Below are 70,907 nucleotides of genomic sequence, written 5' to 3'. Positions count from 1 at the left end.
TTAAACTAACTTGTTCGAAAAAATAAATGTCTAAACTATCCATAACCCTCTAACCTCTAAAGTGGAAAGAAAGTGCGTACAAACTCACATTTGCAACCAAGGGGGAAGCCAAGAATTTGATCTTTAAGGGTCCAGTTAAAATTTTGTGTCAAAATGGTTTAAAATGAATTATTATTTCTTAAGAGAAGCCAAAAATGCAAATATTCCATTTTAGTAATAGGGCTAAAATGAATTACTAAAGGTCCTACACCTTTGGCTTCATCTTAGGCTAAAACAACAAAAGATAAGTGTACATATACCAAACTTGAAGTCTTTGCAGTAGACAGTATTTGACCAGGACAAGGTCGGATGATCAGTGTTTGACAATTTCACACAACATGTCTGATTTCCAATATTTGGGAAAAAGAAATCCTTCAATTTTTCCTATAAATTGGGTTGTAATGACCTTTGATTTTTTATATCGATAATTGAGGTTTAACAATGGCTACTGCAATTATCACGACTACTTCTCTTCTTCTTACTTGTTCAGCGCTTCTTCTGGGTTTTCTTCCAACAACTGCTCATGCTAGACCCTTTCCAACAGGTAATAATAATTTAGAAACTACGGTAACATTGCGAATCAATACTGCTAATCTGATAAATATTCCTTTTTTGTTTTTCAGAACATTCAGTTGACAAGTTCATGGAGATGATAATACGGAAGAATATTTGGATAAGTACTTCAACTGAAACCGCCATGGAAATAACCGGGAATGATGACCGTGATGACAAAGGAAAGGTGGTTCCATCGCCACCAGTGACAGCCTATTCTCTTCCATCTCAAAAGCTAGAAACACCATGTGGTGTGGGAAGTACATGCAATGGTTTAATTTCCATGGTTACTAACTTCGGAAAGACCGCAAAATCACCGCCATCTCCAAATCCAGCACCATCAAAACATCAAGGAACGATTGAGCAGCCGATACAACAAAGTCCGTTGGCTCCAGATTTTGAGTTTAAATCCGTGGCTGCTGCACAATCACCACCTCATCCAGCACCCTCCAAAGGTCAAGGAATAATCGAGCAACCAATACAACAAAGATCATCTCATGATTTTCAAGTACTGGCTTCATTTTGAGTTTGATTTCTGTAAATTAACATGTCTGTCACACTAGCTCTAGTCTGTGCCCACGCAAGTGAGGTTCACCATTCACTTTATGTATCAAAACCTAGAAATTATATATTGAGGGTCCAATAAGACGATAAGTTTGCACCCATAGTTTGGATCATAGACATGGTACCAAGAGAATTGAAACCCACACACGTCAATACCACTAATTTGGCATTACAAAAACCCTAATTTAGTCTATGTACAATAGGAAAGATTTTGAGAAATCTTTTTAGTCGGTTTGATACAACTTTCAATTTATCTACTATATTAACTCAATCTAGTTTTATTTAAAAAGATTTACATTACAATTGTAATATCTCTAAAACTCCCCGAGTCGTGAACAATACTAAATTGAGAAATAAAATTTAGAATTTTCGAAGCAAATAAAATAGGAATTATTAGTGTTAGTAGAGAAGATAGTTGGATGCCGGAGTGAGTTGAAAAATCTCGTGTGTTGGGATAAATAAATTTGGGGCATAGATTAAATTGTAAGAGTGTGAAAAGTGTTGGGGCAAAAATGTGAAAATTGATGTCCACGGAATTAACTAAAAATTTGACTAAATTAAGTGCACGTATCAGTTAATAGTATAGCTATGGTGAACAAAGATATCGCTTCCACGAATACTAAAAATACTAGTAATTATCGCCATTCTATTATTTAACCGAATAATTTGAGTGATTAAAAACTAAACTTAACTAACGAACACGACAAATAACAAATCAGGAAAATAATTGATTAACAATAAAAAAGCGAAACAATACCCAAGAAAGGATTCATATAGATTTCATCTGTTACTATTAATCTAAATTACGCAATTTCTTTACTTAATATCTTGATCCGTAGAAATTCGTAAATTATGTTAATATCTCTTTCGAGTGTAAGAGAAATTGACTCTAACTCGTGTTATGGATTCTTCTATTAGATTTAACTCTAATTCAGTAGATTTATGTTGTAAGACCCAAATTTTACCTGGGGCCCAATAAAATCACAGCCCAAATACCAAAACTCAACTAAAACCCAAAATACCCCAAGCCCAAATACAACCCAAAATAAAAAATAAAAAAAATAAAAAAAATGAAGAAAAAGAAAAAAACCTAACCTCTTCAACTTATGTGCCGCCCTAAGCGCCGCCCTAGTCCTCTTTTGTCTACCACTTGTAAAAAGAAAAGATAGTAAATAATAAAAAAAATGTTGTAACAAGGCTATAAAAGCCATCATAAAACCAAATGTAAAGAGGGGAGGAGGAAAAGAAAAAAAAACATTGTATTTTCACATAGAGATAAAAAATTCAAAGCAAAAAAAAAGGTTGATTTTAATTTCTTGTATTCCCTTTGTTCATTTTTCATTTTTGTTATTTTATTTTATTTTCTTTATTTTATATACATATATATATATATACATAATTTAATTGAATTACTTATTTGAATTCCCTTGCAAACATGTTTATATTTTTCCCTTTAAATCTATTTATGTATACCATTTGTTCCCCAATTTTAAATTATACTTTGTTTATTTCAAACACTTGCCTATATTACTATTTTTTTATATACAATGTTTATATTAAGTTTTATGCTTTATGTATCTTGTTAATTGTTGGTAAGTAAATCTTGTTTCAAAATATTTTGTATAATTATTGATTTATATTATATAGTATGTCATTCGTATATTCTTTTATATATTCTTACATAGTTGCATTTATATAATTTATTTATGTTACAACTTGCTAATATGTACATTATTCGTTTTAAAATTTTATATAGGTACACATTACTATTGTTATGCACATAATATATTATATATATATATATATATACATTTTTGAATCTTGGTTTTAAATTATTTTGCATAACACTAACTTTAAATTTCCTCTTATAATACTTATTTTGAAGCTCATTTATATGTTAAACTTTATATGCTTTATGTATTATTTATTTTTATTTTTATTTATTTTACAATCTATTGTAAATTTTTTGCATGTATTATCTGTTTATGTATATATATATATATATATATATTTATATATAATTTACCTATTTTTAAATTGTTCATTTCAAGTTTATTTGTTTTAACATTTTTTATTACCTTTTAAAATATTTTTCTTAAAATAGATTTTTATTTAACCATTAGTTAGAAACGTTAAATAGTGTATGTGGTAAGATTATTATCATTGGGCATGTTTCGATTTTCATGTTTGCACTTTTCAAAAATTTGTATAATATATTATTGATATATGTTTTCCATATTTGTTACTTTGTTTTGCATCCCCATGTATTATATTATGATTGAGATTGCCAACTTATTTGCCTGAAATCAACCTATTTGCCTGAAATTATTCATTTCATTTTCTTTGCTTCAAATGAATCGAATAAATACGTTGCAAGTTTGTTTCCATAATCTCTCCCTTTTAAAAAAAAAATAAAAAATAAAAAATAAAATTTCAAAGCGAGGTAATATTTCGTGTTTGGTAATTCGAGAAATTGTGCTCTAACATGTTGGGTTTCGATTTTCTGTTTGACCAAATAAATATTCTCTCGAGATTTCGTCCATGTTTTTTTAAATTAAAAATAAGGCAATATTTCGAATTTAGGAAATTCAAGAAAATAGTACCCTAACTTACTAGGTTTCAATTTTTCTTGTTTAACCTAAATAACTAAATATCCTTTTGAAATTTCAAATGCATGAGTTTTGGAAATTATAAAATGACCTTGTATCGAGGATTTGAAATGTTGTGTCCTATCGTGCCGGGTTGCGCTTTTTCATTTGTTCAAAACGATCGAAGATCCCTTTGGAATTTCACTCACGTTTTCTAAAAACACTTTAAAATGAAAGAAATGTTCGATGTTTGGCAATTCGGGGAATAGTGCCCTATCGTGTTGGGTTGCAATCTCCCGTTTGCTCAAAATAATCGAATGTCTCTTCGGAATTTCACTCGTATCTTCTAAGATGAGGCAATGGTCAATGTTTGGAAATTCGAGGAATCATGCCCTACTGTGCTGGGTATCGATTTTTCGTTGGACCAAATAGTTGGGCATCCTTTTGTTATTTTCGAATTATAAATTTTTGAACATCGAAACAAGAAGATTTTTGGCAAAGGATTCGGGTTATTCAAATGTTATTAAAAAGAACCACATTTCAAAAACATTTTTAATTTTAGACAAAAGGACATTATTTAATCGATTTGGTACCAATTTTGGGTGTAACGAGGGTGCTAATCCTTCCTCATACGTAACCGACTCCCGAGCCTATTTTCTCATATTTTCGTAGACCAAAATCATTGTTTTAGTAAACTAAAATGTTTTATTAAAACAACCCAAATTTCTAGGTTATACGATCACACCTAAACAAGAAAAGATTGGTGGCGACTCCATTTTCGCTTTCCAAAAAGTCAATCAATCATTTTTACTTCGAAATATAAAAAAAATGGTTTCGACATATGTCATCCTATTTGTAGGATGGCATGCAACTCCACTCAATTACGCAAGATTTACTCTTAAACAGGGTCTATTCAGCATTCGATTTAAGCACATCAAACATGGATCAATAATCTAGAAATACTAAACCAAAAATTAAACGCACATAATTGAGAAAAAGAAACTAAGTATTTATTGCGTAAAAATATAAATCAAACGACATAATTCATCATAGGGTTCATCTCTCTATGTATTTAGAAAATTAGTTCATGCTTGAAAATAAAAACATCCGATATACAGTATAACCGAAAGAAATAAAGAAACTCATGATAATCTCCTAAGAAATCAACTGGGAATCTTCAATCTTGACGGAAATCTACTTCATAATCGGCTTCAATGGTGTTTCTTGAGTTGTTTTCTTGAATATTCTATGACGACTCACTCTTGTATTCTTATTTTTGTCATATATACGTCTTAGAATGCTTGAAAAACCTAAAAATCATGATTTTTCGAAGTTCGGTGTGAAATCCCATGAAATTGACATGGCCTACCAAATTCTCGTGTGGTTCACACGGTCGTGTGGAGTGGTCTAGCCCGTGCGATTCCTGCAGCTTACTCTAACGCTCTGGTTTTCATTCGTTTTTCTCTCCTTTTGCTCCCAAGTGCTCTATTAAGCATTAAATTAAACATGAATTTAAAGGATTAAGTGTATAATATTCATAATTGAAATCGGATAATCACCAAAAAATGCATTAAGAATGAGGTTAAAACGTGTTACTTTTAGCACTTATAAAAAATTAAAAGTAAAAATGATTAAATTGAATTGAAGGGACAAAGATGAAAGATTAGAAGTGTAATAATACCAAGAGAGTGTCATGAATCATAGATGGAATTGTAGAGAAAATTTAAGAGCTATATGGTCTTTCCATAAATACATAATTATAATAAAAAATCTTAAATTGTTGGTGAAATATGAGCCATTAGATAGTGTTGGAAATTGAAAAGGAATTAGGACCATTAGATTGAAATGATGATGGCTAAATTTTTATATTATATTTTAATATTTCAATAATTTAATTAAATATATTTTTTATGGAAACTTGTAGAACTATCATCATCATTCTTAGACCACTCACCATATGTATGAAGGTTACTTTCATTTCCTTTCATTTTAGTCCTTTTCCCATCATTTTCGACCATCTCAAGCTTGAGTTCTTCAATTTCTTTCATATATTTTTAGTACAATCAATAGAAAAATCCCATAGCAAGCTTAGTTTCATGTAAGACAACTAGTGTTCATGTAGGAGGAGAGAGAAATTAAAGTTTAAGTGAAACCCTAAGTGTTTAGGAAAAAGAGAAAAAGGGTGAATCTCAAGTTGGCGACAAAGGAAAGAAGATAGCAAAGGAAAGAGAGAAACAAGAATGAAGTTATCCAAGCCTTTGGTAGTAAGTACGCCAAGAATTTTATTTTATTTAACCTAAGTGTAAGTTATATGATTAATCTATATGTGAATATGCCAATGTTTAATATGAAATTGATTAGTGAGTAGTCAAGATATGTATTGAATTCTAATTACAAAATGAATAGATTAAGTGTATTGAAATAATAGTAAGAAGGGACTAAACTGTAAAGTGTACAAAAGTAGACATGTGAACTAAAATTTTGAGAAATAATGCTTAAATGAAGTGTGATGTAATAGTGAATAAATGTTAAGTGATACTATTGTGAAGCTATAGAGAATAGAGAATTTCATGTTAATAATGACTAAATTGATAAAAATGTAGATTTTATATGATACAATTGATAAATGATTTTAGTGTTAATAACGTAGTAAATGCCTATGTAGATAATATGTGAACTAGTTATATATAAATGACACGCCATTAGGAAATCTTGAGTGTGCTAGTGTAGTGACACTTCAGTGCAAATCAATGATAATGCACTTCGATGCATAGTGTTAGTGGCACTTCGGTGCATTTCAGTGACTTTGCACTTCTTGAATGATAGTATAAGAACATTCATACTAGTGATTTCAGTGTTATTTGCGCATATTCCACTTGTTTAGTTGAGTCTACTATGGGCTAATAAAAAAAGGTGATATAAGAAAATGATAGTATATTGGTAAGTGAATTATGAATAGATTGTATATGAATTTATATATTTAATGTTCTCTTATTTTAATTCATTACATTATATATATATATTAAATTCTATTTAAGTAATGGTATGGTTAATTCTTGATGTACGTATTAAGCTTTCACAAGCTTAACGCATTATTTTCCAACAAGTAGGTAAATGTTCGATTTGAAGCTTTAGAGTGAAGTTTACTACCTCAACTCATCTCTTCTCATCACATCACAAGACTTGAAAGGAAGTATGAAATCAAACTTTTGGTACTAGTTTGTGGCATGTAAATAGGTATCTTGAAGTATATGTATATTAATATTAACTAATACATTTTGTGTAGTTTAAATATTTAGTGGACTGATGGATTTAGTTGAATTAGGCTTTGAGTTTATGATGTATTACATGGTATTTTAAGGTGTTTTCACAGCCTTAAATGCTTGGTTTATGTATGAAAATGATTAGTATGTGTTTGGAGATGTTTAAAATTGAGTTTGGCCATTGCAAAGGAATTATCGCGACAATATGCAACTTGTGATCACGACAACGATGGCACTACTCCACTTCTCCCAAATAGTGAGATCATGGTGGCGATCGAGCCTTTCCATGGTCACGAAAAGGGATCTTAGTGACCTCATTGTCGCGACAAGCCTTTTCTGTTGTTGCGATAAGGACCTTTCTTGTGTCACCTTTATTTGTTTTGACTTCCAATCATGACCAAATAGTAATGAATGCCCAAAAATGTTTAAAATGCCTTAAATGAGTTTAATATGACTGAAATGAAGTGCAAAAAATGAAATCAAAGATTAAATAATTGATTGCCCAAATGTGACATTCATTGCTCGGGTTATTGGTTAATCTAAGTAAGGGGTGTTACAACAATAAACCACTAATAAAAACTTACCACTTATATCCAAAATACTACCTCAAGGTCATATCTTCAATGCCAAGTCATAGTAAAAGAAAATTTTAAAAATAAAAATATTATCTTTAAATTATAAATATTTTTTGAATAAATTTTCTAAAATCATAACTTTTTAAAAAAATTAATCATATTCTTATTTCAAAAAAAAAAAAGTCGTTTTCATTCTTTGAAATGCCCAGTTGGATAGGCACTAAGTTTACCTCTAGTATGATTTAAAACAATGATGATGATGAGATTAAATAATGTGATAGTTAAATTAAAGTTAGTGGTGAGATATACATTAGACTCAAATGCAATGGTAGCAGTGATGTGAATTATAATGATATTAAAGGCATTAGAATAATATTTGTATACAATGGAACTTATTGCATAATAGAAAATGTAATAATAAAGTATAAATAAATAAAACTTTATTTATTTAAATATTTTGATTAATTAATATATCGTTATATAAATTTATTCATTATATTAAACGAACGTAAAATATTGAAACCCTTCTTATCAAAATAACTAGGTAAATCTTCTTTCCGATTGCTTTGTTTTTCTTAAACCTCAGTAACTTGTATTTGATTACAATAGTGTTATTAAATTTTTTGTTTTAATTCATTGAATTATCCTTGTAACACCTTATACTTGGTCTAATTTTTAGACCCGAGCTATAGGATGTTACAACAATAAACTGAAACATTCACAAGCAGTTTATTCAACAATACTCAATAATCAATAAATTCAAGTTAATTTCATGTTAAACATGCATTATAATCAAAACCGAGTTTTAATTGGGCTCACGAAAGCCTTTGAAAAAGTTCGGAACTAAATCAGAACCAATCTGAAACATATACAAAATAATAGGTAAAATGAAAAACAGGGGTAACATGGTCGTGTGATAACTTGAAGCCGTGTGGTGCAAGACCATATGCCCATGTCCTCATACCGTGTAGCAACCTGATGCCCTGTAATAAAGGGTCACACGACCGTGTCTTGCACCCGTGTATGGCATACGGCCGTGTGTGCCTAAAATACCTTGAACAATAAGCCAAATTAGACCAAGGATCCCTTAAACCACAAGCCAATGTATTAATCCCTTGAACAACATGATACAAGACACCAAAACATACCAAATTCAAGTTAATTCACTCAACGTAAGTGTCTAACCAATATGCCTCATTTGGCACCACAATTTAATCATGAAACAACAACAATTCATTACCATTCATGCTAAGATTTTTCATGCCTAAACACACTTATACAATTATCATTACTTTAACCAAGATATCAATAAGTAAAGTTCAATAAGTGACCTAAAACATAAGAATCTAATTTCACAATTTAAACATACCTTAATTAACCATTTTATACCATTCAAGCCATCACTCCAAACATCAACAATGTTGATATTTGACTTGATATGTGTTAGTTGACATTTTGTGTTACTATGCTCAAACAAATACACATGATACCATGAATAAGCTTGGAAATTAGATTTGGTTAAATGTATGTGTGATAAATGAATACCTCTAATTTCTTTGCTATTTTTGGAGTATGATGTTTGACTATGAAATTGATGGCAAACTTTTAAGCATGTGACGTTGGGACCTTGGCATCTGATGTTACAACCTCCTTTGCTACAATGTCGTAACATCACCCTTTGGCGCTAAACTCCCACATACTCAATAATTAACATTGCAACATTAGCTTCCTTGACATAGTTACAACATTTAGTTATGTCACAACATCATCAACTATAATGTCATGATGTTGTGCTGCATTTCACAATATTGCCTCTTATTTTGTGATTAATAATAAGGAAAATTTGTGAAAACCTTACGTGATCATGGCATGGCTAATATGATGAAATGAACATTGATGTGTTTTTAAGAAATGACTAAGATGACTACATGTGAATTTGGGTAAATGAGCTTTAATATGTCTTTAAAATGTGACATTATGAAACAAGTTGGCGAGTATAATTGTTGGTGAAATGAAGGCAAGGCAATTCGCTCTCATGAAAATGGCTAAATCTTGTGTTTTGGAATGTTGATAAGAAATCTTGTGTTGAAATATTACGTTGGGTCAATTTGTGATTTGGTATAACGTTTCTCTGATCGTGTAGATCTAACGCATTATAAGGTTGATTGATAGCTAGAGGGTTATACATGTTCCTGGATAGATGTCTTTCTATCAATATTTAAGGGATGAGTCGTGCAAGTGTAGTAGAATTCGGTTCTTAAGCCATGTGTTACTTAGCCAGGCCTTCTTAATTGGCGTGTTTTACAAGTGGCAGGTAACACATACCCAAGTTCCTATCAAATGTGAGATAAATGGCTCATGCCAAGATAAACATTTTGCATGAGTCAAAGTGGGATAAGGCATGACAATCACATGTATTAATGAAAATAATTAAGGCATCTTTAATGGTCATTATTTGCTCATTATCGAGTAGTATATCAACTATTTGGGGTAAAAGTAGTAAAAAGAAATTTATATTAAGAGGCAGATTGTATTTTGTTTGCTCTATTATAAAATGACTAAATTAACCTCTTAATGTTAGAAAAAAAAGGCAAATTTACTCGTCCATTAAAAATTCCATCCATTGTTAAGTGATTATTTGGGTTTTTTTTTTCAATTTTTTTTAATATAAGTGACATGTAATTAAACGATGAGTAGGATTAGATAAAAGTACCGTGAAGGTTCCTATATTAAGAGTTGGGTTGCACTTTGCTCCTTCTCTTTAAAGATGGGAAAAGTGGCATTTGTACGTTAGATCAAAAAATAAATTGGTCATTCTATTAGAAATTCTATCAATTTATCCTATTAATGTTGAAGTGGTTGAAGGAAGAACCGGATACTAATGTGACAATATTTTTAAAAATAAAAAAATCTAAAATAAATAATTTTTATAATTATTTAAAACCATATCTAAGATGAACCTAAACATATGGTTGTCCAAATTTATTTTATCTTAGATATATTTTTAAAAAATAAATATATATAAAAGCATAGAGAATTATTTAAAAGTTGTTAAGAAATATAATATTTTTAAATTATTAAAACCAATAAAATTATTAAAAAAATTCAAAATTATCTTGGACAATCATTTGTCGAGGTTCATTTTGGAGTGATTTATTAAATAATTATAAAACTTATAGAGAATTGTTTAAAATTTATGAAGAATTATAAGATATTATAAATAATGATTAAAATTTTTAAAATTATAAAATTTTATTTATACACATTTAGAATGTTTAAAAAATTCAAATATACCTATATACACATGTATTTTCTTATTGGAGAGTAAAAATATTTGAGTACATTACTAATAAAGTTCTTAGACTCCACAAGTAAAGTAAAAATATTTGAGTACATTACTAATAAAGTTCTTAGACTCCACAAGTAAAGTTAGGGTGATGATAAATGCCTTAAAAGATATAATAAAATATTAAAAAATAAATATATAAAAGAAATGAGACACATGATAATTTTTAAGTCTATTTGTGAAATTAAAAAGTACAGTGCTAGCGTATCAAATATTAATCCCTTATAGCTAATCAAGTTGATGGGTCATATTTTGTTAATATCTTATAATTTTTAATATTTTTCTTATAATTATGTGTAACTATTTTATAATTATTTAAGAAAGAATTCTAGAATGAACCTAGACATATTATTGTTTAGACTCATTTTAACTTAACTTGGACAACCATTTGTCCAAATTCATATGGGACGTTAATAGTTTTAAATAAATTTTAGTTATTTAAAAAATTCTCATAAATTTTAATCAATTTTAATAAATTTCTATAATGTTTTTATAATAATTTAAAAATCATTCCCTAGTTCATTTGATCAATTTTAATAATTTTCTATAATGTTTTTATAATTCTCATAAATGTTTTTATAAATATTTTTAACGTGGTAAAATGTACCATATCAATATAAGGTATACATGACACACCATATATTGTTATTTGGTTGATTAGTTAATCATAACGTCACTTACAAGTATAAATGAATAATAAAAGATCGATTTACTCTTTGATATAAAGTATAGAGACTAATTAAACATTTTTTGAATAGATGAGAAAATATAATTCAACTGCATGGGCATCAGTAATATTTTTACCTAAACTTATTCATCATTTAATTCAATGTAATTTACCTAAATAAAACTTTAAGAAATCCAAATCACCACTTAACATTGAAATTTTTAATGGAATACTTAATTTATAATTTTTTAATATATAAATACTAATTTAACCATTTTAAATGGAAGATTAATTGTTTTGGGAGCAATTAGATTATTGTTTTTATTTTGCCAAATTTTCTCTATTTTTATTTTGATAGCAATTAAATTACTATAAATTATATCTGAAAATTTCAAAAGGGAAGTAAAAGAGACAGGCGATGTGACGGCGCGTGAGAGAAAGTGCGGTGAAATGGAGGGGGGAAGGGCGACTGAGGCTGAGGCTGAGGCTGAGGCTGGGGGTATAGAAGAGAGACTTACCTTGCCTTGTGTTGCGTTACATGAAGTCATAAACTTTGTAAAGAGAGCAAAAAGCGTTGCATACTGCAGCAGTGTAGCCGTTGCAATTCTTGAAGAAGAAGAAGAAGAGAGAATTTATTACCCATTACGCCATTAACACAACACGACAAAATCACCCACCAAAATAATAATATTAATCTGACCAAAAATTGAAACAACCCTCAATAAAATAATGTAAACCAAATTAAAAAATTACTTCCTTTTTCTTTGAAATAGCAGAATTAATGATGATGCGGGTAGTGGAGAGGTAATGGTAGTGAGCTGAAAAGACTAAACCTTTTTCTCAGAAGGTAAGTAACTATTATCCCAACACATTTTCTCTTTTTATCTCAGAAAAAAAAAATAGTGAGCTTTTGAGGAACAAAGAGAAACAGAGTTTTTCCTTTCCCTTTTTCTTTGGTAAATATTTTGTTTGAAAGGGTAGGAAGAGACATGCACAAATCCAAGCTTAGAAGAAAATTCTTCATGAGTGTTATTTCTCTTTCAGTTTAACAAATCCCAAAGGTATTTGTATATCATCTTCCTGATACAGATAATTTAGTTTTGTAAGGAATTTTTTCTTGTGCCTGTAAGGTTATAGAGTTTGATTTGGAGCCTGGGATGGTGGGTTTGGATTACCTGATTAATGGGATTTTTTTGTTGGTTCAACTTTGAGCACACTCTTTGATTATTTTGTTGTGGGTTTTGCATGCATGAAAGATTTATAAGTTTGAGACTTTAGAATTTATTTGAGCAAGAAATCCATCCAAATTTATCCTTGTTTTAAGTAAATGGCTGATATGTGGTTTGGGTTCTTGTATCTACAATTCGTGTTAATATATTCAGTAGCTGAACTAAAATTTGATGTTATGGATGAACGTTAACTTCCATTGATGCAATGGATGTGTGGGACTCGTACAAACTTCTTTTTATATTTGAAATAAAATTCTTTCCTTGGAAGTTTGATTTTGTTTTATGTTTGTTGATGGTTCTATGAATCTGCAGAGACTCTACCACTTTAACTTGATACTTATGTTTGAATTAGGCAGTGTAACATGGTTTGTTTTCAAGCTCAAGATGCTTTTTATGGTTGTTCCTCCTTATCCGTTGAAGTCTCTTAAAGTTGGTTTAAATAAATTTTCCAAAACCTGGTGAAGAAGGCTTACACCAATTTATTATAACAGTCTTTTCCAATTTAAACATCTAACACTATGAGTATGACAATGTTTTGTTTGTTGCTAGGTCACTGATGTGCGAGCACGTTAACATATAGCAGCAAAGATTTCTTCTTAGCACTTTCAAAATCTCTCACGGCTCCTTTTATAAGTCAGGATGCATTGAAGTTTGAATGGTAGGTTACCGAAATGCAAACCTTGCATAAAAAGGATTGTGTGTTAAGTTCTCATTTGACATGCACGAACGTAGTTGGCTGCTCATCTTGGGTCAATTCAACTGAATCTCATGTCCAGCAATCATCCATGTCTGAAAGTTTAAACTTGAAGATGGGAATCGTACCTCAACACTTTCATAATGCCAAGCAGCTAAGTTTTCAATTTCAAGACCAGGACTCATCATCAACTCAATCAACCGGCCAATCTTACCCTGAAGCGGCTAGTGTTGGAGATAGCAATCTTTATGGGCAAAGTTCAATTTCAGCATCATCAGGTTTTTATATTTGCTCAATATTACTGTTTGTGAGATAATGATTCAATCTATGTTATTTATTCTTTAAGTACATAATGTGGAACCTTCTTCTTAGCAAGTATCTATTTCATTTGTTATTAGCAGCATTTTATGCTTTTAATTTGTATGCATGTTCTGATAGGCTTATCTTCTCTGATACTCTAACTAAATTGCTTAAAATAGAAGAGAGTTGCAAATCTATGCTGAAGTGATTGTTAAGTTTCACCTTGTTACCTGGCTGTAAATAATAATATCATCACTCCAAGTGTGAGCAGAGCTTCTCTGAGCAAAATAGTCCTAGTTCATCTGTTAAAATAATGCTATTTTTTTTTTTCTCTTTTCTCCTTAGTATGCATATATATAATTAACTGTTCGTGTACCTGTTCAGGAGGTAATGAAACTCCTGGGAAGCTTGTTGAACATCATGCTAAATTAGCCTCGTCAATGGGAACTCAGGAATATGTCTTCTCTCCTTCACAAGTTGACTATAGCAAATCAATTGTAGGTTATTGCGTATGCTATTTGGCTGCTATTTAGATGTATCATAGTCTTATGTATCATTTGTCCTTTACAGCAGACTCATATTCCGCTCCATTGTGCTGAACCGTATTTTGGTGGTGCTGTGACTGCTGTTTGCCCACCTCCAGCTATGGTAAGAAACTTTCCACATTAATTAGGTTTGTTTGATGGCAAGCACTTCAGTCTGGTATATTATCAATCCATAGAAAAGGGGGTGGTTGGTTTTATAATCTTGTTTAACACCCTAAATAATTTCTAGAAGTCAATTATATATTTCATTTTGATGTCCTACATGTAGTCTTCTCTTCAAGGAATCTCATAAAGGTTATGTGTAGTCCTTTAATTACCAGATGCAACCTTAATGCTGTAGAAAATGAATAAAGCACAACTTAGAGGATAGGTTGTTGCTATACCATAATTTAAATCCATTATGACCTTCCTGGGGTCTTGCATTCTCCATTTATATAAAGAATGCTCAAATAATGTTATACTGGTCTTATGGATCCTTTAATATTCATCAAGTAAATCCCCAAATTCTTCTTCCCTTTTTCAAAATTAATTTCTTTCATTCTATTTCACTTTGATTCCTGCTTTACTCTTGTTCTTCTTTGCTTTTCTTATCACAATGATTCTTTACGGGAGAAGCTTTTCTTTCATGCTCTTATCACATGAAGTTGGCTTACTATTACTATATGAAGCATGAAAATGATGCAACAAGTACCCCCGAAGCAATTCTTATTCTTGACTAATTTTGTTTATTTTAAACTATGGTTTCACTCTAGTAGTCTGACTAAAGTGGTTTTGATGTGGTTTCTGATTCATTGGGCTGCTAAATCATATGCACGAAAAATCTATTTAAGCTGCTCCCCTTGGTATGTATGATAAGACAGAAATGCACATTCGTTGTTTTCCATTTGTGAGATATTTGTCATTGCATTTGTCTCAGAGTCATCATCCTTGTATGCTAGCAATGCTTCCTGCTCGAGTTCCACTTCCTTTGGCGCTTACAGAAGACGAAACTATTTATGTTAATGCAAAGCAGTATGGGGCTATTCTCAGGCGAAGACAGTATCGAGCGAAGCTTGAGGCTCAGAATAAACTGATCAAAGTTCGAAAGGTATGCTTTTAAAGTTTTTCCTTCATACATACTGCGCATGAGCTGCAAGGTGGCCCATGATGGTAAGTCCGGTTATTTGGCTTATGATTGATATACCTTGAGTTATTTTATAAATGTTTGCAGCCCTATCTGCATGAGTCTCGACATCTTCACGCTTTAAAAAGGGCTAGAGGAAATGGCGGGCGATTCCTGAACACAAAGAAGCTCCAAGAATCCAAGCCGATTCCAACAAGCCATGGACTTGATGCATCAAGGTCTCCTCAGCTACATTTGTGTGCAAACATGTCGAATCAGCTGGAAAATTACAAAGACGCTGCTTCAACTACCACTTGCTCTGATGTCACTAGTGCCTCCAACGGTGATGAAATGCTACAGCAGCGAGATTTCAGGTTCTCTGGCTATTCTTCTCTCATTGCTGGAGCCATGCGGGGGAGTGGTGGGAACCTCCATCATCTTTCTGGCTGCGGCTGATAGATTATGGTGGGAGCACTGCAGTCCGGTGCTTCAATGAAAGATACGGCTGCTTTGTTCCGGTGGGAAGTCATCCTTGGCTCAGTTTGTTTATTTTTAATAATAGACTTGACTGTTACAAAAGCATGAACATGAAGTTATTTCTTGGCAGAACTTGATTGCTATTTGGTGTTTATGTTAGACAAAAATGCATGCCTTGGTTGCTCATAGTATTTACCAACCCTTAATCAAGCAATTGATTGCACCGCACATAGAGCTAGCCTAGCTTCTTAATCAAGTAAGAAGCTTATTTTTGGCCTTTTTGGGCAGCTTTCATTGGTTTACATGTCGAAAAAGCTTTTAAGAAAAAGTAATAAATAAAGCTGCATCGATTTCGTCATTGATCAAGTTAATCTGGTTTAATCTAATATTTTCTAAAAAATACTAAAAATCATAAAAATTATTTAAAATCTAATAAATAATAATTTTTATAAAATAAATTAAACACATTTAAAATTTTGTAATAACTTATTACGAATTTATAAAAATTATAAAAAAAGTATCAAAAGTTATTAAAATTGATATAAACTTATAAAAAATATATAAAAGTTTAAACTGGATCGGATTAGTTGGTTGGACAGATTAGATTGAAATTGACAAGGGTATCTGTGTGGAGAAAGCTATTAGAACGGTTGACTTGGGAATCGAAGGGTTGAACCAATTTTTTAATTTTTAATACTTTGTTTAATCCAATTGGACGAATCAGTTGAATTGGGAAATTGATGGCCTGATCGGTTTGACTATCGATCTAGTTCTGAAAACCTTGGTTAGAATATTTCATTATGAGATATGCTAATAGTTGGATAATAAAATTTTAGTTTGATAAAAATAATAAAATAAAAATAAAAAAATGGTTCAATCGTCCAATTTTCAAGTCAATCGTTCTAATGGCTCTTCTTGGATCGGTACGCTTGCCAATTTTGAATAACCAGTCCAGTTTAAGTTTTTATAATTTTTTATAAGTTTATATCAATTTTAATATTTTTATAATTTTATTGCATTTTTAAGACTTCTAATACATTTTTAAATTTAAATATTTTAAATCATTTTATAAATTTTATAATTTATTATAGTTTGTTATATTTATTATATTTTTATAATATTTATAATTTTAATAAGTTCATATCAATTTTAACATATTTTAATATTTAATATTTATAGTTTTATATTTTTTATGATTTTTAATATTTTTATGGAAAAATATTATATTAAATCGAAGTCATCATGTGTCATCATTTGATTAGTTCATCAATTTATTTTAACAGTTAATATGGTTAATGACGAAACCATCAACGTAATAGCTTAATTGATTATTTTAATTAATAATAATTAAATGTTTAATTGAGTGCAAAATTTAATACAATAACTCAATTGATTTTTTTACATTTTTAAGAACTCTTTTTGACATATAAGCCAACATTATTATTAATTTATCCATTTTGTTTATATTTGATTTTTAGTGCATCCATCTACCTACCTTTTATGTGTTTGTAACTCGAAACAAACCCACTTTTCAATTTCAAAAAAATAAAATCACTTTCCGAAAAACCTTGTTAGGCTTGATCATGAGTCAGGTCACCTGTCAAAACTCGAAGGTTTGTTCGAAAAGTGAGAATTTAGGTAAAAATATAATCCCGAAAAGTATGCTTGGACAAAAAAATAAGACCTGTTTTCTGAACGAGTCGGACCTCTAGTAAGAATTTTTTGGCCTAGGCCTTATCCGGCCTGGATTTGATTACAATTTTTCCCTACATTGTTTTGTTATTGTTTGCTACTGTTTTGCTCTTTTTTTGCTACTGTATTGCTACTATTTTATTATTATTGTTAAGATATTGTATAATTCTTATTTTATTGTTAATTTTACTATTATTTTAGAAGCATTTGCTTGCTAAGTTATAACTATTTTAGTGTTATTTAAATTTAAAGATTTTTTCAATATATTTTCAATTTGTTGGAAACATTTATTTTAGTGTTTTCAATGTATTTGATATATTATATATCTTAAATTTATTTTATATAAAAAATAATATAAAAAAATTAATATGGACGGATCGAGTCGAGCTTGAATTCAACATTTTTTACCTGAGTCAAATTTAGACAAAATTTTAACCTAATTTTCAAGCCGAACTGAACCAAACCCAAAAAGTGACCTAATATTTTGCATCGACCCAATTTAATCCGACCAATTATCAGTTTTAAACCCTACCCTCTACCACCATTTCTTAAACTCTATTCCTCGCCCAGGCCCCGCTACTCTCTGCTTTAGAAAATTGTAAGACCTGAGTTGTGGCATGCCACTTATTTAGTAAACAAATGTTGCACATTGTTAGTTAATTATATACTTAACGTGCACATCGTTAAGATGTTGATGATTATTATATATATATATATATATATATATTAATTATAAGAAGAGTGTAAAGTCTTAACAGAATCGATTAATGCAATTTGAATTCAAGTCATATTTGGTGTGATAAATATATTGATCATAAGATTAATACACAGGGTTCGTGATGATTATTATATTACTATTATACAAAAAGTAGGTAAAAGTACCACAAAACCTTTTTATATTATACTTTATATTATAATTTAATTTCTCTACTGAAAAATAAATAAATTAGTCCTTATATTTTAGATGAGTAAGTGAAACTACCTCTCTATTAAAATTTGGTTTTATATATAAAGTATAATAACAAATTTAACATTTACCTTTACATATTTATTCAATTTACCCTTACTCTTTTATTTTTTTTCTATAAAAAATTACTTAAAATGAAAAAGAAAATTTAAAATTATGATATTTTGGATTTAAATTAAGTATATTTTACTTTTGACATGATTTAAAATAAAAAATATTTCTACTTATTTTTATAAAAATAAATATTTTCGTTAATTATTTAAGGGTGACAACCATTTAATAAATTCCTTAAATAGAAAAAATAAATTGGGAATAATATGTACAAATTATAAACATTAATTATAAAATTTAAATAAATATTACATTGAAAAAAATAAAAGCTGTATATATAGTTGAACTTGTGTATATGCAAGTGCAACTGAAAGGACAAATTGCCACCGGAAAATAAATAAATAAATGAAAGAATGAAAGAAAAAAATAAAAGAAAAGGGGACATTTTAGGGTTGTGGCTCATAAATCACGGTGGGGTTGGGCCAAGATTAGACCTCGCCCGAACGGAGTTTATTTTTTCCAGCGTCAGACCGGCCCTGAACCTTGCAATGAAATGATCGGCTTTGGTATTTACATCTGGACTTGGACAAAACAAAGCTCCTCCCCTTGAATCTTCACCCTCCATTTCACACATTCTTTTAACATCCGACGGACTCGCTTCACCGCTTGATGGATCATCCGAATCCGCTGAATTAATACTAACAAAATCACCCTGCACTTCGAACTTCCATGGCCGCAATTTAAACGGTGGAGGAGGTGGCGGTGGAGGGACTGGATTTAACGGTGATTCATTCCCACTTTCCATGCTCTCTTCTACATTGTTCATGTTATTTATCTTGACTGGCAAAGGAGGCTTCTGGGTTGTTACCGGTGGTTCCATTGAATGGTGCTTTCTGGCTTTGCTTTTCTTGGAAGAAACGATGCTTTGGTAAAATGAAGGTAACGGCGGTGGTGGAGGTGGTGGAGGCGGAGGAGGAGGTGATGGGGTTGGATATAAAGGAAGCGTTGAAAGGTTAAAGAATTCCTCAAGGTTTTCTACGCTTCTCTGCCTTTGCTTCTTCTTTTTTCTTCTTAAGGAAATTAAGAATTCTTTAGTCCCTCCACCGCCTGTCTTTTTCTCACTATTGGAACTTCTCTTTTCCGGCTCGTCATCTATTGGTGGCAAGATTTTCATCTCACTGTATATTACTTCCTTATGTTCACTTCTCTCTTTGGTTTTAGCATCTTCATAATGAGTCCACTTAGGTTTTCTTCTAACTACCTTAGGAAGCTGCGGCGGATGTGACTGAGGTGGTGGCTGTGGAGACGTGCGAACTGTATCAACAGCTATATCCTTGGTATTATTAATATAGACTTGTTGATCATGCTGTCGCCTTGACCTACTACGGTAATTATACAAATGAGTATCATCATAAAACCTCCAGCGATCATCACCGTTCACCATCCAAGAAGAATATTCCTGCCGTAGATCTGGATACGAGCTGCTACTTTTCAACCTCTGTAATGAGTTATAAGCCGTCCGATCATACCATTGACTTGGCGTTGAAGGGTTTGATCCTGGGACATGATCATCAACATGTTTGGGACTGGGTCTGGTAGTAGCTTCGTAAGTAGATGTTGGGGTTGGGGTATTATTATTACTATTGCTATTGCTTAAGAAGCCACAGATTATGGCGAAAAGCACGAGGACTAAATTCACGGAATCCCATGATTTTTTAACAAGTTGAGGCTTGAATATGTTGGACGTCAAAGACAGAAACGAAGGGATGATAAACAACACAAATGCAAACGCAATGACTAGCAAGAGGATGATAAGGATACCGGTGTTTAAGAAGAAAGATGAAGGTTTCCGCCGTTTCCGCCGCCGGCTGTCGGAGGTTTCCAGCCAAAATGGCATCATCTCTCCATCTTCCTCCATCTTTTTCTAAGAGAGAAACACTTTTACTTGCCTTTTGGTTTTGGGTATATACGTTTCATAGAGAGAGATGGGTTGCCTACACAGTTGACATGCTGCCTGTCCTTATAAGAATGACAGCGAAACGCAAAGTAGAGGTGTGTTGATGGCTTCTCCTCCATTGAAATTTTGTCCGTCAATCACTCCCATTAATTGGGACAGCAACGGCTACACTTAATTGTTTAAAAGAAATAATACTTATAATTAATAAACCCATGTTTCTATTCTGCATCTTCTAATTTTCTATTGAGACATGCAATCCACTTCATGTTCGTTCAATCTAAATTCCTTTTAACAAATATCATTTTATGGACATTTTTTTAATATCTTTCATTATCTTCGTATTATAAATAATTTTAAATATTTTTTAAAAAATAAATATCATCCGAAATATAATAAAATTATTAAAAATAATTAGAAGAGATGATATTAACTCGTAAAATGAAGTGTCATTCCGCCGCGTATGACAACTAATTATTAGCAAAACCAAATTAAATTAAGGAAACAGAAAGAATGGAGTAACGTGAGTTGCCAAAAGCTTGTAGGAAGGAACAGGTAAGATAAGGGCAGCTAACAAGGAAGAGGAAAGTATCATCTTGTTAATAAAATTTTATCAACTGAAAAAAATTTGAATTAATCGAATTAATGAGTTTTATTGTATTATTTTAATTTGAGTTAAAATTTTTTTTGAATTGAGTCAAGTGAAATGAAATTTAATTGAGTTGATCGAGTTAAATTAAAAAATTATACATATCAAATTAAAATATTGTTACAATTAATATAACTAATTTTGAAACAATATATATTTGAATTTTTTTAAATTAAAATAAGAAAAATTTATTTTAATATGATAAACTTGAATCGTTAATTAACTTATTTAGGTCTCAAATTGTTATTTTAGAAAACTTTTAAATTTTTAACTTTCTTTATATATTCTTTATATTTTTATAATTTTTAAAAATATAAATTTTGGAATTTTTGTAAATATTTTGAATATTTTTTTTGTAATTTTTGTTGAGAGAGACCAATTTGCTCAATTTCAAAATTGTCAGGGACCAAAGAGGTATTTACACCAATCTGCTTGAATTGTAAAATTCAACTCAACTTGAACTCTAAAATTGAATTATTTATTCGAGTTTACTCCAAAAAATCAAATAACTAGATTTGATTAACTTGAAAGTAATATTTTTTTCGAATCGAATTAAATTTTACTCACCCTTATTTTATTTTCTCATCTGTCTTTTCCATTTCTCTTTTCTTTTATTTGTTGTTAATTTGCTTTGGTAAAAGTATTATGGAGGCGCATGTACTAGGAGATAGATTGCATTTTAGTTTCTTTATTCGAAAAAGGAATAAATTAGTCTTTATATATTAGATTAAAAAGAAAATTAGTCTTTTCAGTTAAAAATTTCATCCATTTGTACAACTAAAAATGAGTGTGATTAACGGAATAACTAGATAGTTACACATGGTGTGCCACTTTTATCTCATGCTGACGTATAAGGGCCAATTTTTAATAATACAAATGGATGAATTTTTTAACAGAATGGCCAGTTTGCTCTTTTATCTAATGTATAAAGACTAATTTGCTTATTTTTTTGAGTATAGAGAACAAAATGCAATTTAACTTCCACTACAGAGACCTTTATGATACTTTTACTGAAAATTTTCTATTTATTCTTAGTTGCATATTTAATTAGAATAATATTTGGCACATTTCCAATAAAGTTTTTAAACTCCACAAGCAGAATCATACAAGTGTCTTCTAGGGGTATAGTAAAATATTTTAAAAAATAGACACATAGTAATTTTTTAAGGTTACTTGTGAAATAAAAAAAAAAGTACATTGCCAATATATTAAATACTAACCAATTTAATTATAGCAATTAATTTTATTAGTTTAAAATCACTACTAGTCTCATACCTCTCGTAATTATCATGCCAAGTGGTTGTGGTGTGCCCTCGTTCATTGTTCCTTCCGCTTCGCTACTAATATATTAGTTGGGAAGTTACGTATTGTTCAATTTGATCATTATTGACTTTATATTTTTTAAATTTTAAAATTTTAATCCTGACTCAAACGATAGTCGTTAAATTTATTAATTAAAATATTTCAATTTTTGTGAGTATTGTATAAAACTACATGTATAACGATACGTAAAGAAATTGTTTTATTGAAATAAAAGAATGGAAGAGTGTTTGTTTGTGTTGCTTCAAATCCAGATTTTAGGTAGGAATTAGGAGTCCAGCAAGACCTAATCACGTTTTCTTATTTCCATTATATCTACCGAATGAAACATGAAAATGGTCTTTACGTAAACAATTGGGGGTTTTCTTACGGCACAAATAATGGGAGAGGTTGGATTCATGTCAATTATTTTTGGGAAGGATTTCCGGGTCTGTCTGCTTTTGCAAGTTGGTTTATAAAACAGCACCGGGGGATATACGCTATACTACATAAGCCTCTCCATGGGTCAAGTTGGAGTCCGTCCGAAGAATAAAAGGGTTAGGATAAAAATATAGATTTAAAAAATTGGTTTGGGCATAAAAATAAGATCCGTTTAATAAATGGGTTAAACCTTTAATAATGTATTTTTGGCCCGGGCCTAACTCGAATTAGCAAAAAAATTGAAAAAGAATATTGTCTTCTTATTGTTCTTTCACTGTTTTGCTATTATTTCACGATTATGTTACTACTATTTTGTTATTATTTTGATATTGTATAACTCTTATTTTATTGTTATTTTTGTTACTATTTTAAGGTATTTACTTGTTAAGTTACACCTATTTTAGTATTTTTAAGTATAAATATTTTTAAAATTTATTTTCAATTTGTTGAGAAATATTTATTTTAATTTTTAGTATTTTTAATGTATTATATTTTTATTTTTGTATAAAAATTAATTCGGGCTAGCTGTGTTGGGACTGAATTTTAACATTTTTATTCAATCCATGGACAAGTCTATAACGACTATAGCCCTATTCTAATTTCTATATTTTTATTTCTTATTTCTCTTTATCAACGCTGTAGAACCCAAGACACAATTCTAATTCAGTCAACCTTCTAACAAATACATCTTTATTTATTTTCCTTTCTTAATTTTTGAGGTACTTATAGGTCAAGTCGGGTTGGGCCTAAACATGAAATTAACATATGCTTACTCAAGTCCAGCTTGACTAAAAAATATGAGCTTAAAATTATGTCTAAATACGCCCATATTTGTAAAAGATTAACCCAAGCCGAAAATAGAGGCGGCAAGCTTAATTACTTATGTCGCTCCTCCTTGGTGATAACTCCTCCCCCTTCATCCATCGTGATCTCCTCCGCTCTTTCACTTTTCTTTTCCTATTGTCTATCTCCAACTCCCTTCATCCTTCATCGTCCATCCCCTCCACGACCACTTCTCATGATCTTCATTGACCACCCTCCTTTTTTTGAGCAAGCGAAGTTTTCTGAATAATAATTTTGGCCTAGGGTTTGACCCTTGGTTCGTCCTTTATGGGAGAATTTTTTAGTTGATGAAGACTTGTGTATTCTTGAGTCCATTTTGATTCGTCTTTCTTGAGTTCATAATAAATCTATTCTCGAGTTCGAGTCAACTCATTTTGTTTTCGTTCGATATGATGGATCTAACGTTTTTGCGACTTCAAAATTATTTCTGGGATGAATAAGATCATCGATGGTGGTTACAATGCACGAGTTTGCATGTTTCATTTTCTAGTGGTTGATGCCTAACGATGAAGTAGGAGCTATTGATGTGGCTTCTAACCATGATAAAGGCATTTTTTGCGGCATTTTTTTTCTAGGACTAGACATATAGCTTGATTTGCAGCGGAGCACTCGTACAGTTTTCTTTGACTTTTCTAATGTCTTCTTTGTAATGATTTACAAACAAATTAACGAATGTCCTGCTGTCGAACATAAAAAAATTCCTTCTACGCTTTCTTCTTCTTATTAGGTGTTTGGGTTGTAAAAATTATAAGCTTTGATTTATAAGTAGAAGTATTCATAGGCCAGATTAAGTTCGAATTGAGTTGGATTTAAACATAATATCAACACATTATACTTGTACAATCAAATCAAAATACAGATATAAATTTTTGCTCAAACTCGTCTATACTTTTAAATGGCCAACCTAAACCATTTTAGACTTACCTATATTATTAATTTTATAACAAATATTTACATTCTTTAATTTAATATTAAATAATTTTATATATTTTTCATTTATTAAAATTTTACATATGCAACTTAAAAATTTTAATATGTTTACATTATAATATTATATATAACTATAAATCACATAATATATAATAATAATATAATATATTACAAATTTAAGTTCAAGCCTTAAATGTTTGAGCTCAATCCATATTTCAAATGACCATAATTTTTTATGTAAACCCATTTTTCAAGTCTAATATTTTTATTCTAATCTTTTCAAATTTTAAACAACCCTTTAAGCTTGGATGGGTAACCCAGTGGTAATAAGCAAATTTGCAAAAGAATCTCCATGTACTCAAGTTTCCCAGGCCACTTACCAGACGATGCCATGGCATCCTTTTATGAAACTACCAAGGTTCCCTTCATTACATTTTCAGTCATCATCTTCAATAACATTAACTTGATAATCTTTAACATGGATCCGAACCCAGCAAAAATGGCCAAATAATACCCTACAATGAAGCATGAATTTTCCTCTGTTTTCAAAATGAAAACTGAAAGTTTCAATGTCTCAAGAGATATATCAGTAATTACGTCGTGCTTGTGTTACCAGTACATACAATTCCTCTACGACATGGATATTACAAAGCTGTAATATAGATTCTGTGTTATGTTCATCACTAACGGGGTCTACAATGCAGATAACTGAACCTTCAATGATTCTGAGGTATAATACCTTCTTGCTTCTTTCCTTCTGTTGCAGATGGACAACTGCATGTATTCTTGTCTCACCTTTTGTTCGAGGAAGCTCCTTAAGCAGTACTAAAGATACAGACTGCAGTAGGACGAACTAGAAGACGAGAATAGCTATTGTGATTATCAAAGCAATTGTACATATCAATGCCTGCAAAAAGCAATGATCTGGGATTAATTCTTTCATATGCCCGACATTGCTACAGTTAAAGAGTGGCAAAATTGTTATATGCTGGCACCTGGAACCCCATCCCCTTTTAATGATCAAAAAAAGCTTTCAAAAGATTTTTCTTTCATCTGAGTTTTAGTGGAGTATCTATCTTTTACACAAAATTGTCTTCCAAAGCATGGTATAGCAATGCGGAATATAATAGAAATATATATATTTGTTTATCATTTCTCTAGATTGCATTAAAATGAACTTTAACTCAAAGTAAAAGTGAAATGGCAAACCATAACATCAAACAAAATACCAATGCCTAAATTAGCACTTACAGCTATTGCAGAGGCAGCAAGTCCAGCTCTTTCTCTTGGGTCTTTGCGGTAGTAGTTTCCAAAGTAGAGAATGGTGGCATAATACCACATCAATGGGAAAACAAATCCAAGCAGAAGACTGCAAACGAGCATATATGCTCATGAGTCCAGAAAACAAGATGCGATGGAAGAGAATGAAGAGGGCAGGAGAACTCACGAAAACCACCCTATCCCACAGCCAAAGCAAGGAAGAGGTTTATCATAAATGCTCAGCTGCGGGATTTCCGCATCTCTAATAAGTGCATATTCACCATTTTTCTGTTCAACTGCTTCTGTTAAGTGCTCTGCATTAACCAAGTTGCTAACCATGATTTAACAATATAAACAAACATTTTTTTAAAAAAACTTTACTCAAAGAGGCTAAATACAACACATTGACTGGCCTAATGGTGGTGTCAGTCAGCATGAACTAAGTCAGATGTTGGTGGTTTAACTTCATGTCAGACTGAAACAAAGGCTATAACTAAAATACACATCAGTTAGCCATTCGTATGAATGCAATAAATAGGTCCACAAGTTGAATGTGCAGGACAGTAACTTTGTAAGATTCGTGATTACTGCTTATATCCATGCGCTAGAATTCACATTTGGTTGAAATTTTCAGTTTTTTTATGCAAAAGCAGCATTGCATATAATATGGAAGTCATATTAGATGGTCCTCAGTAGCCATTACTTTAGCTGATCAATTGTTATTTGTAAACTAACGCACATATCACAAAATACGAAAAGCAATAAAACTCCTGAAAGCTTTGAGATTTTGACAATTTTAAAGGTAACTATCAACTTTTGAGCATAGCACTGAACTATCATATGCAGAGATAAAAAAGGAAGGGCCTAGAAGGAATACGTTTAATACTCGGATCCATGCATGCATTAAGGATATCTAACTCTTAGTTGGTTGCCTCAGCTCCTCTCTCTGCCTTTGAAGGATCTGTCCTGTCGAGAATAAGTGAGGAATGTAAAATATTAGCAGCAATAATTACCATTAAAAAACCTTCATAAAACCAGAAAACTGTTAATACCTCAGTAAGAACACTGATTTCCTAATTTCTACTTCCTCAAAAAAGAAGAAGATTACAAAAACAATCTTCAAGCAAAGCTCAACTAACCCCATCACCCTTTTACTCGAAATAATTACATCCACACTTAAAAACACACCACAAATTAAGAATTCAATTGAATATGCATAAAGAATTCTCAATCAACTAAACTCTCCTAGCTTAAAAGCAAAGAAATGACAGAGGAGGCTATTCTGGTAAAATTTTAATTTAATATCAACACTAACCAAAGGAAATATCGAAGAATCCTTGCCAATCCTCAAAGTATACCACCCCAAGAGTTACTACGATTAATAGCAAAAAAAAAGAAAGGTAGACGATAATCCCCTCAAAAGTCAAACCTTGATTTCTACAAAAAGGGTTAATTCTCAACAAAAAAAAACTACAGGGCAGAAAAAAAATCCTTCTACAAAGATCAAGTTTACCAATTTAGCAACAAAACTCTAAATTTCAAAGCAATCTGAGTATGGAACAGTAAAATGTTGGAAAACGGAGAGCGAAAGAGTGAAACTTGCCAGTCGAAGTGAGAGAAGGCGGCAAGGCGCAGGTGTTTTTTTTTCTCCGCTGTCTCTGTTACACATATTATATGATATAAAGAGATGTACTAGTGTAATCACTTATTTGCTCCTTAAATTAAAAAATAAATAAATTATTTGTTTTTTTTTTAATTTTTAAAGAAAAAAATTCATTAATTCATTTAACGAATGAGATCATACAATTCGGGGAATAATTAATATCCTTTGTCACAAAATTATGGCAAGTTAACAATTGGTTCAATCACAACTTAAGCACAATATATTTGGAGTGATTGCAAGTACTTAATACAATAAGAAAATCAGCCCCGAATGATCTAAAGCGACGGGTATAAAAGGGAAAAAGAACCGAGCATCCACCAAACTTGAGAGGATGGCGTCAAAAGAGTGTACTACAAGAGTAGATAAAAACTTCTAAAAGTAAAGACTTAATTGACAATAAAAGAGAGAAAAATAGAACACACCAATTTTAAGTAAAAACAAAAAAAGTTTAGACTGTGTCTATTTTGGGATAATGCAGTAAGGTTGAAATACCCTATTCAAATCAATATCAAACAGAGGAAGTAAACTTCTAAACTTCGGCCTTCACCCGGGTGGATCACCCTATCTTGCCACTTGTATAAGAATTTGGGTCACAACTCTAACAAAAACTTAAGACAACACGAGTCCAAACCGATTAATGAAATTATTTATTATTTTGAATACTCTTAAAACATAAATAAATTAAGAAATCAACGAAAAGCCACCCATTTTTTAAAAGAGACCACTGGTGGTCGATGGTATTTTAACGATGGCAGGCTTCGTCATCTGTTTATCATAATTTGTGAAAAGACAATTATAATAGCAACAAAATAGATCTGAAAACTAAAAAGAGAGAAAAACACGTAGAGTGAATGAAAAGAAGAAAAAAAAAAGGGTTTTATTTATTTCACATTTCCTAACATGAATTTTATTTATTTAAATAATAAGTGTATAAATAAAAATAATAATCTTATACATAAACAATTCAAGGGGAAAAGACCATGAAGAAAACTTATGTAAATTCAACATTTCCATTTTTTTCAACATTAATGATCACCAAGTCTTTAGGTTGATAATGGTAAGAATCGATGTCTTTAAGGTTGTTACTCAAAACGGGTATGTTGCGTTTGAGGCAAGCATGGTCGAGGATATATAGGTGAGGATGATTGGATGAGGTCTTAGAGACCTAGTAGGTGGAAGGCCATGCTGATAGCTCCATAATCAATTCCTAATTCGATGGTGCGATGATGGATAATGTAAAACTCAAGCAGCTCGAAGTAACTATTATTGGTGCTGATGGTTGTGGGTGAAGCAATGTCTAGCACTTGGCAAAATTGACGAGGATTAAGGAGCAAGGCCAAGCGTATAATAAAATTTATTTATTATCAAATAAACTAATAAAAAAAATTTGAATATGGTTTACGTCTTGTTTTTGTTTTTTAAAGAAAATTATTTTATTTATAAAAATATTATTTTAATAAATAAATTTCATGTCGAAAAAGATAAAAAATGGGTATTTATTTATTTATAATTTTGTATGAATATTTTTTATAAAAAAAATCTTATGTATTTTATCAAAAAAAATGAAATTTTAAATAATTTTTTTACAATTTTTAAAATTTAAAATTTGAGTTTTAAAAAGTAAAACTAAATTGATAGAATGTGTAAAGTTGATGGCTAAATTTGTAGATTTTTAGAATTATGACTAAATTAATAGAATCTATAAACATTAGAGAGCTAAATTTGTTATTACATCAATAAAAAGGTGACCGTTAGTGATTTAATAGAGGAGTGACAAAATATTAAATTTTAATAACGTTAGTGGTTAAAATAAAAAATTTTAAACTTTAGTGACCAATACAGTAATACGTTAATAGTTAAGTGTCTGTTTTATAGTTTACCCTATTTGTATGTATATTGACATAAACATGCCAATAAAGTGATAAGAGTTTGGTTTGTTGGAATATCCAAACGCCATTGCTGACTGCTACTCTCCACCAAACAAACGTTAAACTCATGACTCCATAGGATTAGACGATTGAAATGTGATATTGATTCATTTGAAAATATCGATTGAGTCTTAATTTGATTAGTATAGGTATTATTGTTAATATAAGAAGACGTGGGTTTAAGTGTGCTGAAACGCATTATCTATCTATTTATGGGTTGAGAAAGAGTTATGTGTAGTTTTAAGTACATGTTATGTAATGACCCAAAATTCACAGGTACCGGAAAAGTACGTTATCGGGCCTCCGTCTTAGTAAATCGAGTTCGTAAATAATTATTAGGAATAATTATGAGTCTAGTAGTGTATCTAATTAAGTTTTAATTAGGTGAATTTAGCTTAATTAAGAGTAATTAAGAAAAAGAATTAAATTGAATAAAGGGCAAAGGTTCAATTATAGATCAATAGAAAATAAAAAGGACCAAACTGAAAATTGTACCAATTAGCATAGATGAGGCGGCATAAGCTGTAAGGCTTTTCTTAGATAATTGTATATTGATTAATTAATTAGTAATTATTACTATTATTTTATTTAAGTTATGAATTATATTAAATTATATTATATTTAGTATTAAATTAAGTAAAAACAAATGTTTGAAAAAGAAAATAAACATGTGTAATAATTACATGAATATATACTTGTAACATGATTACATGTTTCTTTATTAATTAAGTAGAAGATATTTATATATTATATAATTAAATTATTATAATATATTATTAGTAACTAAAACAAATAAAAGAAAAGAATAAAGAAAAGAAACAAAAGAACAAAGAAAAAAACAGAAAGCAATCAAACAGGGGAAGGAAAGAAGAAAAAAGAAGAAGAAGGGGGAAATACGGTTTTTGAAGCTTGGAGTTTAATTGGTAAGCTCAATTAAGTCATTTTCTCTTAATTTTGACATTTTTAAAAGTATTAAAACAAGATTTTGATGGAATTAAGGTAGTAGTTTAGAAGTTCTTAGGTTTTTAAACAAATTTCATGTTGAATAAAATGATGAAATAGGGGTTTAATTGAATGAAATTTAAGTTAGAATAGATAAAGGGATTGAAATGTAAAGTAAGCTATAAGTTTTGTGTTTTAGGGACTAAATTGAGGAAAATTTGAAATTAGGAAAATATGTTGAAATTTTAATAGTTAAATTTGAGTTTAAATGAAATTTGAATAGAAATAAAGTGTGAATTGGTGTTGTAAATTTGGTTATTAACATTTTATACCAAAACAGTTTTGGGCAGTAGTAGTGTTCTGAATTTGAAAATTCACCAAAAATTGTAGAAATTGAACTGGAGAATGAAAAAAATATGGAATTAAAGATTATTGAGTCTAGTTTCTCATAGAAGAAACAGTGTAAGCAACGAAATTGTAGACCATGAGATATTATAAGTTTTGTGAGACAAGGTCAAAATAAATTCGGGTTCCCCTGTTCTGATTTTGAAAAATCATTAAAAATGGTATAAAAGTAATTATCGGTTGGAATTTATATGTTCAAAATCCAAACGGGAACATCGTCCGAATCTTGTATAAGGAGATAATTAATTTTTAGTGAAGAATGGTCGGAACTATTTGACAGCAGAACAGGGGAAACTTTAAATAATAAACTGTACTTATTGGCTAAACCAAAAATTCTAAAAAATTTATGGTAAGAAGATATGTGAGTCTAGTTTCAGGAAAAATTATCGGATCTTAATTTGAAGTTTCTTAGCTCAAGATATAAATGATTTAGTAACAATGACTTAAGTAGATAGCTTTGAATGAACATATAAGTAAATAGTGGAATTATATGTACAAAAAAAAATGTTAAATTTGTATGTTTAGGCTCATGGATTAAATTGAATTGTGTTGTATTGATGATTATAAATTATTATTATTTTCATAGTTAACAAAGAACCCAAGACATCGGTGCACAAAGGAAAGGAGAAGGCTATCGAGGATTAAAACGAGAAATTCACGGTTTGTATTACTATAATTCAAATTACTTTTTATTAAATGTTTTATATAAATTCTATATTTAATAAGTGAGTTATAAGGTAAGTATTGATATTTGAGTTGAATTGAGAATTGAATTGAATGGTGAATGTGTAAGTATAATTGAATTGTAAATTGATTTAAATGTGAAATTGTAATTCAAAAGTGATCTTGGATTGGAAATGAAAGTGAATTGAGAATTGAAATACCCTATTAACTAGTCGGGCTGAGTCGGATATAATTGGCATGCCATAGGATCTAGAAGTGTACGAGATTTGCCTGCTTTACCGATCAGGCACTTTATGTATCGTATTTCAGGCACCTCGTGTGCCGTATCAGGCACCTCATGTGTCATTTTAGGCACTTTATGTGTCTTATACTGATCAGGTACTATGTACCGTTTAGGCACAATGTGCCGTATTGGTGTGTTTGGGTTGGAATTCGTGTATCCGTCAAAGCCCGGGTTTGTTAATAGGGTGAACAATTGAAATGAGAAATTTAAAATAAATTGATTAATTATATTATTGAAATATTGAAAGAAATGAGAAAGTTGAATTATGGATTGAAATTGAGATTGAAAATGAAAGGCATGAACTTAATGTTCATGTAGTGATTGAAATTGTTACATGTGATATGTGATGGAAATTGAAGAATAGCTAAAATTGTATAGTTATTATTAATTAATAAAAGTTTAAGAATAATTTGATATTTGAGAAATTGGATAGTTACATGTTTGGTAATTATAATTCTTTATTGCTATTATAATTTAAATTATGGTAATACCATTGAGTATGGAATACTCAATGTATGGTTGTTTCAAGCAGCAGTTAATAGGAGTCCAAAGGTGTCGGTCCAAAGATCCGAACGATCTCGACTCCAGCAAAAATGATTTTTGGTGATGTTTTCTTTTCTTAATTGAAGGTGGCATGTACATAGGTGTTGTGTGATCACTTGAATATGTTATTTTGGTTGTGAAGGATGAATTATAAGGTTTAGATGGTTAAATGAAATGGTAAGAAAGGTATATGATATTTTGACACATTAACATTAAGTTGTTAAATGAATGAAGTTTTCAATCAATTTTGAATGATTCTATAATAGATGTTTAAGTTAAAATTATGTTAATGATATAAATATTAAGTTAGAATGAAAATGAATGAAATTATTAGTTAATTTTGATTAATATTATGAATGTTTAGCTATTAAATTATTATGTTAATGACTTGGTTATGATTTAGGTGTATTTAGGTTTAAATTGTTTTTGGTTGTGCCATTGGTTTTGGATTAGTTGGTTTTTGGTTTGAACTTGCAAGGGGTTTTATGTAAAAATAAGAAGAAATACTGTCGAAATTTTTATAAAAAAAAATTTTGAATGAATGAAGTCAATTACAAATAAAAATATAATTTATATGAATTTATGATTATACTATAATATGTTTGTTAAATAATTAATTGTTTAATTTTAATTTTTTTATTAAGAATTATCCGTAATTTGTGTGATTTGTTTGGTAATGCCCCGTAACCCTGTTCCGGCAACGATTTAGGGTTAAAGGGTATTACCTGTTATGTATGTCTGTAATTGAGAAAGAAATGTTGATTAGGAATGTGTGATAATTTTTTATGTTAAGTAATATATCTGCATCTAGTGAATGTGTGGAGTACGTAACGAATCTGCTAAGTTATTGTGTTCTGGCGTGTCGAATCCGCCTTAGCAAAATTAAGTTCGGTAGGTATGTAAGAATCAATCTAACTTTATGTCTGAGATGTGAAGGGTAAGTGTGATCATGTTTCTAAATGAATGTATACGTTCTAATAAGACAATGTGTTCCTTGTGATGGTAGAGAAGAAAGGTAGCTGCCCGTAATTAGAATTCATCTAGGGATACTATTCGCCAAGGATAGGTATCCGCCACAGACTTACGTTGAAGAGTATACGCCATATGTACCTTTGTTTAGGGTGTCACCTTAGTAAAAATGTGTGTATGTTTTTAATTATGTTATATTATCCCTATTCCTGTGATTTGTCTATAAAGGGTCGAGTATTCCTAAGTCTGGAGCTCGTTAAGTTTTTTTTTGAACTTACTCCTTTTCTTTCTCCTCTTCTGGGTGGTGCTTCATCGTAAAGCTTGTTGAAGAGACTCAGCCAAAAGGAGCGATCTCTGATATGAGCTTCGCATATGTTTGTTTTGTAACATACATATATATTTTTTGGGGGTGGCGTGTATTGTTGTTTTGTAAATAAGATCTGTAATAAAATACCTCTTTATAAATCCTTGTTTTAAAAGCATGTTACCCTTGAATGATTGATTAAGCTCTGATGAAATTGGAATATCTGGTATTTTTCTAAATTGTATACGCCAAATTGTTTTAAATGGAGTTTATTGTTAGTATTGCCTTTGGGATTTTTGTGAAAGAAGCTAACTCACTTGGTATTTATAACAATTTGTTAGTTTTATTTTAAAGGGTTCCGTCGAAAGTTATTTACTAAAAATGTTTATATTATATGATTTATACCCTGTTTTGGTTGTTTTAACCTCTAAAAATTTTGGGTTAACGCCTCAACTTGTATAATATGTCAAAAGAAAAATAAAAGTCAACTGAGTTCAAGTCTGCTTTCTATGTAACACCTCAACTCACTGTTGGGAATTGGGGTGTTACTGTGCTCGATGTTGCAACCTTGATAGCTTGGAGTTGTGACCAAATAGGCTGGTGTCGTGACATCATTCCCTTGATGTCGCGACTTCAAAGAAATGTCACTTAGGAGTGCAATTTGATGAAGTCCAACTCCTCGATTGGTGGTGGAGGTATTAGTGTCACGACACCAAAACAGTAGTGTCATGACCTTGACCACAGTGGAGGCTCTTCTTCTCATTTTCACCTCAACCATATTCCTGAAACAAGCTTAATTCAAACATTAAACACCCAATGACATAAACTTGCTATTTTATTCCGAAAAGTATAAAAATTGCCATAAACACTAACATTGAACATAAAACCTAATAAGTAAAGAAACATAGTAAAAAACATCATAAAATATTTGAGAATAAGCTCTTTAAATGTCTAAAGAGCTTAACATAACGTATATAAATACGATAGATCAAGTGACGAGCCATTTCTATTCAAACTTAAAAGATCTCAGATAACGGTTATCGCATCACTCAAACTTTAGAATAATCGGCTTATGGTTTGAGCCTATGGCTAAGCCAATGATACCGTTACAATGAGGGAAGATATCAAGCTGTTTAAGATTGCATAAGACTTGGTCCAATCTTTCGTGAATGAAAGCGTCATCATCACTATTGTTAGGGCCAATTTAGCATTGATTCCTAGAAATACTTTCGGGATTAAAAACACTTTTAGAATAAAAGCATTGATAAATAAGATGCTTTTTGAGCTTTTAAAAAGTGTTTTTAGTAAAAAAAAACATTGCAAAAGCCCTTTTTTGGCCAAAAGCAGAAGGAAAAAATTTTAACTTTTGTTCAAAAGTACTTTTTAAAGACAAAAAAATACTTTTAAGAAGTAATGCTAAACTAAGCCTTAATCCCATGTAAACTTAGCTCCTTTAATATCAATCCCAAGAAGTTAACACGGAAATAAAATTCATCAAACCTGTTTGCTATTGAAACAGCCAAAAATTCCCCACCTTTTTCGTATTGGAATCTGACTTCGTTGAAGTCTCCAATGCAACACCACGCCACATCCTCTTCTCTATTGAAATTTGTAAGAGTCTCCCTGACCTTAGCTCTGCCTTCATTATAGGGACTACCATAAGAGAAGTTGCACCTCCATGGTCGTCCTTCATCATTCTTCACAATCACATTGATGAAATTTTTTGAGAAATTTTCAACATTGATGTTGATGGATTGCCACCACCATAAAGCAACCCCCCCTGCTCTTCCTACAAGCTCAACATAAAAGGAATTATCAAAATTAAAGCTTCTTCTCAATCTCTCTAACTTCCCCCCTTTTTGTTTAGTTTCCATGAGAAAGATGATTTGAGGCTCATGTTTCCTATTAAAATCCTTTAAAGCCCCAATGGTAATTTGCTGGCCAATACCCTTGCAATTCTAGCTCAAAACTGTACTTATATTTTTTTCAGTATTGTACAATTTAAAAGTCTTTCATTTTTTTAATATTATATATATTAATTATTTTAATAATGATTATGAAATAAAAATATTTTATTAAATAATACAAATATAATACAATGCATGTCATATCAAAAACTAATAATACTATACAAACAAGAATTACGTAAATAAATCACATTACATTCTCAAAAGAACCTTAGGATAGTTACGAACAACAAACATAAACCGACATGCAAAATACCAAAAATAATAATAATAATAATAATTTTTTTCAACAATGAAAAGAAAACTAATTCTATTTTCAGTTTGGTGTTGGAACATGGAAACCATGGAGCATCGTGTGGAAGAACTATTATTATTAAGCAGTGCATGGTTAAAACTGTTTTAAATGTAATTAATGAGGAAAAAAAAGCCAGCTTTCTGGTTCAAAGCTTCCAAGAAATTTAAGAGTAAAGAGCAGAACTAATTCCCCAACAGTGAATACCTGGTAACTAGAAAAGAAGAGAAAAAATGGAGAAAACAAAACTAGGAAGGCAAGAAGTTGTTTTTTTTGTTCCCTGTAAACATGGTAGCAACCCTTACCCAAATTTAGCAGAGAAAAAACAAAAAGAAGACCAAACAATGATGATATATGTTGTTTCTTTCATTCTTGTTCATGCATTACATTGTTAATCATAACGCAGTCTTTCCTCCGGCTCGCTGTGACAATGGAAGAAACCTCTGGATATACAGCCATTGCCGTTGACAAGGACAGGAACAGCCAACTTGCTGCAAAATGGGCAGTGGATCACCTGCTGAAAACCGGCTCCAAATGCTTCTTCGTTCATGTTTTAACCAAGAGTTTGCATCCGCGTAGGTATCCCTCTCTTTCGTCATGGTCATGATATACAATCCCTTTTGTCCATCGGTGACTATGGTTTAGCATGTGGTGTCCTCCTCAGAAATCCAAAAACTTTGTGCTGATACTTGCGGTCCATTTCTTCAATTTATTTTATGTTGTCTAGTGGAGATGGCAATGAGCAACAACATTACTTTTATTCCCTGTTGCATTTGATATGTGTTCTTTTGGGATTTTTTTCAGAGGAGTTTGAAGCCACACCTATGGAAGGTCGGCCGCCGTCTGAAGCTGAGATGCAACTCTACTTCCTTTCTTGCCGAGGGTACTGCTCTCGAAAAGGGGTAAGTTCGTTAGCAAATTAGTCTCTCAAGCCTAAAATTTTTCTCTTGTCATCGGGTTTGATGCAAGTGGATATAAATGCCATATTGTATATGCCATTTTGGAGAAGCTGATTTTCATGAACACTGGGACATTTTCAGATTGAATCACATGAGATGGTCCTCCATGGCATTGATGTTCCAAGTACTCTGGTTGACTACATCAACAACAACGACGTTGGAAATATCATTGTTGGCGCTTCCAGCCGGAATGTTCTTACAAGGTCTTCTCCCTCTCTCTCTTTCCCTCTCAAGAATATTATTCAATAATGTCATTTTCCTCCAGAAAATAAATGAAACCGGCTCAATAGGAACCATTATTTTGGAAGAACAATAAGGCTCCAGTGTGATTTATGAGAATTAGAAGTGCATGTATGATTTATTGGTCACCAGATACGGATAGAGTCTGTAGGACTTGCTAATGCATGATTTATTGGTCACCAGATACGGATAGTCTGTAGGACTTGCTAACTGATATTTGTTCTTTGAAGTTGTGTAAATGACATGGGGTAGTATGAACTCAGCAACATAAAAGCAATATAAAACAAACTCTTATTTGCAGGTCAGAATAAAGAACAGAAATTCATTGCAGATAATTGTAGTCAATTTTTCAATTCTGCAATTACTAGTACCAGATTTATTCCCCGCACATGATTGTTTCTCCTAGTAAAACTGTTTGGTATCAAGCAGTCCAAGGGTGTGGGTGTGGTTCGCATTTTCCTAACATCATTCTGGAAATCGTCTTTTCAGGAAACTTAGAAATCCAGATGTGCCAACCAGCTTGCTCAAACTTGCACCAGAATCTTGTGGAGTATACGTCATATCCAAAGGAAGAGTTCAGGCTTCCCGATTAGCAAGCAGGTCTCAGAAATCCGACCACAGCAAAAGCACAAACCCACACAATTCACAGCATCTGAAAGCGCTTCTGTCCACACGTACATATGATAACTCGGAGATTGAAGACATAAGCAGGAGCAGGTAACATGAAATACACCGCATTTCTTCTTGGTGGGCTACTAATTAACTTATGCAAAGTCAAAACTAACATCTCCCTAAGTTCCTAGGCCCACTATATGAGTATCAACCTTAGAACTACTGAAATATATCACCATGATGTCTTAGACCTTGAGAGTTGAGACAGAAAATGTAAGCAAGGCCTGCGACATTTATTGCATTATTTTCATCCATGGTTTAGATGCAACAGAATCTCAACAAGTTCCATTTCTGAAAATGTCACTTAAGGCTTCCCTTTTTCCAGGGGGAATGAATTTCATATATCATTGCCGAAAGTAAATTAGAATTATCAACCAATGTTAATATCATAGTACTAAGAAACTAGGATGAAAAATGTGAAATGATCTCACCTTCTTCTCTATGAAGAATCTTGCTAATAGTCCACTTCTTAATTTCCTGGATTGGGATCTAAGCCTGTTGTTTTAGAACTCCACAAGTATTTACTCACACCACTAGCATTGATGCAGATCCACATCCTCCCATTTCAATGGCTCGTCCTCACTAACTCGTACTAGCTCACACAGAACTTTTTCAAGCAGTAAAGGCAGAAGTAGTGGAATAACTTCTGATAGAGTCAGTGATTCCTTTCAAGTAAGACCATGTGAGAATTTGAAGACAAATAAACAAGTTACATCACCTAAAGCTTCAAAGAGAAGTAAAAGACCAGAATCTCTTCATAGAATTTCCATACCAGAAAGAACAGATTTTTCAGGGCCACCAAGTTGCGGATCAACTGATATATCTAGTCACGGTTCAGAAAGTACAGCTTACAATTCCAGTTCTTTGGCCTCCCTGACTCCTGTGAGTATATTGTGATAAATTCATTTAGGAATTATGTTTGTACAAACATCAAAACATACAATGACTTCCTGAAATAACTTGTTGGCTCAAGTTATTATGCAACAAGATCCAATTTCCATCTTGTTTGATTTGTTTTCTAGTAGATCTAACAATATTTTTATTGGCTGCTGACCTTCTGGGATAGGTTTACAGCAAAGGAGTTCTCCAGAATCTAAAAGCCTGCACATCTATTATATGTAGCCTTCAATTAGTTTAGCTTATTGAGCTTTTTTCTCTCTAAAATGGATGAAATTCAAGATAGCGTTACATTACAAATATGTAAACTATGATTGCCTGATTACCGTGAATACAGTGACTGGTGCCTCTGAGGCGCTTCAGTCCAAAATGAATCTGTCTTCCTATGGCCTAAATATATCTTCCAATTCTTTATTTTATGAGTCCGTTACCATATTATTGAGACATATTTCATCCTTTCCATGGGTTACATAGCGAGGCTTGGAGGTTGAGATGAAGCGACTTCGAAAAGAATTAAAGAGATCCATGGATATGTTTAAATCAGTTTGCGAAGAAGCTGTTGTAGCAAAAGATAAGGTAAGATTGGATGTTTATGATCATATGTGATCTTATCAATAAAAACTTAGCAACATACTTCCAGTTTTCTTGACCGGGCCTTTTCTTTTCCCAGCTGAAGAAGCTTCAGGAATGGAAAGAAGCAGAAGAGCGCAAATTAGAGGAAGCCAAGCTTTCTGAGGAGGCAGCAGTGGCTTTGGCAGAGGCAGAAAGGGAAAAAACCAAGGCTGCTATGGACGCAGCACAGACAGCCCAACGTTTAGCAGATATGGAGGCACGGAAGAGAAAACTCGCAGAATTGAAAGCCAATCAGGAGGAAGAAGAAAAACAGAGAGCACTAGATAAGCTGGTTAACAATAAAGCTGCTTATAGAAAATACACCCTTGATGACATTGAAGCTGCGACAGATTACTTCGCGAGTGCACATAAGATTGGTGAAGGAGGATATGGGCCGGTTTTTAGAGCCACCCTTGACCATACTGCTGTAGCCATCAAGATCTTAAGGCCAGATATATCACAAGGACAGAAGCAATTCCAACAAGAGGTAACTATGCTTGTTAATCCTGTTTCCCAAGAACAATTAAACTTCATTGAATTTTACGGTGTCCCAAAACATTGGGTATCTCTTTTCTTGGTGAAGAAGTTTGAATCATCTCTTATAGTAAAACTCAAAGCTGCATTATAGGTAATCTGTCAATTGCAATATATTTAAAATCACAGCTTCTATATATCACAATAAGAAATAAAAAAGTGCCAGAAATGAATGAGGCGGGCATCATTTGACATTATAATGATAGCTGAATATAATATCTGAAATGAGTGAAGAATAGCAAAGAATGTTGAGTTAATTTCATTTTAAATTTATAGAAATGTTCCTTTTATAGCTTCTTTTAAACTTGTTCATAGTCTTATAATTTAAGATGGCAATGACTTATAAAAGCCTTTAAAAGCCCTGCCACCTAGAAAACCAACAAATATGATGTCCACAGCAATTTCTCTAGCCAAATAGAGGGGAGATAAAGAGTATGGTCTTACCTTCATGTGTTTATAGTGGCAGAACTTATCTGTCCTTCTTCCTCCCTTTCATTTGTATTAAATAAATTTGTAATGTAGGTTGAGGTTCTAAGCTGCATGAGACATCCACACCTGGTTCTGCTCATAGGTGCCTGCCCTGAGTATGGATGTCTGGTTTATGAATACATGGAAAATGGAAGCTTAGAAGATCGGCTCTTTCGTAAAGACAACACTCCCTCAATACCATGGAAAATCAGGTTTAGAATAGCGGCTGAGATTGCTACAGGCCTTCTGTTCCTTCATCAAACAAAGCCAGAGCCACTGGTACATCGTGACCTCAAGCCTGCAAACATTCTCTTAGACCGGAATTATGTGAGCAAGATTAGTGATGTTGGCTTGTCCCGACTGGTTCCAGCATCTATTGCAGATGGTGTTGCTCAATATCGCTTAACAGCAGCTCGGGGAACATTTTGTTACATTGATCCAGAGTATCAGCAAACAGGAATGCTAGGTGTAAAATCAGATCTATATTCACTTGGTGTGGTTCTATTACAGCTGCTAACGTCAAAGCCACCAGTTGGACTGACTGTCCATATTCAGGAGGCAATAGAAAAAGGAACCTTTGCGGAAATGCTTGATCCAACAGTACCAGACTGGCCCGTTGAAGAGGCTTTATCATTAGCAAAACTCGCTTTACAGTGCTGTGAGCTAAGGAAAAGAGATAGGCCAGACCTTGATTCAGTTGTGTTACCAGAGCTGAATCGCCTTAGGAATATCAAACTTCAACATATAGCGAACAACAGTGAGATTCAACACGAAGCCAACAACAGTGAGAAAGTTGCTTCTAACGCACCTCCTCATATTTCAGTTCCAGAGATTAGATCACAAGAAAATCAGGTTAGTTAATGCATGAAGATTACTGTCACTAGTCTATTTTACATTATGCATAATCAAGATAAAAGGACAAACAACCCTAATGTAGAAATTGCATTCAAACGTAGATCACTGAAAGAAGCGGATGGCAAAGGTTAGTATCGATAACCAGAGTGTGGAAGTCCAACATCCTTCCATCCAACAGGGGCGTTGCTGGAAAGTCAAACAGGAAGCCTGGTGAAGCAAGCTGTTGGTCGTTTGTAACTTGTACCGGACCTCCCCAGCAGTTGAGAAGAGCCAAGTCATTTTCGTCATAGAAGATAAAGTCATTGCAGCGCCTGTTGACCAGGAGTAATTCTAGAGATCACCCTGAAATTTTTCCTATGGATTAATACTTATACTTATATTTCTCATTCTTGCTAACATGGAAAATCCACCTTGGAGGCTTGAAGACGATATCTTTTGATTATAAACCTATATAATTAGTTCCTGCAGATTGTTTGAACAAATTGATGACTTTTAAAATGTACCGAGTTACAGTTTCTTTAATGGTTGATCTCCATAAAAAGTAATTGCAAAATGTTAATTAGTACACAGCGGCACTAATTAATGTGAAACTTATGACCAAAAGTGTAATTAATACTTTTTTTCTTAAATCATTCAAATTAATGTATTAAATGCAAAAAACTTTATTAATATATTGGTCAACCAACCAGTCCATTTTGCAAAGTCTGCATCACATCCAGAACCTAAAATTTCCAGTAGCATGACAGGAGGCTTACTGGGAACAGAAAGGCCAACCATCTGCATCTACTGATGTCTTAAATAGCGGCCAACAGGGAGGATCCTTCTTTTTTAATAAGAGAAAAGAATAATTTCTTAATGTAAGTTGAATATCAACAGTGAGCGGGATCCTGTCTGCCAGACTGCCACAACTAATTTGATAAAAGTTGACGTTTTCCTTCCATGGATTTTAGCAAAAAATATATATTGGGACTATGAAACCCAGCCACAAAAACACCCAAACCTGGCTTTGGCTGATAAATGAACACTCAATATATGAATCACAGTACCATCATCTGGGTTACATAATCTCAGCTAACCCTGGAATATCACTCCAAATTGTTAAAAACAGCTCGTACCCAGCGCCTGGAGATTAATATAACCATTAGAATTGAAGAAAATGAAAGGAAAGCAAAAAGAACAGCAGAGAAAAAGAAATAGAACTAGTTTGCCTCCTTTAGTGTATAGCAACTAGCAAGTTCCAACAGATCTCGCGATGAGAAATTTCATTCAAAAACCAAAGTAGTTTATTCTCAACTCTCACATGCATTTTGTTTCATCTTTTCCTGTCAAGTCATTTTCTTTTACTAAATCAGGACATCTTCTCTGCTGTCTTACCAACAATATTCATTCAATCAAGTAAACAGTCTACAAAGAATAAGAGCAGAAAGTCCACAGAAGAAGAATGGTAGCACACATTATAATGTTCATGATATGAGAGTTTCAGATCTGATTCAAGGCATTAGCAACATATTGGTAAGTTCACAGGTGCTGGTGAGCACATGCAGACGTATACTTTCTGAAGACTAGGGAACATCCTGGGAAAAGCAATAATATGAATGCAACAGTCGCCATCAATTACATACTTATGCCTTAGAAAATTATTATAGATAACAAGAATGGATAACTTTTAAGTTTTAAGCAATAATCAACTACTAAACATACCTATCCATAGTTATATTCTTATGACTATTCTTGATTTGCTTGCAGTATGTGCTGATATCTACAGTGTTGAAGCCAGCTTGGAAAAATAAGGTTGACAAGAAGTCCTCAGAAAAGTAAAATGAACACTAGAGAGAAGAGATTAACAAACATAGCAAATCAGGCAATAAGATGCATTTTTCATGTGAAAAAAGAGAAACCATAATCTGTGCCGTACAACATACTTACAGTTCCATCACCGCGTACATAAAAGCCCTCACTTATCATCTGATTCTTGTTTCCTAGCTTCACCTTATAAGTTGAAAGCATGCAACAAAAGAAGAAAGGCGCATGCCAACTGAATTAAAACAGTTTTTTGAATTTAGGAAAAGGAGTCAAAAGACTAAGTATAGCCCAGAACAAAATCAAGGTTCCAACCAAGCAAAACAGGGGACAACAGATTGAGATGTGATCATTTCCTCTATAAAATGTACTGTAACTTGGAAAAAAGAAGGATTTATTCAACTAAAAAAGGCCACTATTGATGCAAACCAGAAGAAACATATCACTGGCACACAAGGTGGGAACAGAAGAAATGAGACTGAAGTGGAGCACATTATTGAAGCACAACTTACTTGTGCAAAATCTCCAATGGCGTAATCTCGCAAGAGAACATAACCATCTGGCTGCAGGCAAAATATCATTTAGATTGAAGAATATATCCAGACCATCTCAAAAGTAACATCTTAGATATACCTTTAGTACTCTTTTAATATTCTGCAATATCGAAGGCATTTTATGTGGTGAAACTGCAGAAAGCATGAAAACCTGCTTAACATGTTAGTTACCATATAGATGTTGTCCTTAATAAATGAAAACATGAACATTTCCCTTGAAATAACCAGTAAAAATTAGCAGGCAATTAGTTCTACAAATCATTAATGGTAACTAGATGCAGGATCAGAACCTCAGAATTGGGGATTTCCAGTACTCTTACCAAGGTAATTACATCAACTGAAAACGGATTAATCTTTTCAAGAAGATTGTCAACTGTAACATCACATAGAAATGCATTCACCCGATCTTCTTTGAACTCCGCATGTGACTGAATTTCAACAGTAAAAGTTAGTCCTGCCTAATCATATAAGCAACTCTTACTTACCATCTAAGCAACAACACACACCTCTTCCCCTTCACATGTTAAGCACTATTGTAAACTTAACAATTACAGTGATTAATAATGTTCTATGAACATTATTAAGCATACATGCAAGCTATATGCAAGTTTAGTGTACTAAGCCGGAAATGTTCAATGATGGATTGGCACAAACAGGTATTTGAACTTCTTAAATAAAGAAAATAGAAATTATGTCCCAAATGCCAAATATTCATGGTTAGAAAAGGTTGTAAACCTTAACAAGCGCGACTGCATGAGGTGAGATATCACAAGCTTGCACATAAAGTTCGGGATATGCTGCAATAAGTGGAAAGATTGTATTGCCAGCTCCACAACCAACCTGCCAGAAGAAAATGGTCAATCAAGTACATAGATTAGTAACTAAGCTTAAAATTAAGCACCATGGAAAACAAATGAGAAACCTTATTAAAATTGGACTAACAGGTAATATACATTGCTTTAGAATCGATGAAGCATAAAGTGTACCTCTAAAAGAACCTTGACATTAGCGGAATTAGCATCATCAGAAAAGTATTGCCCCCAGTCCTTCTCCAAGTAATGTCTATCTTTGAAGAACTAATACAACAAAATAGTCAAACTCAGAATCCATGTAATATAATTTATCCTTTTGAAACGAAACAATCAGAAAGAACAAAAGCTTCACTTAGTAAATTTTCCCAGAAATGTTATATCAAAACAGAAATTCAGAAAAGGGTTTTCTGAACATACCCAAAACATAAAAGTGTTAGCTTTACAGTTATTCTTTTTAAGGAAAGAAAGAAGAAGCAAAGACCTTGTTTTTATGGCGCTTATAGAAATTGTCCCAAAACTTGGTGGCGTTTTTCTGGTAGTACTCGGCCAAATTCGGGTATCTGCCAGCAGCTTGAATGACCATCGGACGAAACCATGGGTCATGGCTGATGAACAGAGAAAATTGATGGCGCCAACGACGGTACCTGAGATCAACTGCTATTGCCAGTGGTACAACTGTCATTTTCAGCGTTATCCCCGGTTCTGCACTTTGCTGATTTTGTGCTTTTTATTTTCCTTTCTATCAAATAAAAAATTATTTTGAGCTAAACATTTTAAAAATTAAGAATTTAGTCCCTGTATTTTAAAATTTTAGTCCCTATCTTTTATATTCTAAAATCAGGTATAACTATTAACACTATTTATTTTTTTTGAATTTTTGTCATGGCATTTTGAAATAATAAAAATATTCATTACTAATTAAAAAAGATGCCGTAATTAACCTAAATTTAATAGTTGGATCTGAATTTAGAGGACTAAATTCTTAATTTTTGAAAGTATAGGGACTATAAACATATTTTAACTTTTAAAAATTATTAAAATAAATTTTAAAAAATTATGTTTAAAAAACTATTTTATTCCATAAATTTTAACATGATAATTTAAAATTGAATCAAAAGTTCAGAGAATAAAAGCTAATTATAGAATCACTCTTCTCTCCTTTATTCTTTAAACCAAAACTCAATTAACTCACAGACACGGACCATCCAGCTCACTCTTACCATGGCTCACCATGGTGACTCTAACTCAGAAACTGACCAAAAAACCTGACTTTACAACCCATGCCAAGAGCTTAACCTCTAAGTTCTTAATAGAAATTCTTTAAAGTGTTAAAAATAAAATGAAAACAACTCAAAGACAAAAAAGAAAAAGAAAAAAAGGACAAAACAATCACAAGAAGGCAATAACACGCTATTAAATTACTATAAAAGATTACAACTGAGTGATTGTAAATTAGGGGAAATGTCTTTCTTTATAGTTGAGCTCTCGTAAATGCAATGGTATAGGTTGGATTACATCAGCAATCAAGATTAAAGTCTATCTACAATTGAAATTCTTAACGGGTTGACCCAATCCTTTAAGATTACAAAATCAAATCTTCTATATTACATTTTTAAGTATATATATCATTTTTTAAAATTTAGAAGGTATTTATATCACTTTTTTATATTTGTAAAGTGCATTATATATAACTAGATTATGAGACACCCACGACGTGAAGAAATTATTTTATAGACCATTCCATCACATCATCCATAATCTCTTTCAATAATGTAATGACATTTTAATAATTTATTTACCTTGAACCCCGAATCAGAACCCTAAACACCACTTGGAAAACCAACACTTTCACTTATTTTTCTCTTGATGGTCTTGATCTGATTATTACCATTAACAAGATAATATTTCAACCTAGATTTTTAAAATTTAAATCCGTAATCAAATTAGTTTAATTATTTGTTTTTATTTGATTACTTTTTTATTCAATTAAATATATTATTAAAAAGAAAAAATTAATTTAATTTATTTAATTATTAATTCAATCAATTTTCAGATCTAATCCTTTATTTAAATTGATATTCTACTCGATTCTCCACCCAATCAATTAATCCATTCTAATTCTAAAAACAATGATTTCAGTCATGTTGTTTTAGGCAAAACCTCAACAACTTCAAATCTCCATCCTTATTTATTCTTAGCATCTCTCATGTCTAGTTCCATTTTTTCTTTTTTGGAAAATTTAATGTAATTAACTATTGCACCTAATATTCTTTAATTAAATTAATTATTTATTAATGTCATTTATCTATTTTAAAGTCTTAAAAAATAGTAAAATATTTAAAGGTAATTATTGTAATGACCCAAAATCTGTGGGCACCGTAAAAGTGTGTTATCGCCTCCGCCTTAGTGAAATAAATTCAAAATAATTATTAAAAAATATTTATGAGTCTAGTAGTGTGTTTAATTAGGTTTTAATTAAGTAAATTTAGCTTAATTTAGAGTAATTAGTAAAAGGATTAAATTGAATAAAGGATGAAAGTTAAATTGTAGATTAAAAGAAAATAAAGAGGACCAAAATGGAAAATAGACCATTTAGTATAGTTGAGGCGGCAAACAAAGAAAAAATCTAAAGATTTCTCTAGATTATTATTGAATTATAAATTATAAATTATTATTAACTATTATTATTAAATAATATTATATATATATATGTATATAAAACAAATGAAGAAAAAGAATAAAAAGAAACAAAGAAGAATAAGAAACAGAGAGCATTCGAAAAACAGGGAAGAAAAGGAAAGAAAAGAAAAGGGAAAATTTAGATTTTGAAGCTTCAAACTTATTTGGTAAGCTAAATTTAGTCCTTTTCTCTAATTTTGATGTTTTAAAAGCTTTAGAACAAAGTTTTGATGAAATTAAGTTGATATTTTGAAAGTTATTAGATTTCTAAATATTGTTCATGTTGAATAAAAAGATGAATTAGGGGTTAAATTGATAGGAATTCAAGTTAGAAATGAAATAAGGATTGAATTGCAAAGTAAACTATAAGTTTTGTGTTTTAGGGACTAAATTGAGGAAAATTCGGAATTAAGAAAATATGTTGAAAATTTAATAGTTAAATTTGAGTTTAAATGAAATTTGAATAGGAATAAGGTGTGAATTGGTGTTATAAATTTGGTTATTAACATTTTACATCAAAACAGTTTTGGGAAGTAGCAATGGTCTGACTTTGAAAATTCACTAAAAATTGTATAAATTGAACTAGAGGATGAAAAAAATATGTAATTAAAACTTATTGAGTCTAGTTTCTTATAGTATAAATAGTGTAAGCAATGAATTGATGAATCAAGAGATATTTGAAATTTTGTAAGACTGGTTCGGGGTGATTTCGAGATGCCCTGTTTTAAATTTGGAAAATAATTAAAAATTGTACAAAAATTATTATGGAGTGTAATTTATATATGTGAACTCCTTAATGAATCTAGTTTCAAAATAAATAAACAAGAACCTTGTTCGAGTTCTGTACAATGAGATAATTTATTTTTAGTAGAGAGAGGTCAGAACTGTCAAATGAAATAACAGGGAGTATTTAACGAATAAACTGTACTAATGACTAGACCAAAAATTCTGGAAATTTTATGGTTAGAAGATATATGAGTCTAGTTTTAAGAAAAATTTACGGATATTAATTTGGAATTTTGTAGCTCAAGATATAAATAATTTAGTAATAATGACTCAAGTAGACAGCTTAATGGTGAAATTATATATATACATTAAAAATGGTTAAATTTGCATGTTTAGGCCCATGAATTAAATTGAATCATGTTGTATTGATGATTATAAATTATTATTTTCAGTAGCCAACAAAGAACCCAAGCATCAAGATCGAAAGGAAAGGAGAAAGTCATCGAGGACTAAAACGGAGAATTACGTGTGTATTACTATAATTTGAATTTTAATTATTATTGATTGCTGAATTTTTATTGTTATGTATGGTAAGTAAGACTTGAGGTAAGTATGTGAAATTGATATGAATATTGAGTGAAAATGAAAGTGATGCAAATTGAATCAAATTGAATTGAATAAGTGAATTATGGAATATGTAATTATTTGAAAAGTGTATTGATTGAAAAATGATTGGTGATTTGAATTGTGAATTGAAAGTGATATAGGATTGAGAAAGTGAATTGAATACCCTATTAACTAGTCGGGCTGAGTCGGATATAGTTGGCATGCCATAGGATTGGAAGTGTTCAGGGATACTTCGACCTCGAGTCGATGAGACACTGGGTGTCACTATATTTCTTCGGATAGATTCGATGAGGTACTATCCGATGAGGCACTGGGTGCCATATTGGTGTGTTTGGTTGGATCCGTGTATCCGCCAAAGTACGAGTTACGTTAATAGGGTGAAAAATTGAAATGTGAATTTGAGGCATTGAAATGAGAAGAATTACGAATTGAAATTGGAATTGTGATAATAAGAGAAAAGTATGAAATGTATATTCATAAGTGATATAAATTTAAGTTTGAGAAAATACATTGATTTATGAATTAGTACATATGACATTAATTGTTAGGTATTTTAATATTTATGTTTTTACCGTTGTTGATATGACTCGATTTATAGTAATACCATCGAGTATATCCATACTCAGCAGACGGTTGTTTCCGCACAGGTTAGTAGAAGTCAAGTGTCTCGCTCAAGATCCAAAACAATCCCGACTCCAACACAAATTTGGTGATGTATATTTTCTTTTGGATAAAAGTGGCATGTACATAGGTGTTGTTTAGTCACTTGAATATGTATATTACTTTGGGTAGTGAAGGATGATTTATAAAATTTAGATGGTTAAATGAAATAGTAAGGAAAGTACATGATATTTTGATACATGAACATTAAGTTGTTAAATGAATGAAGTTTTTAATCAATTTTGAATGATGCTATGATAGTTATTAAGTTAAAATTTTGTTAATGATATAAATAATAGTTATATGAATGTGAAATATTGGTGTTGGTTGTTTTGATTTGAATTTGCAGGAGGTTTAGGTAAAAATAAGCAGAAATGCTGCCGAAATTTTTATAAAAAAAAAATTTTGGAATACTCGAACAAGTCCCGTTCTACTTTTAATACGTGTTTGAACTTCGAGAGTTCAAGATAGGGACTTAATTATTATATTATACCATAAAAGTTATATTAATTGTAAATTATTCGCAAGTTGTCTGATATGTCCGGTAATGCCTCATAACCTCGTTCCGGTAACGGTTTGGGGTTAAGAGGTGTTACAATTATTTAATATATTATCGAGTTTTTAGATTCTAAAAGTGTGTTATAAATATTATATATATATATATATATATATATATATTACTATATTTTATAATATGCTTGTCAAATCCTCAATCTACTTGTTAAGTCTAAAAATCCAAAAATAATGTATGAAATATTTTTCTATAATTATTTTTAAAAAAATATTAGTTAATTTAAATTTTATTTTAAAACCTTTATAAAAGAAAAAAAAGAGAACTTGCGAATAATTGATAAATTATGAACAGATCGGACCCAGGGCGGCTATGCAGTCCCCAAGAGAAAGAAGAGTACATGAAGAACAGTTAAAAATGATGTAAATTTTGGACAATCTCTCAATTCCAAATTCGTTGACCTAGTCAAACATGAAGCACAACACATGGAAGTTGGGCATCAATGGCCATTCCCATTCAACATTAGCTGCCCCATGCAATGCATGCTAAACTAGTGACAACAGTTGGAGGAGTCCCACTTGAATTAATAATACTAAACTAATACCATTATACCGAGGCCATCACCATCTGTTTTCAACAACTTCACAAATAAATAAAAAGAAGGCAAGTAAAGTAAAGGCAAGGATATTTATTTTCTCCTCCACCACCGCCACATCTTCCCATCTTCATCCTTGCAATCTTGGTTTAGTTTTGATGATGGAGGGTTTCAATTTTAGATCCAAATCATCCAGGGATGGGGGGATGCAGATGGAGAGTTACTATGGAGGTAAAGGAGGAGGGCCTAGCAACATGCAGGACTTGAGGTGTTACAGTGCTAATTATGCTAATTCTGTTCAACCAAATCAGCTTGGCAAAGAGATTAAGATGAAGAAAAGCAAAAGCTCCTTTGAGTCTTCTTCCAAAACCTGGAGCTTTAATGACCCTGAGTTGCAGAGGAAGAAAAGGGTTGCTAGCTACAAGGTTTATGCTGTTGAAGGCAAGATGAAAGGTTATTTGAGGAAGAGTTTCAGGTGGATCAAGGACACTTACACCCAGGCTGTCTATGGTTGGAGGTGATCCCATCTCATCCTTGCCTACTCTCTACTTTTGTTTCTCTTGTCTCTTCTCTCTCTGTCTTTTCCTATGTGAACTTTGGGATTTGGGATGTCCAAAAATTCTTCAACATCAAAATTCCAGAATCCTATATATAGCTATAAAAAGAAAATTTATTACTTGTCTGGTACCTAAGCCAAAACCACATCTATGAAATTTGGAAATTAATGTTTCTTGGTTGAGTTTCTCAAGTTGGGGGAGACTAAAGACCCATGGCATAGTTACTGAGGCTTTAGATTGCCTTAAACAGATTATTCTGATCAAGATCAGGTCATCTAGCATAGTTACTGATAATAAGAATGGTACAGATCTATCAAAAACAATACTCCAATGAATTTAATATATAAAAATATGTATAAAATAATAAAATTCAGAGATACAAGAAGCCAACATCAAAACAAGTGTGTACTAGATGAAAACAAGGAAGATGACTTGCTTCAAATCCTCATTTTTTTTTTCTTCTTACATCAACAGCATTTGCAAGATTGTACATCTTTTCAGACTTACACAGGCAAGCCGAGATAAGGCAACTTGTAACAAAGATGAAGATATAGACTATTTTCACCGGCTACCAACTCTTGTTATGTGTGTGTCGAGTAGTGTACAGACAACACAATACAATACAATACAATACAATTGCCCCCAGCACCCAGAGGCCTTTGTATAATCAATGGGACTTGTGTAATCTAAAGAGATCAAGAAAATAATTGTGGCTCAATGTTAAAAATGTTAGGTGAGGCCCTAAAAAATCTTCAAAAAAGGCTATTGTTTTTTATTCAACTTGGCTCGGACTTGCCTGATCTTTGCGTCCACACGTGCGGTGAACCCGATCTTAGTTTTCTGTCGTGCCTTGGACCGTTCTCTAGTCCACATGTGTTGATCCTCAACATCTTTCCTGTAGTACTTGATCTCTTGGATGATATGATGATCCTCTGGCTCGAAACATCTTTGGTAAGCTATATGAGCCATGTAAGGGAGGGTACAAGCGATTGTGGCTAAGAGGGTGGTCTGCCAGTAGATGGGTGCGGGAGCAAGGGCTTCCACTAGGATTTGGTAGGCATTGCCAGATATTCTAGGAGATACCGCGCCATAAATTAAGAGAAATATATACCAAGCAGCAATGCTACCCCATATTGTGACGTGCTGGATCCATGTGAAGTGACTCATTGTGAGGGCAATCTGGCAATTGAGAGACCAAACGATGCAAGTGAACATTGTTGTACCCAAGACAGCCAAATCGGCGGTCTGGCCTTCAGCACGGAAAGCTTGGTCGTACAGGATGATAATATTGATGAAGAAAATGATTAAAGAGCACAATAGACCATTTCCCATCCACCCGAGTATTCTGTACCAGTCGAAAAACAAATTCCTAGGTCCTTGCTGATATACTGCAGGAAACTGCAAGACATGCAATATCTTTTAAGTCAAGTCTCAACTCTAACATGGATGAATTGCTAATGAAAGAAGCCTTTTACAAAACTAACCTCTAAGCAGACCTCAGAAGAAACATCTTGCTCAAAAACTCCTAGTGACATTACTGGTAGTGAGGTAAGAACAACATTGAACAACAACATGTACCAGTCATCGTAAACTGATTGTCCAGAAAAGCCTGTAAATGCCTCGAAGTAGAAGAGGGTGAGGCCAAACGCTATATTCTTGTAGAAGAAATAGCAAATCTGAATCCAAAATACCCCAACTGGTACAGCATTAGAGGAGGGCCAAGCATTTAAAAAACAAGAAAATGAAACAGACAATTCCTCGTTATTACCATCTGTGCGATCCTCTTGTAACACCAATGTCCATGGACAACAAGAAGTCTTTCCAAGAAACGAAACTGGGAAACAGAGAAGTCACTGGCCATTACAGCCTGAAAACGGGAAAGAGTTTGGTAAATTTCACTAACATGAAAAATTAACCAGTCTTAAGAAGCATCATGTCAAGATAGAACAGCAAAAGCCTACAATTTGATAATAATTGTTACAAACATCAAACATATTTGAGAGCAAAACATTTATTGGCAGTTGATGAGGATGTAAGAAGATGTTACCAACCTGCATACCTTCCACACCACTGATACCAACTCCAATATCAGCCTCTTGAATCATTCCAACATCATTTGCACCATCACCAATTGCTAAGGTGGTTTTCCCAGTTCCTTGTTTTACTAATCTTGTTACCTGGTGCCAAGGAAAAAAAAATCACCGAGAATAGACAATAAGATCTTCACTTTCAGGAATATCACCCGATTTAATCCATTAGAAACATAGAAAATTCTTACTAGTGCCTTCTGCTTTGGAGACACACGACAGCATATTACAGATGCACATTCAACCGCCAAGCCTAAGAATTTAAGTTTCATATCATCTTCCAAGGCATATGCAAGAGTCTTTCCGTCAATGATTAATGCAAAGGCAGCATGTGGATCATTTTCTTGTTTGATCATTTCTAAACCATTGGTGATCTGCTTCAATATGTCCTCCTTGACTTCCTGATGAGTAACAAAAGGGCAACAAAGTCTAACATCTAATGAAATCAATTTCCAAAAGAAAATTTCCTGTCAAGAGAAATACATACCTGTTTGTCCTCTGAACCACTTTCTGTAATACAGATTTGCTTCATGCCTTGTCTTAGCAGACTGCAAGCAAACCTGCATCACAAAGAGAAAATTTCACTAAATAGCTATCATGGAACATCTTTACACCTTTCAGGTTACCATTAGTGGATGAAAATAACGAGAGAAATGGCAGGAGACAAACCCTATATTTATAGCAGTTTCCATCTTATCCCCTGTCAAAACCCAGAGCTTCAAACCGGCTTGTGCTAGTTTATCGATACATTGGGGCACCTGAAATGATACCAGGTTGAAAATGAAATACACCAAACGACAAGTGTGTTAGAGAAACCAAACAAGGGTAATAACACATACCCCCTTCTGCAGTTTGTCCTCCACGGCAGTAGCACCAACGAGAAACAAATCCCTCTCCATCATCTCTGCAGCATTTTCAAGATTTGCATCTCTATCAGCCCCAATAGATGTTTTTGCTTTCTGAAATTCATTGTTCCAAGCAGTATACTCAGACTCCTCGAGCTTTCTATAAGCCAGTGCCAATGTACGCAATCCAGCTTCTCCATACTCATTCAAATGCCTAGTGGTATCTTCCAGATACAATTTTCCATCCTTTGCCAACCGATCGAAAATAATGCTGTGCCAAAAAGAGGAACAAGCCATCATACCATTGAAGGAACACATTCGTGTAGGCTACCATGTGAATTCCCTGATGATGAGGTCAAAGGACAACATAGAGACTAACCTGTCAGCACCTTTACACAGGAGAAGAATTTGCCCTTCTTCATCCCTTACAATAACAGTCATCCGCTTTCTTTTGCTTGTAAATTCCAACACATTCAAAATTTTGTATTCCCTACAAGATTCCCAAAGGACCATTAAGATGCTCAAATAAAAAAAGATTCTAAAAAGAACAAGCGATATGCATTGCCATCCCCACCTTTCAATTGGTTTTCCTGAAGCCGTATACTTTTCACGAACAAACACACTTGATTGAGTTCTTTGGAAAAACTCAAAACCCAATTCTCTGGCAGCAACAAGAAAGGATCCTTCATCAGGCGACTCTGCTTCATATGTATAATTGCCGGTCTCTTCATTCAGCTCAGGGATAGCAGTGTGACAAACTGCTAATATTCGGCAAAATAACATAATGCGTTCTGCAGTAGGCTCTTTCAACCAGTTCCCATTCATGAGTCGGTTGTCCTCAAAATTAAACCCTTTTATGGGAGATTTATGAGCGTTTTCTTTCTTGGAAGCGACAAGGGTCTTAAGTTCACCTTGATCCTCCTGGTCATTAGCCATCTGTTCTGCAGCAGCAAGTTCAACTTCACTAGGGGACACACCATATGGAATACCAGCAATGGAACATTTGAGAAAATCCATCTGATTGCAGGTCAAAGTGCCTGTTTTATCTGAAAGGATGGTGTCTACTTGGCCCAGTTCCTCATTTAAATTAGATGTCCGTGCTTGAGCAGGAATCCCAGTGTCCTCATCATACATTTGTATGTCTTGATTAATAAAGGTTGCTTGCAAAACCTTCACCACCTCAATCGAAACATAAAGAGAAATAGGTATTAAATATCCATAAAGCATGAGAGCAGTCACCATATGGCTAAGCCCTGATATTACAGGCTTTTGGGGACTATAGTATTCATCTGCATCCTGGGGTCGCATAAACCACCACACTGGCATGCTGTACTTAATTTCCACAGCAAAGCCAAAAGAGCTGATCAATGATATCACCAGAAGGACACTGAAAAGAACATAAATTATATAATCCATTTTCTTTTCTACTCTGCTCCTCTTGGAAGGAGACCTGGTGGAGTTCTGCATGACTTTGCTATCATGGCCAGTGAAGATCACAACCCCATACACAAACTCTGTATTTCGGAGTTTTGAATCTCTAAGGAGAATTTGGGTAGGGTCAATAGCATAAACTTTACCTTCATATTCAAGGTTACCAACAAAGGTGTAAAGGCTAGGGTTGGGATCTTCACATTTAATTATTCCTTTGAAGTTGTTGAAATTATCATCCTCATCCAAACCCAAGGTTGCCTCCAAAGCTTTCTTTGCCTTCAAGTTGGTCTCACCATCTAAATTCATGGTCTCCACATAGCAAATTCCATCCTCGTAATTTGATGATAACTGTAGCAAATCTGCAGGAAAGAACTGATCCTTCTCCACTTTCACCACATCTCCAACTCGAACGTCTTCCCACGTCTTTTTACCGAAGCCGCCTTCCTCATTATGAACATGAACTTTCCGACTATTAACCTCCCTATCTTGCATAAACCTTCGCCAATCCTCCAAACCTTCCTTCGCCATGCTTAGCCCTACGACGAAGACCAAAGGTGCAATCATGCTCACAGGAGAAAATGGCGAAAGGGGTGTAAGTGAAGCAATTGCACATCCAAGGAAGTACAAATTGGCTACTCGATGGAATTGTTCATACAGAGCTTTTGGTAAGAAAGAAAAAAAATTATATTTGGTTGTGGATATGCTATTTGATCGATAAGGTTTTTGGTTGAGCACTTGAGGTTCATTGCAATATACAGTTCTTGAGAATCCGGGCCCTCCTATAGACTGTCCCCCGCTCCCTGAACTTCGAAATAGACAAAACGAATAAAGATGGCTCTTGCGGAGCTTTGCTCTTATCCTACCCCGTGCCATCTTCTCAGAATCAAGCTTTTCTTTATTTATTTACTATCAAACAAAGACAAGCTCCAAAATCTACCACTCAGTCACCTATAACACGCAGCTTTTTTGCTTTAGTTCCTGATTTCCAAATACCAAATGATTCATATTTACAAAATGAAGCTTACAACAAATCAACATTGGTGAAAGCTACAAATTTGACCCAAAAGAAATTCCAAGGTAAGAGAGAACACCCCATGCAGCGGTTCTCAGAATCCAACATAATATATATATCCATGCATGCATGCATACGCACACACACATATATATATAATTTGATAGCAGAAAGGCAAGAAACAAAAAACACACGTACCCAACATTTCTTTTAAGCTAAGATCATTAAAATAAGGGTGTAATGGACAAAGGAGACAATGCTGAGCTGAAACTTTGAAATTTCAACAAATGCACAACACATCATTGATACTTGACCCAAAAGAAAACAACCCAAATACTCGAAATGAAAAGTTACCTGGAATCTAGAGGCTGGTTCATCTTCAATACCAAATGAAGTAGGCAATATCTCTAATGGTTAATTTGGATTAAAGAAGAACGTGTAGAGATAAAAAGAGAAACAGAGAGATAGAAAAGCCAGGGTTTAAGGCTTCCCCCTCCCTCTGTTTCTTCGAATCCAATAACAAGATTTCCCGGGGTCTCCTTCGCCCCTTCACTTCTATACGTAATATTTATAAATCTCTGTTCTTTTTTATTATTATATTTTTTTTGTGTATAATGAAAATTTTAAGGTTTCTTGGTTTTTATTTTATGAAAATCAGAAGAGAAAGCATAATGTGTTGATGGGTCAGGTTTTGCAAGAGAAGGAGAGAAAAGAGAAGGGTGGCATGGCCATGGCACTCAATCTTCATTTTTCGTTTTTATATAAAAATGGAATCAGCCAAAACAGAACCTATCTTTTCTAACGTTGTTTTTTTGTGGGGCCTATTTTTATCCTACGTGTCACATCCCTTGTAATAATAATAACAAAAGATTTTCTTCGTTCATTAATTTATGGAAAACAAAATTACTCTTATAATTAGACTTTATAATCCTACTTTGTTTACCTCTATATTTAATCTCCAAAGATTTAGGACTTTTTGACTATCAACTCCCCCCATAATTTATTATTAGTCCCTACACTTTTATAGGATTTGAAATTTAGGAGGTGCAATCTTTTACTTCGCATCTCACCATCACCAATGTTTTTAACCTTACCGGAAGTAAACGTATCACCCATTCAAATTAAACATTAGCCTTTTAAAAGTTAAAAATTCAATCTATCTTCTTCTTCTTTTTTAATTTAAAAATCTTAGTCCGAACATTACAATCATAGGTAGTTTTCGTCAAAATTTGTTAACTTAATATGTTTATTTTCTGTTTGTTGCAAGAAAACTAAGAAATTAATAAGACATGTTGCTTCCAAGCTAGATAATTACTTTTACCAATTAACAAAAAAATCAATTCAACCAGTTTGTATTGATTTGTAGATCAACTGATTTTTTTTTTATCTCTCACCAGACTGGTACTTCACCCAATTTCTAGTCCAACTAGTCCAATTGGCCACTCCAATCCAGTTTAGAGAACATTAAATTTTCAATTCTTTTTTCATTTTTTTTTTATTTTAAAGAGTTAAATTTTCATAATATTTTTAAAACATATAAATTTTAAAATTTTATGTATCTTTAAGGATAATGACCAAATTTTATTGCAAGATAAAATTTAACCATAATAATATTGTTACGTTTTTGCAACCAAATTTATGGTTAAAATTGACTTTATACAATAACATTTAATCGTTACGCAACATAAGACGTAATCAAATATGATGTAGTTGTAAATTAATATTTTACAACTATATAAATAGGTAAACTACATAAATAGTCACTCAACTATTAGCATATTTTTATTTTGGTTATCAAATTATAAAATCTTTCAATTTTATCACAATGTTTCTAATTGGTTTTGTTTTGGTCATCCTTTGTTAAATTGTTAACAAAAATTGTGGCACAACCTCTTTTTAATTGGTGTAATAACACATTTAGTCCTCGACACTTACACATTCTATCAATTTGGTTCTAATTTTAAATAATTCAACAAACTTAATCATTTGTATTTACAAATTTTATCAATTTAATCCCCAAACACATTTTTTTAAAAAATAAACATAATAAATCATTTAAATGTAATAAAAATTTATCAAGAATAACCCAAGTTCTTGTTATATTTTAAAAAAGAAATTTAATTACGTCTTTTATTCTGGAATCCCCAAAACTAAGATCTTGCTCCAATTGTCCAAATAAATAATTTTAGGGAAGTCTCTTTGTTTACTCTATTTCATTTCACTAATTGTAAATTATGAGGGTTTTATTTAAGCCACAAAAATTAGAAAGGATTCTAATTAAGCCATTAAAATAAGGGGAAAGGCTACATCTCCACCTTATGAAAAATATAAGGATATCTTCTCCTTAAAAGGTAATAATTCAAGTATTGTAAATTGGTAAATCTTTGGTTGTGGTATACCAAGGTAGTGGAGGTAGGCAAGTAGGGTCAAACTACTATAAATCGATTTTTCAAGCTTTTCTTCCATTTCATTATCATTTAGAAAAGTTTGCAAAAAAATTTAAAATACCAATTCACCTTCCTCTCGATGTTTTTGGGCCTAACAATTGGTAACATAGTTTGGTCTCCATCAAAGGTTTAACCACCAGGAAATATTCAGAGGCTGACTATATGAACAAGGGTTTTCAACAACCACATTTAGTTCCTCGTCATTGTTCAACTACGCATATAATTTAGCTACATGATTTCCACATTTGCAGTGAACTACTATCATTCTCTCTACATTTTCATCATCTAAAACCTGAAGGTAGCTAAATATGACCAGATTTAATGATGCCAAATGATAAGTGTTAAAAGTAACATACTTTAGTCTCATTCTTAATGCATCTTTAGGTGGTTGCATGATGTTAACTATGAATTATATACTCATAATCCTTTAAATTCATGTTTTGAATCTTAATAGAGCACTTGGGAGCAATAAGAGTGAAAATCAAAACATTGGAGCAATTTGGAAGCTGCACATAGGAAATAGAGTTTCACACGGCCAGACCACACGATCGTGTGAGCCACACGGGTGTGTGCCCAAGGCATGTCGATTTCGTAGACCATGTACGCTAAAAATAGGAAATTTTGATTTTCAAATTTTTTGGCACTTTAAGAAGATATAAATGATAAAAAAAGAAAAAAGGAACAAGCCGTCTTAGTTTAGCACGGAAGTTACCCAAAATAACACCATTGAAGCTAATTTCTAAGCAGTTCATCAAGATTCAAGATTCCAAGCTTATTTCCTAGGAAGTTTTCATGAGTTTCTTTTATTTTAATGGTTATACTATATTTTCGATGTTTATTCTTGCAAGTATGAACTAATTTTCTAAATACCTATGGGAGAAAAACCCTAGAATGGATTTTATTATTTGATTTCTAGTTTTATTCAAGAAAATCTTAGTTTATTTATTTTTAATTATGAATGCTTAATTGTTCTTGAGTTAATATTTCTAGAGTATTAATCCATGTTTGATGTGCATGAGTTTGAGTTGAATAAACCCTTCTTGTGATTAGATCTCGCATAATTGGATGAACTTGCATGCAATCCTAGAAATAGGATGACATAAATATACCAGATTATAGTCAAATCTAATATGGGGATCTATAGAGTGAATTAAGGCCATAATAAGTGTTTTAATTAGAAATAAATTTTAATTAATCAACCTAGAGTTAGTTATTCTTATGCTTGAAAGAAATATTAGTATAAATTAGGGATTTCTACAGATCAAAGTACTAGGATTGAATGTCTTTGCTTTGAAGGTCATATGTTAGGTGTTTATGATGTTTTAAACTTGGTTTTTACATGTCATAAGTAGAAGTGTGCATGGGCCGCGCCGGGCCGGGTTTGGGCCTGGCCCAGACAAAATTTTAGGCCCGTTTTCTAGGCCCGAGCCCAGCCCGGCCCGAAATATGAGCTTAAATATTTATCCAAGCCCGGCCCGAAATAAAATTGTTAAGCCCGAGCCCGGCCTGGCCCATATTAAATTTTTTTTAGCTTATTTCATTAAATAAAAAATTTTAAAATATAATAAATCAAATACATTTAAAAACATAAAACAAATATTAAAACAAGAAATAAATAAAAATGAGACTAAAACAATTCTTAAAACAATACATAAATTGAAAATATAATAAAAGTTGTTATATTAAAATTGAAAATAAAATATAAATATGATTAAAAATAAAAAAAATATTTTAGTATATAATTTGGGCTGTAGGTCGGCTTGCAAAAAGTTTTACCCTAGGTTCAGTCCATTTTTTAAACGGGCCTCATTTTTTGCCCAAACCCATATTTTGGGCCTATATTTTTACCCGAACCCTCTCATTTTTCGGGCAGGCCGGGTAGCCCGGCCCATGCACACCTCTAGTCATAAGTCTATGATTTGATATTAAGCTTCTATGTGTTAAAGTAATTGAGTTTTGAAGAGACTTTTAGGTCTTGGAATAGGTGTATCGGTACATGGACTTGGTTGTATTGTTAGAAGTACAACAGATTCAAAATATCTATAATATCACGAAGATGTATCGGCACATCTCCTCATTAGTACTGATACATTTATGGCAAATTTTGCTTTGAGTTGTTTTGACCCTCGAAGACCCGTACTTGATCCTAAACACCTCCAAACACCTAGAAACAATTTTAAAATGATTTCAATATGATTTTAAAGTTTTAAAATTGAAATTTGATTATGTGATATGGTTTGATAAAAAAATTTAGACTCGATTACTTAGTGAGTACAATGTATTATTGTAACTTGAGTTATTTCGACAACGAATGTGACATCTCGTATTCAAGTTTGCTGTTCGAGTTGAATGTAGAGTGCCACATTGAAAATAGAAGTATTGCATTGAAACAAACCGTTAAGTTCAACAACAATTCTTGCCATTATTCCTTTAGAATTTATGTCATAATTTGAGAACGACCCGTACAATTAACCCTATATTGGCACATACTACAATTGAATACTTAATGTATTCATGTTAACCTTGCTTTTTGGTCATATTCTAAATTGTATTTATGTCATATATAATGATTCAATACATAAATTAATAAATTTAGAGTTAAAACTAAATTATTGTGATAAATTATATAAAATATACTTAAATAGGTAGATGATAAAATAAAATTAATATGAACACTACAAACATTTCTTTTGTTCTTATCCTTTCCTCTATTTTCTTTTCACATTTATAAAGGTAAAATGCAAAAACTTATGAAGTTTCAAATTTCCGCTTTTTCATATAAATCACCCGTTCGAAAAATGAGAGGGTTTGAAAAAATAATATAGGTCCAAAAATAGGTTTAAACAAAATATAAGACTCGTTTTTTAAACGAACCAGGTCTTGGGTAAGATTTTTGACCCGGGCTCAACTCAACCCGAATTCGCCTAAATTTTTTCACTGGTGTTTATTATTGTATAAATCTTATTTTATTATTACTTTTGTTACTATTTTAGATGTATTTGCTTACCAAGTTGCAACTATCTTAATGTTATTTAAATATAAAAATATTTTTAATGTATTTTGAATTTGTTAAAAATGTTTATTTTAATGTTTATAATGTATTTAATATGTTATATTTTAAAATTTTACTTTTATAAAAATAATATAAAAAATTTAATACAGACAAATCAAACCAAACTCGAGTTTAACATTTTTATCTGAATCAAATTTAAACAAAATCTTAAACTTATTTTTCGTACCAAAGTCTAAAATTTTATATTACTTCCAACCCTTTCAAACCCAGTTAATGCGAACACTGAAATTTAGACAAGTCGTAAAGATTTGGACGGAGAACCCTCGAATCACATGAATCTCCTGCTTTTTGGGAGGTGACGGCTCACGCTCAAATGGCTTCCAGTCAATTGCCATGTATATGATTATACTTATAAACAAATATGAACTCGTTTGGCAACAGTCAATTCTATTCGACCTCAATAATAATATGTCATCTCAATTTTATTGATGAAAATTTAAATTTATTATTAGATTAAAATTTTATTTTAATATTTTTTATGCATATTTTATTATTTCTATCGATTGTGTATATTATTAGAGATTATTTGACTCGAATTACATTACTTGTTAAAGAAATAAATACACTTTACGAACCATACAACACAAGTTAAATTCGTATAGAACTATTCTTCTTCCATTTGACTTTGATTAAAATATAAATTTTCAACCATTAAATATCATTCGTTTTTCAACATTTCCACGTAAAATCTGTATGTTCTTTTTTTTTTCTTTTCTTATAGCTTGCGATCGTTCTACCGCTATTATCGATGTTTATTATAACATATATTAATAATGTTGTTAATTGAGTTGGTATCACAAATTAACTTGATACTATCTTAGGATTCATGAAAACATCATTATAAACAACTGTATTCATTAATATTATTAATCGATCTATTTATGTGTTTAATTTTTTTTACTTACAATTGAATCTATTTTTTTAATTTTTAATATGTACATATTTTATATTTTATTATTAATTAGTTTCAAACTATACGTTTTATTATTTATTGTATCTTATTTTTAAACAAAATTTATGTTCTAAATCGTAATTTCTACATACATACGTGCGATAGAGTTTCTAATTTTTTATTTATAAAGTGAGTTATATTATTATAAATATATATACATTTTATATAAATTAGCTTTTAATGCTTATCCTTTGTATATGTAATTTCACGTGTTTAACATTTAATTAGTTTTTTCAATATTATTTTTTTAATAACTTTTTAAAAAGTTGATTGAGTTTTAGTTCGATTGACATTAATATTGTTGTCGATTGCACAAGGTCGTGAATTTGAGTCTATTGAAGCATATTATCTTCCCATTTAAAGGTTGGGGAGGGGCTATGGGTAGTTTTAAGCATTGCATCAAAAAGAACAAATATGATAAGAACTTATAATAAGATTAATCTTAAAAAAAATATTTAAAAACTTTTTTTTTCTTGAGTGAATTACCAAATCTTTTATATACATCCAAAGGCGAAGCTAAAAAATTTTGTAAGGGACCGAAATTAAATTGTAATTTTTACGATAATAAAAATGCAATCTAATTATTTTAATAGTTTACATCTCTATAATTTTTAAAGTTGCACTTTACCCTTACTAATTTAAAATTTTTAAAAATTTTAAAAAACCTAAGTAAAAAGTTTTCCATTTTAAAAGTCAGGACTCTTGCCAGCTCTCCTAACTACGCTACTGTCTACGTTATTTAAAAATAAACAAAACAAAATTTTGCAAATGATGAAAGTGGATTGCAAATCAAGCTATGAATAGATGTGTAATTCTAATCCTTCATATGCATTATTTGCAAAATATATATATATTAGGTAATAAAATACTTTTAAATTAAATTAATAAAAATTATTTAGATTGTGTTTTTTTTTCTGAATATAACTTTCAAAAATAATTTTTGGAAAATAATTTTTTGGAAAAGTTGATATTCTCTATCGTAAAATATTCTTTATCGTTTAGTAAAATTTTAATTTTCAAACATGTTTTAAGTGAAACAAATGTAACATAAATTATATTTATTATAAAATGTTGTAGAAATATTTTGCTTTGATAATCAAAATATGTTTTATGATAAGATAATATTTTATATAGACTTAATTATAACAAATATTTAATAAAAAAATAATCTGAAATTAAGTATTATATATATGAAAGGTAGAGGTGAAGGTACAAAAATTTAAGAGGTCAGAATTAAATTATAAATTCTGGGGGTTAAAAAGTAATTTTATCATCATACAAATTCATAATTTTATAATTTTCTAAAGAACTTACGAAGCAATGTTACCTTTTTTCAAGGTTATCAAAATTGGATTAGATCGGTTGATCGGACTAGGAATCAGTTGAGTTATTGGTCCAGAGAATGATTTCGAACTTGTTCGACTAAGAGTCAGTGCAGATCGATTGAATTGATTAAAAAATCAATTGAACTAATTCAATAATTATTTTTTAATTAGATCAGTGAATGAGTGACTTGACTGATTCAATAACCGATTCAAGTTTAAAAACATTACCTTTGTTTGGTGGAGGCCAAGGCACCTACTTACCCCACCAATCCCCCCTCCCCCCACCCCCCGAAAGTGATAATGACACATTGAAGCTTTTAGGATAATTCATTAAGTAGAAAATAAACAAATAATCATATTTATATTCTCAAAAATATTCATATTTTATACTATAAAAATTTATTACAAAATATTGATAAATTGTAATATATATTTTATTATTTTAAATTTATAATTATCACAACTTTTATTAAATTATAATTATTTTTAATGAATGATTATCAAAACTTTTATTTTATTACAACTTTTCTTAACTAATAATTCTAAATTAAATATTACAATTATTTTTAAATATGAATTTAATAATTTAATTGAAAACGTTAATTCAAAAGTTTCAAAACTTGTGTTAATAAAAAATTCACAAATTATGATATATGAACTTAAAATAATAATATTTTAACATTTAATTTTATCATTTCAACCAAAATTTCATTTAACTTTCATATAATCTTTTAATAAATATTTTTTATATAATCATTTTCCATCTAAATGCAATTGCATTTCACTTCTAACTACGCCTAGACAATAGTGACGGAGCTAGAAAACTTTTTAGGGGCGAATTAAATTGTATATTTTACCATTTTAATAGTCTATATCTTTATAATTTTTAAAGAATTAATTCAAGTTTTTATATTTTTTGAGGGCCAAAGTATAATTTTATCATTACCATTACTAATTTAAAATTTTATAAATTATAAAGGGCTTAAATGAAAAATTTTCCATTTTAGAAGGGCGGAACCCCTACCACCCCCTTGGCTTCGCCACTACTAGACAACATAATATGTTTTCCTAAAATAAAATAAAAAATCTTTATATTTATATTTATATTTTAATATTTAGGTTTGTAGATCAAAATAAACTTTAATTATCAATTTGCACATATTAAATAAAATTTCATTTGAAATGAAAATTTATTTCAACCAAACAAAAATGAAAATTTATTTTAATATAATATTAATATAATAACTTATTTTAAAATGAAATAATTCATTTTTAAATATTATATATTTTTTTCTATTGGTTACATTATTTCTAAAAATTTACAAGTTCCCACACTGATTGCATAGAATCTATCTCAACTTTCATAGTTATTTCTTAGAGCTTGGAATCAGCACTCTACATTACTTCACTAAATGTGAGTAGATCATCATCTTTTTGTTTGACAAACTCAATGTTTAAAATATTTCCACTAAATTGGAAGAACTTAAGCCACCGAGATACCCTACCACTATAACAATGCTTCCTATGCTATTGACTATTTGCAAGTCTACTATTAGGAGTTGGTTCTAAAACTATTTCTATAGGGTTTTATGTATTTCCTTAAAGTTCCTCGAGTACTTATTTACTTCGAGGTTTAAAGTCGTTCATATAACTCTCCTTAATGAAGGTAGCACGAGTCGACACTATAATTGTTTTCTCTTTTAGGTTATGAAACATACCACCTTTTATTCTTTTAGGATATCCTACAAACATGGACAATTTTATCCGTGAATCCAACTTCATCAAATCTTTGTCCAATAAGTGGGTTGGGCATCCCCAAATCATAAAATGCTTTAGATTTGGCTTCCTATCGTGCCACAATTCGTAGGGACCTTTAGGTTTGGCCTTAGTTACTACATCCTCAGAATATAACAAGCCTTTTGTAAAGCATATCCCTAAAAGGAGATTGGCAACTCCGAATAACTTAACATTGATCAAACCATGTCTAATAAAGTTTGATTCCTTCTCTCTGCAATGCCATTCTATTGTGGAGTTCCTAACGCAAATAATTAGGATAATATCTCATTCTTTACTAGATGCCCTAAGAACTCATCCAATAAATATTCCCCACATCGATCATAATAAAGTTTTTTATAGGTAAACTAGTTGTTTCTCCACTTCCGCACGAAACTCTTTAAATTTATTAAATGTTTCACTTTTTGGGAGCATTAGATACACATACTCATATCTGGAATAATCATCTATAAAAGTTACATAATAATTGTAACCACCTCTTGCATTGACGTTCATTGGGTCATATACATCAGTGTGCACATATTCTAAAGGTTTACATTGTGGAAGATCAACTTCTTTAAGCAAACTTAAGGTGTCATCTTTAACAAATCTAGTGATTCTTTCTTGGTTAATATGACCAAGTCTCAAATGCCAAAGGTACACCTCGTTAGAGTAAGAAATTTTAAATCTTTTATTCGCTAATACAGTTCAAGTAGTGCGTACATATTTGGTTTGATAAAATAAAGATTATTAGACATCCATCCATTACAGATAATAGTAAGACTTCTACATATTGAACACTATTATTAAAAGTCACGGTCATTTAATCTTTAAATAAACATGCAACAAAAGTTAAGTTTCTTTTGAAACTTGATACATAGAAAACGTCTTTCAAAATAATCTTCCTAAAATTATTAAAATAAAGATGTACATCTGTGACTGCTTCAACTACCACACTTGTCCCATTTTCGGTCCACAACGATACTCTTATCTCTAAGATCTTTTATTTACTTAAACCTTTGTAGAGAAACACACACATGATTAGTAGCTCCAAAATCAATGGCTAGTGGTCTATTGAATCTTCCACTAAGCAAATTTCTATCATAAAGAGTTTCATACATTTTCCCTTAGTGACTAGGTAATCCTTCCAATCTTTGCAGCTAACCTTAAAGTGCCATTTCTTATTATAACAGAAACACTTAGAATTAGATAAGTCTTTAGGCTTCTTGGTTTTCTTCCTTTCCATTTTAGCTAACCCTAGGGACTTAGCCTTATTTTTCTTAGCAGACTTTCCTTTCCCTTTAGAGGAATAAGCAATCGCTAAGTGTGCTTTTGTTTTTTAGACTGAATGACCGTAAGTAATTCAACATCAACTCATAGGATTGTAATTCCTTTATAAGTTATGTAAGTGTCATATTCTTGTTCCTAATGTTATATGCTCTAAAGCTTGCAAAGTCTTTGGACAAGCTTTTGAACATCATTTCTATTTGCATGTTCTAGTCAACATTGGTCTCATTATCCGTGACCTCAGTAAAGTATCCCATAAGAGTAGTCATATTGTCTTTGAATGGAGTACTGGGTTTCTACTAGGCATTCATCAAACTAGTTATAGTCGACTATCGAGCCAATGCAGCTTGGTCTCTAAATATGTTTTCTAGTTTGTCTAGAATTGCTTTCGTAGTCTTACAGCTCTCTAGTTTTTTATAAAAGGTATTGGTCACGCTTTCTAGCATATAGCAACGAGCTATCTCATCAAACTCCTCTCAGCATTTTCTAGCCTCAACTTGAGTTGTCGGAGGGCATTTATTATCAAGAACTGTTTTGAGTTTATCATAACTTAAGACAATCATGAGGTTTTTTTTCATTTATTATAGTTAGTTTCATTCAATTTGTTCTAAGTAAGTATGTTTAGCAAGTGATTAGGTGTCATTTTTTCAAACTAAAAATAAAACATCCATTCATTAATATCTTTGTATTAAGCAAATATTAAAAAATCTTTGCAACAAATGATATGCATTAAGATAATGCATGCGTCTTACATTAAACCTTAAAAACATTTGGAAGTAGTTGCAATGATAATTCCTACACTCATTGAATTAAGTCACCGTGGGGCAATCTTAATCAACTAGTAAGAACATAGATTTCCATCCAATTAATAGATGAACCTAATCCTTTAAATATTCACACGTACTAATAATTGTTTAACGTTTGATCATCATTCTAACTTAAGTCTTCAGTAGAGCTTTTACTTAACTAGAATGATCCTGTGTGTATAACCATCAATTCAACACCTAGCACTCAATGTACCACAAATAAGTCATCGTAAGATAATCTCAGTGAATAACATGTGTGACTAGTTGTCTTGTATAAAAGGGAAAACCTCTTCACTAAATTCTACCAACCTCAGGGCCAAAAAATTATCATATGTGATCACAAGATAGTTATCTCTTTTTAAGAAAATATCCTCAATGAAGTCCACATGGCAATACCTACCATGGGGTAGGCAAATTGTTATGCCATTACAAGAGACCATTAATGGAGGTTGTAGGTCTTATTTAAGGATATTATCTCACTCAATTTTTTAAAAAGCATGCAAGGTTTTTATTTCTGGTTTTAATCATGAATGATTAAAATGTCATGACAATAACATATAACACTCTTTTCCTAAATTATATGGCATGTTTATCATACATATGCATGAACATACTTTTCAGTCAATTTAAATATCATTATGTTATCGTAAAGAAGCATAAAATTAAATGAATCTGAATAGCCAAAGTATAATACCCCTAACCCTTATCCGTCGCCGAAACAGGGTTACAGAGCATTACCAAACTTTACGGATTAAATACGGGCATTTCACAACCTTTATTATACATATCAAGAATCAATTATAAAACACCTATATTGTCCCTTAGATGGGCCCTCGAGGCCCAATATACACCTTAATAGTGAATCGAGACTAAACTAGATACTCAGAGAATTTTTCTCAAAATTTTAAAAATTTTCTTAGGAGCAGGGGACACAAGCCCGTGTGGTTGGCCGTGTGAGCATATGATGTGAGGCACACGATCGTGTCCCAGCCCATGTCCTTACTCGTGTAACTTTCTGAAATTGGTCACACGGCCAACCACACGCCTATGTGCTAGATCGTGTGTAAGGTACAAGGGTCATACGGCCAAGACACACGCCCGTATGCTAGGCCATGTATCACACACGGCTGAGACACACACTCATGTCTCTGTCTTTGTGGACGAAAATAGGTCATTTTATGGCCTCTTTTCTCACTCAATCTTGACTTCAACCTACACACCAATTTCATACATATAGACCATAATAAGATCTCCAAAACAACCAATTTATGCCCTTAATATGATTATATTTTCACATATATTTCAACAATCTAAACTAGAACATAAATTAATTTACATAGACAAACCTATATTAACATGCTTTACTAATTCATTCAATACCCATACCAACATTTATATCAAACATGACAAACCATATATATATAAGTTAACATGAAACATAACAAAAATGTAATTTTAACATTTACATAACTATTTTAATCCCTAAACATGCCATATAAAACATAGTATATTTAGCAAAATCTACTGGCAAGTTGGATAGTGTGATTCAATGTGTTGATCTAACCTCCTGACTTCTGGTAAATCTACAAAAAAACATTAAACAATACAAGTAAGCTTAATGAAGCTTAGTAAGTTCATTGGCTTTAAACATAAATCTTATCGATCATACTATAACAGTTCATTTAAATAAATCATTCATTACACATTTCCTGCCAACCACAACTTTAATTGATGAATTCACTTGTTTCATCTCAAATTCAATAATATCATTAAGTCTACGAACAATAATTCCTTATGTTACTTACCGAATTACCAACCTTTGTCAAATCGGTAAACATCTTATGGATATGAGTACATCGTATACAGAATCCCGAAGGCTGCATAGAAGCACATAAGTGCTAAATTAACGGAAATCTGTAAGGGTTAAAAACAAGCTCGTAAGAGCTGAATGGAAACGCATAAGGGTTAAACTGAAGCTCAAAAGAGCTTAAGTGAAACCTAGAAGGGTTAAACTAAAACTCATATGAGTTAACTGAAGCTTATGAGAGCTAAACAAAAAGTAAACACGAAAGTTCGCAACAAATGCTAAACCTCAGTTTACTTGGATAATTTACCGTCAACTTCTCTTTTGCACTGAACGACTGTACTCACTCCTGCGTTCCGTTCACTTCGAATATTTGATTCAATTTCATAATTTTTACAATAATTTTATTTTCAACAAATAATATGAATAAATACATATTACCATTCATCAATTTAACATATAACATTAAAAATTTAACCATACGAACTTACCTAAACTAAATTGTAAGTTTGTAGTAATTAGGGACTATTCTGCTAATTTCTCTTTTTCACGTTTGTCAACGAGCTCTTAATCTAAAATGTAAAACTATTCATTCATCAGCACATATTTCAATTCTAATTCACTTCACAATTTATACCCCTCAATTTTTGAAGTTACACAATTAGCCCAATTTTTTACAATTTTTGCACCCTTTACCAATTAGCCTATCAAATAAGCAAAAATTTCTTAATTAACACTTTATCTAAATATTATAAGATATTAAACAGCCTTTAATCAACATAATTTAATACCAAAGCCTAAGATTTAATCTTTTTCATAATTTGGTCCTATAAATCAATTTCAATTGAAATTACTTGATAAAATCATCATATAACAAAATTAAAGCTTCAATTTCATGTTAATTCATCGTAAATATCTAGCACTCATCAATGGTAACTTTCAAAACCACCCATAAAATAAAAAAACTAATGAAAAGATAATTGGACCTAGTTGTAAAAATCTTAAAAACACAAAAATTTCAAGAAAAGAGCAAGAATTGAACTCACTTGTAGCGAAGTATGAAAATCCAGCTTTTAGGGACCTTTTATGGTGTTTTTGGCTGAAGAAATGTGAAGAAAAGTCTAGAAATTCAATTTAGTCTCTTTTTTAACTATTTAATTTTATTTCATTTCCAATTTTACCCCTTGTTCACACTAATTCTTTGATTTTTCTTTGCTTATGCCGCCCAAGCCTTCCACTTTAGGCTAATTTTCCCTTTTAGTCCTCCCTTATTAAACATGTAAGCTATTTAATCACTTTA

At 31.6% G+C, this 70,907-nt stretch overlaps 8 protein-coding genes across 21 annotated transcripts; 4 read left to right on the top strand and 4 right to left on the bottom strand.

The window, feature by feature from the left end:
- Positions 1-327: 327 nt before the first annotated feature.
- Positions 328-1,539, top strand: LOC108458985 (uncharacterized). Its single transcript, XM_017758363.2, has 2 exons — positions 328-583; positions 663-1,539. The coding sequence occupies exons 1-2, from the start codon at positions 481-483 to the stop codon at positions 1,115-1,117; spliced, it is 558 nt and encodes a 185-aa protein (XP_017613852.1). The 5' UTR covers positions 328-480; the 3' UTR covers positions 1,118-1,539.
- A 10,318-nt stretch (positions 1,540-11,857) lies between these two features.
- Positions 11,858-16,108, top strand: LOC108458146 (nuclear transcription factor Y subunit A-3-like). 6 transcript variants are annotated; one of them, XM_053026862.1, is made up of 7 exons: positions 11,858-12,441; positions 13,373-13,481; positions 13,600-13,795; positions 14,202-14,314; positions 14,391-14,465; positions 15,279-15,449; positions 15,573-16,108. In XM_053026862.1, exons 2-7 carry the CDS (start codon positions 13,479-13,481, stop codon positions 15,918-15,920), a joined length of 906 nt encoding a protein of 301 aa, XP_052882822.1. In that variant the 5' UTR covers positions 11,858-12,441; positions 13,373-13,478; the 3' UTR covers positions 15,921-16,108. The 6 variants fall into 6 exon arrangements, with proteins under 6 accessions (XP_052882822.1, XP_052882821.1, XP_017612920.1 ...); XM_053026861.1 differs by having other exon boundaries at positions 14,388-14,465; XM_017757431.2 differs by having other exon boundaries at positions 11,858-12,655; positions 14,388-14,465.
- Positions 16,109-18,939: 2,831 nt separating this feature from the next.
- Positions 18,940-20,913, bottom strand: LOC108459886 (actin cytoskeleton-regulatory complex protein PAN1-like). Its single transcript, XM_017759286.2, has one exon. It carries the CDS (start codon positions 20,567-20,569, stop codon positions 19,118-19,120), a length of 1,452 nt encoding a protein of 483 aa, XP_017614775.1. The 5' UTR covers positions 20,570-20,913; the 3' UTR covers positions 18,940-19,117.
- A 4,375-nt stretch (positions 20,914-25,288) lies between these two features.
- On the bottom strand, positions 25,289-27,735 carry LOC108459498 (60S ribosomal protein L18a-like protein). 2 transcript variants are annotated; one of them, XM_017758877.2, is made up of 5 exons: positions 27,631-27,735; positions 26,905-26,993; positions 26,215-26,341; positions 26,019-26,136; positions 25,289-25,674 (listed from the first exon to the last, which is right to left on the bottom strand). In XM_017758877.2, the coding sequence occupies exons 2-5, from the start codon at positions 26,921-26,923 to the stop codon at positions 25,621-25,623; spliced, it is 318 nt and encodes a 105-aa protein (XP_017614366.1). In that variant the 5' UTR covers positions 26,924-26,993; positions 27,631-27,735; the 3' UTR covers positions 25,289-25,620. The 2 variants fall into 2 exon arrangements, with proteins under 2 accessions (XP_017614366.1, XP_017614369.1); XM_017758880.2 differs by having other exon boundaries at positions 26,905-26,988; positions 27,631-27,732.
- An 8,702-nt stretch (positions 27,736-36,437) lies between these two features.
- Positions 36,438-41,534, top strand: LOC108458986 (U-box domain-containing protein 34-like). Its single transcript, XM_017758364.2, has 9 exons — positions 36,438-36,582; positions 36,812-36,909; positions 37,048-37,169; positions 37,696-37,923; positions 38,427-38,760; positions 39,250-39,351; positions 39,428-39,874; positions 40,444-41,241; positions 41,346-41,534. Exons 1-9 carry the CDS (start codon positions 36,438-36,440, stop codon positions 41,532-41,534), a joined length of 2,463 nt encoding a protein of 820 aa, XP_017613853.2.
- A 354-nt stretch (positions 41,535-41,888) lies between these two features.
- LOC108460692 (tRNA N(3)-methylcytidine methyltransferase trm141-like) lies at positions 41,889-45,220 on the bottom strand. 6 transcript variants are annotated; one of them, XR_008281601.1, is made up of 9 exons: positions 44,892-45,219; positions 44,585-44,674; positions 44,334-44,438; positions 43,919-44,026; positions 43,678-43,749; positions 43,557-43,603; positions 43,171-43,279; positions 42,946-43,021; positions 41,889-42,366 (listed from the first exon to the last, which is right to left on the bottom strand). XR_008281601.1 is itself a non-coding variant. In XM_017760281.2 (9 exons), the coding sequence occupies exons 1-9, from the start codon at positions 45,090-45,092 to the stop codon at positions 42,330-42,332; spliced, it is 894 nt and encodes a 297-aa protein (XP_017615770.1). In that variant the 5' UTR covers positions 45,093-45,220; the 3' UTR covers positions 41,889-42,329. The 6 variants fall into 6 exon arrangements, 4 of the variants coding, with proteins under 4 accessions (XP_017615770.1, XP_017615771.1, XP_052882987.1 ...); XR_008281602.1 differs by having other exon boundaries at positions 43,171-43,233; positions 43,557-43,607; positions 44,892-45,218; XM_017760281.2 differs by having other exon boundaries at positions 42,946-43,070; positions 44,892-45,220.
- Positions 45,221-50,175: 4,955 nt separating this feature from the next.
- LOC108459529 (uncharacterized) lies at positions 50,176-57,055 on the top strand. 2 transcript variants are annotated; one of them, XM_053026911.1, is made up of 2 exons: positions 50,176-50,725; positions 51,240-51,497. In XM_053026911.1, the coding sequence occupies exons 1-2, from the start codon at positions 50,367-50,369 to the stop codon at positions 51,430-51,432; spliced, it is 552 nt and encodes a 183-aa protein (XP_052882871.1). In that variant the 5' UTR covers positions 50,176-50,366; the 3' UTR covers positions 51,433-51,497. The 2 variants fall into 2 exon arrangements, with proteins under 2 accessions (XP_052882871.1, XP_017614404.2); XM_017758915.2 differs by lacking the exon at positions 51,240-51,497 and adding an exon at positions 56,799-57,055 and having other exon boundaries at positions 50,186-50,725.
- Positions 50,521-56,890, bottom strand: LOC108459893 (probable phospholipid-transporting ATPase 4). Of its 2 annotated transcripts, none has more exons than XM_053026910.1 (11): positions 56,495-56,890; positions 54,272-56,106; positions 54,077-54,187; positions 53,692-53,968; positions 53,522-53,610; positions 53,340-53,412; positions 53,044-53,253; positions 52,817-52,942; positions 52,534-52,632; positions 52,250-52,441; positions 50,521-52,163 (listed from the first exon to the last, which is right to left on the bottom strand). In XM_053026910.1, the coding sequence occupies exons 2-11, from the start codon at positions 55,999-56,001 to the stop codon at positions 51,528-51,530; spliced, it is 3,543 nt and encodes a 1,180-aa protein (XP_052882870.1). In that variant the 5' UTR covers positions 56,002-56,106; positions 56,495-56,890; the 3' UTR covers positions 50,521-51,527. The 2 variants fall into 2 exon arrangements, with proteins under 2 accessions (XP_052882870.1, XP_017614782.1); XM_017759293.2 differs by having other exon boundaries at positions 54,272-56,076.
- Positions 57,056-70,907: the final 13,852 nt, after the last annotated feature.

The sequence above is a fragment of the Gossypium arboreum genome, chromosome 4 (assembly GCF_025698485.1).
Source record: "Gossypium arboreum isolate Shixiya-1 chromosome 4, ASM2569848v2, whole genome shotgun sequence".
In the NCBI taxonomy this organism is placed as follows: domain Eukaryota; kingdom Viridiplantae; phylum Streptophyta; class Magnoliopsida; order Malvales; family Malvaceae; genus Gossypium; species Gossypium arboreum.
Note: the sequence above shows the minus strand (reverse complement) of the source record. Positions and strands in the feature narration are given on the sequence as shown.

Coding starts and splice junctions, on each gene's coding strand:
- LOC108458985 (XM_017758363.2), top strand. CDS start 481: ATGGCTACTGCAATTATCACGACTACTTCTCTTCTTCTTACTTGTTCA. Junction 584..662: donor TGCTAGACCCTTTCCAACAG/GTAATAATAATT, acceptor TTTGTTTTTCAG/AACATTCAGTTGACAAGTTC.
- LOC108458146 (XM_017757429.2), top strand. CDS start 13,495: ATGCAAACCTTGCATAAAAAGGATTGTGTGTTAAGTTCTCATTTGACA. Junction 13,796..14,201: donor TTCAATTTCAGCATCATCAG/GTTTTTATATTT, acceptor GTACCTGTTCAG/GAGGTAATGAAACTCCTGGG. Junction 14,466..15,278: donor TTTGCCCACCTCCAGCTATG/GTAAGAAACTTT, acceptor CATTTGTCTCAG/AGTCATCATCCTTGTATGCT.
- LOC108459886 (XM_017759286.2), bottom strand. CDS start 20,569: ATGGAGGAAGATGGAGAGATGATGCCATTTTGGCTGGAAACCTCCGAC.
- LOC108459498 (XM_017758877.2), bottom strand. Junction 26,137..26,214: donor TGTGGGATAGGGTGGTTTTC/GTGAGTTCTCCT, acceptor GCTCGTTTGCAG/TCTTCTGCTTGGATTTGTTT. Junction 25,675..26,018: donor TTGCTGCCTCTGCAATAGCT/GTAAGTGCTAAT, acceptor TGCTTTTTGCAG/GCATTGATATGTACAATTGC.
- LOC108458986 (XM_017758364.2), top strand. CDS start 36,438: ATGGAAGAAACCTCTGGATATACAGCCATTGCCGTTGACAAGGACAGG. Junction 37,924..38,426: donor GAAGACATAAGCAGGAGCAG/GTAACATGAAAT, acceptor GCATTGATGCAG/ATCCACATCCTCCCATTTCA. Junction 41,242..41,345: donor TTAGATCACAAGAAAATCAG/GTTAGTTAATGC, acceptor ATTCAAACGTAG/ATCACTGAAAGAAGCGGATG.
- LOC108460692 (XM_017760281.2), bottom strand. CDS start 45,092: ATGACAGTTGTACCACTGGCAATAGCAGTTGATCTCAGGTACCGTCGT. Junction 44,439..44,584: donor ATGTCAAGGTTCTTTTAGAG/GTACACTTTATG, acceptor TTCTTCTGGCAG/GTTGGTTGTGGAGCTGGCAA. Junction 43,750..43,918: donor CAGTTGATGTAATTACCTTG/GTAAGAGTACTG, acceptor CATGTTAAGCAG/GTTTTCATGCTTTCTGCAGT.
- LOC108459529 (XM_053026911.1), top strand. CDS start 50,367: ATGATGGAGGGTTTCAATTTTAGATCCAAATCATCCAGGGATGGGGGG. Junction 50,726..51,239: donor CAGGCTGTCTATGGTTGGAG/GTGATCCCATCT, acceptor TTACATCAACAG/CATTTGCAAGATTGTACATC.
- LOC108459893 (XM_053026910.1), bottom strand. CDS start 56,001: ATGGCACGGGGTAGGATAAGAGCAAAGCTCCGCAAGAGCCATCTTTAT. Junction 53,254..53,339: donor GTGGTTCAGAGGACAAACAG/GTATGTATTTCT, acceptor GTTACTCATCAG/GAAGTCAAGGAGGACATATT. Junction 52,442..52,533: donor ACAAGAGGATCGCACAGATG/GTAATAACGAGG, acceptor TTTTGGATTCAG/ATTTGCTATTTCTTCTACAA.